The following is a 68,634-nucleotide window of genomic DNA, read 5'->3' on the forward strand; positions in this document are numbered from 1 at the left end:
AAGAAGTGATTTTAACTTAAACCTGAAGCCAAAAGAGTTGATTCTTAGTGCCTTTACTTCCCCAAAGTCAGCTGAGGGGTTTTTTTGCCTGTCACTTCTCTCCTGGACAAGGGGAAGAGAAGTTTTTCAACTCTTCTTCTTGTATTCAGAAGTGCCTCTCCTCCACTTTCCTTCACCCTTCTGCTGGCTACAACTCTCCCTGAATCTTTGGGATTAACCTCTAAATGGTATCCTATTTCCCAAAAGGTTTATCAAAATCTTTCTTACACCTTTGCTGTGATGTTTATGTGAAGGCAGTGCCCATTGGCAAGTGGCAGCGAGATTTCCTGTGAGCTGGCACACTGCAGAGCCTGGGTGCTGGGAAGAAGGGGCAGTGCCTGATTTCCTCCCTGCTCAGCCTCTGCCCTACCCTGGCATGTTTGGCAAAATCCTGAACTTTCCTGGAAAGGTGAAAGGTCAAGGGACAGAGTATTCAACACAGAGTAAATAAAATAAGCAGTTGAAAGCAGAGAAAAGGACAGCTCTGAAATGGGGAAGCCACCACTAAACCCCCTCAGTACTTCCTAATTTTCCTGGGACAGTTGTGACCCACAGAGTGTGCAGTCAAAGCACAGGAGCTGCTGCTGCAGGCAGGGGGGACTGAGCAGCACTGCTGAATGCATTCTGTGAGTGCTGATGGATTTTTAAACCTTTTCACTGCAGTGTGGTTGGAAGGGCAACACGAGCTGGTCTGGCAGGATGGCAGCAACAGGGGAAGATTAACCAGTATGTGACCGGTTTGCACAAAACGTAAAGAAAACAAAGACTGCAGATTGTGCATTTGCCTTCTCCCTTCCCATGAAAAGAATATTTTTTGCCCCTCCCTATATTCTTTTGTTTTAATACATGTTGAAATACAACCCCTAGCTCTTACACACTGCCAGAAAACCTGGTGAAAATACTGCACTCGGAGCCATAGCCATCAACTGGAGAATATGGAAAACGATCACTTTTTCCCCTGGCAAACTAAACACTCATCGGGGGACCAACGTGCCAGCGAATGTCTCTACTTTTCCCCCAGAAAGTTCAGGATTTTCTGTCAGGATTTCCGCTGTGATGCCCCTATATGTGTGAAAGGCGAGCTAGCCAGACCTTGAACCACTCTGGAGTGAGATCCCAAAGCGGCTTTGCCCCAGGAGAGCTCCCGGCGCTTGTTCAGGAGCTCAGCAGTGCCCCGTGCTGAGTTCCCCGGGCTGGGGGTTCAGCTCCGGGGTTCAGGAGCTCAGCAGTGCCCCGTGCTGAGTTCCCCGGGGCCGGGGGTTCAGCTCCGGGGTTCAGGAGCTCAGCAGTGCCCCGTGCTGAGTCCCCGGGCCGGGGGTTCAGCTCCGGGGTTCAGGAGCTCAGCAGTGCCCCGTGCTGAGCCCCCGGGCCGGGCCGGGCCGGGCTGTGGCGCTCGGTGGCCGCGGGGCCAGCTCGGGGAGCGGCCCCGGTGCCGTGCGCGCTCAGCCCGCCCGCCCTGGGCAGTGGGATGCGTTTGTGGGATGGGTTTGGCTGCGTGCTCTGACCTCCCGCACTTCACACCGCAGCGACGCTGCCCGGCCTGCGTTCAAGGCTAAGGACTGCCTCTGGGTGATATTAATACACATTGAACCCCAGGTCCCTCGCTCTCACAAAAGGATATGGCATGTGGAGTAGATTTATACCAAAAATGAAATGAGCCAGGGGCAGAGGCTATTGGAGATAAGTAGCTATGGAGACTGTCCGTTTCCATCCCGTGTTCCTAAATGAGGGTAGCGACACAAAGCATTGTCGGCAACAAATTGGCAACATCCAGCACTGCTGTGTTTTGTTCTGTGCTTATGGGACTACTGGGACTGGTTTCTCCAAATAGTCTTTTAAATTTTGAAAGGATCTGCCTCTATAGACAGCAGCTGTGTTACCTGTATCAGGATACAGAGCTGACATTGCCTCTGCTACTCAGAAGTATTTTCCTTCCTCTGTTTTCCTCCTTTGTTTACATTTCCCTAAAACTCTCTTCCATACCAAGCTGATGTGACTGCAGTGCGTGAAGGAAAAGCTTAGGTGGCAGTTCTGGGTTGGTCAGGGGGTGATGAGGCATCCCCTTGCTAGAGGCTTTCCAGAATGGATTCAAACTCAAAAACCATTCACTGAGGAAAATGGAGATGTTTGAGCCTAACTCAGAGCAGGATGGGCAACCACACATCCTCTTCCAGATCTTTGTTATGAGGCATGAGAACTTTTTATGGCAAAGGCTTTCATCTTCTCCCCAGACACTTTCATGAAACATGTGGTAAACTAATAGCTTTGAAACATTTTCCTAGAAATTTGCCATTCAATTGAAACATTACTGGGGCAAGGAACAGACGGACAAAATGACTGTACAGTCCTCATTTTCTTGGAAGCCAAATACTAAGGGGTCGCTGCAGGTTTGATTTGAATAAGGACAGGAACTCTGCAGTCTTGTGGCTGTGAGTGTGTCATATACATTGGCATGTTGTACCTGGTGGTGAAAGGGAGCAGGGAGTCTGAAATGTTCCTGGCATTTCCTGGTAATTCTGTGTTAAATTCTTTCATGAGAGTTTTCATAAACTTCAGTTTACGGTAAGGCCAGCACAGTTTGGGTCTTCTTCTTCAGCCTTTTTTTCTTTCCCACGAATCAAACCTGTCTCAAATTCTTCTTCCCACCTCTGCACATGTGTTCACTCTCTCTGTGACCCCAAAAGCCATGGGGAAGGAAGTGATGGGAATACCTGGAGGACAGAGTGGCAGTGGAGGTCTGGGGAGGTGTGCAGATGATGTCATGGGTGTGTGAAGAGATGGAATTAGGAAAAAGATGGGAAAGAGGAGGGACAATTAAGGAATGCTAAAGAAATTAATGAAAGCCATTGTTTGTGGAATCGGCATTTGGCTGGAAGGATCGGGCACCAAGGTCTGTAGAGAAGATGGCTCCAGGAGCTGAGCAGTTCTGCCAGAGGCCGTGCTCTTTGGTTACACAGAGGGAAAAACATGGCTGAGTCCTGCCCTTTTGGGTCTTGGCAAGCTACTTCAGCCTCTCCACATCTCTTCTTTGAGTCAAATGAAGACAGTGCAGCTACACAGATAGGAATGAGAGCAGAGACTTTTCCAGAGTGATGACAAATCATGGAACCATAAGGCTGGCAGAGACCCCGAGAGATTGTCTAATCTGGCAATCATCAATTTTTTTAATCGAACGATTGCCCTGGAACTTTTTTTAAAAACTGTTCCATTGCACAGTGCCAGCAATGGTTTGAATCTAAAAGTAACCAAAAATTGTATTTTATTCGCTAAATTGAAGAAAGGCACACATTGAGCAAAAGTTTTCAAAAAAGCAATTAAAGCCAGATCTGCTTATACTTTAAAATAGGCACAAGTCCCTTTGTTCTGATTAGTTTTATCCTGACATCACTTATTTTCATAGATGTTATAAATGTTTTCTTTGCTAGTTAGTCCAGCTTTGTTGAAGTGTAGTGGAACCAGTACATGAACTGGAAGTGTCCCACTCAGTGTAGCTCTCAGGCTGCAGGAACTCTGCTGCAGTGGGGTTACTTGGAGTTCTCCCAGCAGCACTGCCAACTCCATCCTGATTCCAAACATTGCCCCCTTTATTAATCACCCAAAATATCCTGTTGTTAGCATCATTTTTTAAATCCATTTGTTTGGAAGGTCATAGAAATTCCTCCATCTGACCAAACCTGAAGTGCAAATATCAATAGCAATTATCATTCTGTACTTGAAACCATGCTGTTACTGGGAGGAACAGTCAGAACAAAGCCATGTTAAGTCAGGGGTGTAATTACACAAGAAAATACCCATCAAAAATCACACCTTTTCATAATTAACTCCTGTGTGCCTGAGGAGAGGATTGCATCCATCTCCCTCCCTTTGCTCAGTCTGTTGAAATGTGCAGAGTAACACACCAGCACAGCTGCTCTGCAGGCAGCAGAGTGCTAACCCAGCTCAGTAATGAGGATGCTATGCGGTCATCTTCTTCACATTATGTGATTCATATCCTGTACATCCAGGAAGCACTGAACACTTTATTAGAGCTGATGAATGTACTTTAACCACTCAAACACAGTATATTCACAAGTGCACGTGATTCTGTGGTTTCACTCTGCTGAAGAGAACTGAGCAAGGTAAAGAAGTAAAGAAAGCAAGAAATGACCACAGCTTTCTTCTGAATAGGAAAACACTGGATCTTCCTGTGGGAAAATAAAAAGTTCTGTGAGCTTGTCAAGTAGTTCACCAAGTTACCGAGTAGTTGGTAATGTTCAAGGTTCTAATCTGTATTTTAGTCCTGCTGAAACTTTAATTTGGTAATCTGGGAATGACCAAGAGGAGACTGAAAAAAGTGTCACTTTCTGAGTTACAGAGCATAAAACAAAACCTGAACTGTTAGTTCATTTTAGTCCTGAGCTTCTTCCTGATGTGCCTCTGTCTTTCACAGCTGGAAGGACCATACTTCTTCTGACCCATGACTCCTAAGGACGTTCAATTTGTGACACAAAGGGAGAGTTTTGTGGCAGTTTAGATCACAGATGTTGTAAGACACTCCTCCTCTGGAAACATAGAACAAGAGTCCTTGTGCTTTCATCTTTACAGGATTAGGTCTTATTGACCAGTAGGATAATGCAGTGATTTAAGTTTGCTGTAGCACAAGGAAACAGCAAGTCCTAAGTGACAGATAAGTTCCTGTAATTCAGAAAATGTCATTTTATCACAGAGTAATAGAACTTGAGGGAAGTTACTGAAACTGTGGCACACAGTTATACATACATACATACGCAGTTCCATGTTCCTATATATGTATATTCTCTGAACATTTCCCCCATGAGCACAGCAGAATACACATTCTCTATGGAAACCACTAATTTCTTCACCTGAGCTTGTCCCTATGTAAACTATAAGATCCAAAACCCTGAAGAAGGAAATGAGTGGTGAATTGTCTCTCATTTCTATGCTGTACAGGAAAATTTGGGGTGATTTTTCCTCTTCACAAGCCAGCTGCCAGGAGGGAGGGCTGGCTGGACAGAGAAATCCTGAGTTAGTGGGAAGCCGAGTGATCCTTTTGTCCTACGTGCCAGAATTCTGAACCTCATTCAGTTACACAGAAAAATCACCTTCTGACTGTACTTTTATGATTAGTTTGCTTTTCTCCTTGAAATGTACACTTGATCCCCCACCCTTCCTTCTAATTGTATATCACAGAGAGGAAAGCAATAATGTTTTGTCCATACAAACCAGCAACCAATTCCTTGTTGAAAGCTTCAATTAAGGATCAAGTATCCTGAGTGCTTCTTAAATCCACTGCCCTAGCTCAAAAAAAAAATTTACACCAAGATTCATGGACATAATTTATCTGGAAAAAAAAAAAAAGTATTAAAAACCTAAACGTGTCAAATGCTCATGTAAGCCAAGCCTCCCTTTGTGTGCTCCCAGAGGGTTCCCCCACACGTGCACACTCACCCCCCTGCCGTAAGAGATCCATTTTATAGATTCAAGGACAGCTCTCTCCACAAGAAGAAGGGACGTTGCCAAGATACCAGATGTGGTCCCATTCAAGACCACTCATAGGAGCAATTCAAGATGAAATCAAATTAGATGTGTTGGTTATACATAGCACAGCCTGCTTGGGATACTAAATGACAGAGTTTGCCAATAATTAAGTGAAATCTCAGAGATGATGAGTCCCCAGAGCTCTCTAGGTTATGTTGGTCTAATTCTAAGTGTCATCATTATAGCAGCAGAGCAAAATACTCTGCATACGCTACAGAGCTGGAATTTTACTGTGGATATTAGCTTTTCATAGGCAGTGCTGTGGGGCAGTACTGAGCTTCATTGCATGTCTTCTGCTATCACACTTCCTGAACTTTCCCTGATATAAAGCTCCTGAAACCTGACTCCCGCTTAATCATTGATAGTTAGCACTTGCTAGCCATAGCAATATTCATATTCAAAGCGTTTCACAAAAAGCTCATTAATCTCTCTGAACCCCCTCCCCCCTGAGGTGTCCACCACAATTACCGGAATTTGGCAGAAAGGGAAACTGAGGCAGGAAGGTTGGGCCTTATGCTGGGCTGGAGGACAGTGCGACAGCCAGCCCTAGTGCTCAGGATCCTCCCTGTGAGAGAGCTGGCTGAACATCTGATGGTGGGAAACAGGTTCTTCTCAAATTTGATGTGGGAACAGAGGTGCACAGAGGGTTTCTCCAGCCCTGGAGAACCTCCACAGGGAACTGCTGAGCATTCCCATTGCCTGCAAGCAGTGAGGAGCCAGAGTAGCCTGCTGCTGACTGCTATAGCCTTCAGGCCATCCTCTTCAGGTCCTGGGTGGATCCTGCCCTGGGAGGAGCCTGGAAGACTCCAGGTGAAAAAAGTGCCACGTCTGAGTATATCGTGGCAAGGAAGCTTGAGCTCCCTTGGCAGGCGTCACTGGAGACCATGGGGACAGACCCACTCAGCCCTGCTTGTGTCTTCCCAACCCCGTCCTTACAGTGGGGCTGAGCTGGCCTGCCCAGGGCCCCCGTGGGCACACTGTGTATGAGGATTCAGAGCGTGAGACAGGCCAGGATCAGACCCAAGTGTTTCCAAAGCACGCTCCCAAGAAAACCATCCTTCCCAGCCCTCTCACAAAAGCACTGAGTCCTGATGGAATCAGTTCACCGGGAGTTTTAGTGTCTTAGTGGTGCCCATTTCATTGTAAGCCCCTGCTCTGCCTCCAGAAAACTGAATATCACAACCGTGTTTAGAAGAGAAATGACTATTTCCAGCTTTGCAAACATTCACTTTTGATCACTTAGAGTTGAAATCACGTGGCACTGAATTTGTGATTCAGGAAGGTCACTGGCTGAACAGAAACCCTCCTGAAGAACGGGGCCTGATTTAAAAAGAAATAACCTAAATATTAAAAATAAAGAAGTTAATGGAGGGCAGATATGAAAAAGTCAGTCTGGAGCTAAAACTCTCGAGAAGGGCTTGCTTCAAATTTAACACTTGCTATGTACAAAGGAAGGGAAAAATCTTGGGGACTGTGGCATCACTAGCATCACACAGGAAGACAAAATCTGCACCCTGCTAGCCCCTGGCTATGTAACAAAGGTGACAGGGATGCCACAGGGATTCCCAGTGCTTGGTACCTCCCTTGGCCCCATTCAGCCCTGCTGTCCCTGCTGTCCCTGCTGTCCCTGCTGTCCCTGCTGCCCTGGCCACATCCCACTGGCACCTCAATGTTCCCCCAGGAGCTGTGCAGAGCTCAGCCTGCCCTCGGCTCTGCGCCCTGCTCCGGACAGAGAGACAGTGCCAGGGGACCTGGGTTCATCCACAATGGAAAACAGCATCCTCATGATGATCAGGAGGAAGTTATAAAATTTACAGAAGGTTCTGATAACGATCTTGAATAAATATGTTCATATTGCCAAAAGATCCAAACCTAAGAGGTTTTTAATTAAAGACTGGGGCACTCAGAGCTACTTTACCAAAGAAGCAATAAAATTATTGACTAAATCACTAGCAAAGGCAACTGAAGCAAGGAGTTTAAATGATTTCCAGAGACTGTTGTCCAAGTGAAGGTAATAGTGAGAGAGCTAGCGGTGCAATTAAACCAAATGAGGTCAAGCATGTTGGGCCTTAAGGCCTCTGCCTGCTCCTCAGATTTCTTTTGTTCTTATAATTCAATTATAAAGACCCCCCCTCCAGAACCATTTAACTGTCTCGTAAACCAGTTTGTAAACTTTTTTATTTTTCTGTAAATTGTCTCCTAAAAGTGGCTTTCAGTATTTCAGGCAGCATGGAGTGTACATGGGTTTCACAGTGCCTTTTGTTCTCATCTGAGCATCACATGCCCGTGGTTATTCATACAGGCCAGGGCTCTCCCAGAGCATCCCAGGCAAAGCATCCACCTCTGGAGGTGGTCACGGATAAAAACGATGTGATGAGGAGCTGGAACAACTGTGATCATTCTGTCTCCCATTCCCTCTTGCTCCATCCTCTTCTCCCCCACCAGCTTTTCTGTATCTTGTTTCTGTGGGAGTCAGAAAGAGGGTAAGTGGTGTGTGTGCCCAATTTCCTGCCCACTAGGTCATGTATCCCAACCCTTAACAATATAAAGGAGCAGGGAAGTCTTCTGGCCAGCAGATGCCTACGTAGATCTGTTATCATAGAATTAAACACCTTTAAGGTATAGTGACTTTTTTTTTCTTTTTACACTTTTTTCCAATTATTTTTTGGTAGAAATATAATTGTAGAACAGGGTTCGGTGGAAGTTAGGAGCATCCAAATGCAAAATTTTTCAGACTGCAGTTCTGCTGTTGACAGTGTCCACTGACCAGAAGGGAAGGTCACATACCTGGAGATCCCATGGGACTTTGTCTCATGGTGCAATTTTCCTGTTTAAAGAGGCAAAATCCAGCCATTTACTCCTTTCAAGTACGAGAGCATCTGAAGTTTGAAACCATTCCTTATTCACCTGTAGGAAGAGGATAGAAGTCCTGAAGTGATTAGAAACTCTTCTAAGTAATTTAAGCACAAAACTTTTGTAGATCATGGCTTTAGAGGGTCAAGGGTCTTGGGTTTCTGTCTGCATCATGAGGGGCTTTCATGCCTTTGTAAATCAAGCCCAGGGTAGCTCTCTTTAAATGAGCCACAAGTGAGACCCTAAACCTCACACCTACAAGAGTTCCCTTGTAAAAATTCATATCCACAAGTGGCAGCATTCTTTCTGTCCTGTGAAATTCCAAGTGGCAGATCTCTGCTTGGACATGAATTGAATGCTAGAACTTGACTGTTGTAGTAGGGAGAGAAATGTTTATTCCTCCTCTCTATTTAATTACAGCTAAGACAGTTTGAGACATTGGAAGTAGGACTGACAGCTGTGCTTTCTCAGGAAGGTCCTGCAGAGATGGTGTGATCTGTTCCCTCACTGCATCTCAGCAGGAGCTGGGCAGCTCAATGGTCTGAAATCTGTCAGCCTTTGCCCTGTGGCTCCTCACAGATTGGCCAGCCTCTGTTCCCAAAACTGTACAAAAGTGGGGCTTAGCTTGGTGACTGCTCATCTCCTGGAGAGAGAAACACTGACCCTGGTAGCAGCAACACTCAAATGACCACTGGTGATCATTTAAATTCGGAATTAATTCGGAACTCACTCTGTGACTGATCCCTGTTACAAGGTTAACATCTTTCACAGTTTATTAAAATCTTTTGCCTCCTTCCCCAAAGGAAAGAAATGCCAATACAAGAGAGAGGAAGATAAGTAAATGCTACATTCAGATTGCAGAGCTAGACATTTTGGAACTGCAGAGGTAAGATGCCTGTGTCAGTGCTAGCTCAGCCACATTGCACACAGACTGTACAGCAGCCTTGTTTCACTGGTCATGGGCACAGATCAATGCAAATTATCAAAATATATCCCAAAATATTGCTTCTTGCTAACGTCTCACGCTCTAGGTGGGGACAGTGATTGTACCATGGTGGCACCTGCATGTGCTCAGGGGGCTCAGTGCCCAGGACTACAGCTGGGACTGAGTACAAGCCTGGAGTAGCTGCAAGCCCAGTGGCACTTCCTGGATGGCAAAGGAGATTTTACCTGAGAAAGTGCTTTTATTACTGTAAAAAATTAATGCAAAATGTCAGATATTTCACGCCCAAGCCGATACTGGCAAAATGCCAGAAATATTCAGGTTTCGCTTGGGGTGTGAATATAGTTGATCATCTGTTATTCAAAAGCTTTTATTTCAAAGGAAAGAGACAGTGTGTTGCAATAGACTTTGTAGTGATAAATATCAACTGTGCCACTTCTCTCCCAAAAGGGATTTCCCACAGTTCTATAGTAATACACAGTTCAAAAGGCCATGCTGAGATTTATAGAGCTATACATTCAAAAACTGGCATCCGAGGCGCTTTGCTCAGCTAAAGTAGATTTGACTTGCAGCCTTCACAGTTCTGCACAGCTCAGAAAGCAGCCACAGGTCCAGGGTGCCAGCAGGCCTGAGTGATTGGTGAATGTGTGCTGCTTGGGTCACTCAAATCTGCACAGGCAGTTAATCTACAGAGCCCTCAGGTGTGTGTGCAGATACTCTGGAAGCTTTCGAATGTACTTGGCCAGCACATCTGGTTTGATTGGAGTAAATGGACAGAAATTCATTAAAATCAAGAGAATTGGAACAACTGATGGCCGCAGTGAATTTAGCCCTCTCCATGCATATATTATGATTATAAACTGATCTGTTCTTCTTTTTTTCTATTCTATTCCTGTTTCTGTTATCATCTGTTCTATTCTCTTTAAAGCCCCACACACATTCTAATCCACTTGCACAGCAATAGTTTTTGCTTGTGAATGTCCACTGAATGCCCCAAAACACTTTCAAGGAAGACGCAGGAAAATTATCGAAAATTACAAAGAAAAGCCACTTTATAGACTTGCCTGAATTCTGAACTTCATATAACTAATATGCATTGACCCATTAGTGTTCTGCATATCTTCTATTGTTTAAAGATTTACAGATAAATCTGTCTACACCATTTACAGACTTCCCATCTAATTTTAACTGTGTGCCCTGAAGGACCTTGAGGTGAGGGAATTTGGGAACCATGTGGAAATGTTAGATTTGTTAAGTGGATGGGCAATAACTTTCGAAAGCAAATATGTGAATTCAAGCATCCATAAACAAAAGCACCTAGATTTTCAGTCTGTAGATTTTCAGACATTGGAACAACATGGAGCAGAGCAACAGGAGTTTCTTTATTGAGAACTTCACAAGAATTTCATACATAAAAGACAAGATATAAAACAGGATTGCACAACATCTGACCAAGAGCTTGTGTTGCCTTGCCAAGAACTTTCTTTGACCCATCAAAGAGATCTCTCTTCAGGCTTCTCTACCATAGCCCACAGCTGGGATGGCACCGAGCCTGCTCAGCACTTGCACACATGGACATTTGGTAACTCTCAGCCATTTAATTAGCTGAAAATCAGGAATGACTTTTCCTCTTGGTTAGTAGCTGCATGGCATGAAGAGTTGTCATCCATCCCAGACTGAATGTGTCTGCAAAAGGCACATATGGAAATAGGAGGTGGCTGCTCTGCTCAATTTAGCACTTGTGAGACTCGAGCCAGATTGCTGGATCTCGTCTGGACTCTGCAGTGTGAAAAGAGCAAAAGTGGGGAGGCAGAGAAAGAGAGGGGGAGCTAAAGCACTAAGAGATTGAGAAAACATGACCTGCGAGGAAAGGCTGACAGAACTGTCTTCATTAAATTTAGAAAAGTAATGAGGGAAGCTGCAAGACTCCAAAAATGTAAATGGTGTTTCTATTTTAGATTTGTATTTTAAAACCATCACTCCCTAGGTACACTAATATCTAAGGATAAGAGATAGTGGGCTAATTTATAGCAAAGGGTGCTATGTTAAATAGTGAGGCTTCATTTCTGAGTGCGTGGATATTTGCTGAGGATAAACACAATCTCCTGTTTCCATATACATATCTTTATCCTGAAGCTGGTAAGGTCTTGGTTTCTAACATTATGAATTAAGCCTTTTGTGAAAACTCCAAAGCAATGAGACAATTGATGTTCAAAATTGTGAAATTAAAAAAGACATTTTAGACACACGTCACCCTCAAACCCACAGGAAGCAATACTTCATCTGCATTTGGCAGAAAAATCAGATTATCCAATTATTTTATGCAAGTGTCAGTGTTGTGCCATTCCCCCTCTCACACATTTATTGGCTGTTCTATTCTGATTATGCCCTATCAGAATCACAATGATACCTTGTTTACAATACACATGGCACCACTTGAAAGATACACACTGATACTGGGAATAATGTGTAAAATGGTTATTGTCATAAAATTGAGCTTAGTCCCACTCCTCAGCAGCAAACATTGTAAAAAGTGCTTTCAAAAAGTCTGTCAAACAGCTCTACTTTCACAGTCTCTCTGAACATTTGAAGTTGGGAATTGAAATAAAAACGAAATTTCTCACAAAATTTATTTTACAGAAGATGTTTGGCATTTTTATTCAATCTTTATTAAAAGCCATCCAGACAAATACCAAGAACCTAGCATTGCAGGATAAATCATATTGGGCACAGATGAGAAATGTGCAGAGATTAAAACCAATTTGCCACTGTTCCAGGCACTGAGGATGAAACCTGGTCTGACTGAACTTGCAAATAACAGGCCCCTGGATTTCAATGAGATAATAATTTGATCCATGCGATTGCTTCTGTCTCTTTCTTTGATATTTCTGTAATTGCCTCTTCTTCTTTTAATTCAAAACAACTGAGAAAGAAAAGTCACATATGTTTTTATAAGAAAAGGGCAATACATAACATTAGAAAAATGTTTCATCAAAGGTGCAACCATTTAAAATGCAAAACAGAGACTAGAGAGGTGACAAATTCAAGTTTTTAGTGGTTTTATTTAGGATCTTTCAAGTATTCATTTGCCAGGGGTACTTGTTTAATTTTTTTAATGTATTCAGTTAGTCATATTCGGTTCTCTTTTATGTCCACTTCTCATGAATCACTTGACAGATGGACTTCTACAAGCACATCCCTTTGGGAAAAGTAAATTTTAAGTGATAATAGGAACATAAGACATGCCATCCTGGATCAGAGCAAAGGTCTATCTAGTCCTTACCCCAGATCCATCAGTAGCCAAGAGCAGTATATTAGATTTTAACAGTAATAACTTTGATCTTTCAGTGAGTATTAACTTGGTGACTAAGCAGAAAATCCAAAGAAATCCCAAGAGCAGAGGATTCCAAAACTCAGGAGAAGGAGCAGGTGAGGCCATTTCTGGCTGTGTCTCACAGGGGGTGGCCCCAGGCTGGCTGGGCACGGCACAGGGAGATGTGTGGGGTGTCCCAATGACATCCTCTGGTTTGGGTCTCCTGCCCAGCCAGGGACAATGCCTTGGGAAACTGGGCAGTTGTTCTGCAAAATGGGAGTGTGGAATTAAACTCCAGCTACAGGAATGAAACGTGGAGGGAAAATAAATGGCTGGAGGGGGAACAATGCAGGGTGGACACCAGGAGATCAGGGCAGGGGCAGTTTGATGCTGGCATGGGGAGTAGTTCTATCAAATGGTTTGGGTTTAGGAGCATGGACCTGCCCACAGTGCCAATATTTGCAACGCCTAAAACCTGTTCTCTCATTTTCAGGTCAGAGTTCCACTTGTTCCAGTGAGATTGTAGTTAAAAGTTCTCAAGATTTAGCTCATCTTTAATTGCTGCTGTCTCAATTAAATTGCATCTGTGATAATAACAGCCCCCCGGAGCCCCAACAGGAACTTAAACACACTGTGAGTAAATTAAATAATTGTGTAAATTATAAAGTTTATATCTACTGGTTATTGCATTAAAAACTATATTTAGAGCACATACTTTATTTATAAACTTTCTGCTTTAGGAAATCTTATTAAAAAGGTGTTTAGCCTGCCAAAAATCTGCAAGAATCACCGATAATTTGTTGATCAGCATAAGGTTCATTAAATCTATGCACTTCATTATGTGATTAATTCAGAGGCAGGTTTGTAATCAGTGATGCAATGTTTAAGATTCTGTAGCTCTGGCCTCCACAACCTCCTGCAGCTCATTAGAAAAGCTAATCAGATAGAATTTTCCACCGTGCTGTTTATTGTAGCCCTAATGGAAGACAATCACTTTAAAATTACACACTTAGCAGGTAGTTTCTAAAAGCCATAAGCCGTGGAAGCTCTGTTCTGCCTGGCTCTTTGTCTTTCTTTAGCAGGGTAAGGTAAGCAATGGAGAATTATGTTAGAATCTGGGGAGCTATTTTGCAATGTAGAATACAATGTAAATGCTGTTGAAAAATTACTTTTGTCTTTACCATGTTTCTTGTCACCTGGGAGCCCTTTCAGAGATCATGTTTGAGGAGTTTGATTTAGAACTTAGATAGTTTCCTACTTTGTGGTTTGATTATTTGAAGCATTAAGAACTTTCTTCATGTCCTCTGATTTTGAGATGAATAGCATGAACTGAAAAAGAACAAATTCTTGGTCTTGGGGTTTCACAGATCAGTTATAGACACTGTTGTGCTGGATCCTTCTGAAGTCACTGGTATGATCTGAGGGAAAATTATGCCAGTGTTTAGTAATGAAGAATTAGAAATTAAGGTGATTTAAAGTGTATTCTTAAATTTTTAATAATTGAATCTCTGGGAACTCTGAGAAGAGACAGCAGAAGTTGACAGTCATTGCTTACTCTGGCAATACTCCTGCCACGCCTCTCTTTTTCTGAAGGGGAATTGGGGAATGCAGAAGGAACAGGCAACACCTGAGGAGCACAGCTATTCCACCTGTTATGGAAAAGATCCTTTAGGCAAAGCAAATGTGAAGAATCATGGACTGGGAGCCAGATGCGAAGTGGCAGAACAATTCCTATGGCTCACTCCAGACTTTCTCAATCATGTGGACGAAAGTCCACTTGTGGTTTGAGTGTCAGAAGTGTTACTCCCTCATTTTAACACGTGACAGGATGAGCTCCCTGTGACTGGACAGGCACCCACGGAGACGTGGCTGGAGGCGTTTGTCCCCTCGATAGCCAGAATTGAACCCATTACAGAATGGAGGATGTCGTTTTCACTGGGGTCATGCTTTTGGTCATGTGGGGGAAATGAGTCACACAAGGATTTATTTTCTTTAGTGTTTTATTGTAAGAAGATCTAATCTAAACTTTCCCTGCCAAACCATGTTCATCACATCTCTACCTGCAAGCAATAAGGAGTAAAGGCATTGTCTATCCACTGAACACCATGAAGAAGACAACTAATACAAATTCACCCTTTTGCCTACCAGCATGCTCTGAATTTGCCAGCTTGAAGGGCTGGATCCTTCTTTGTGGATCTGCCTTCTTGTCACAGTCTGTGAATAAGCAGCAAGTTGCTAATGCCAGCTCTGAATCCTCCTCCTGCATGGATGTGACAGCTTAACAGTTGTGCTTGGGTCACAGGAACAAAATGTGCTGTGCAGGAAAGGTCAGGGGTAAAAGACATAGCAGAGTGTATCCCCTTCAGTGGATGACACTCCTGCTTCCTCTTGGTAAGAACAACATTAGGGGGGTTGAAATGCTGGAATTATAAAATTAGACTTGGGTTGATGTTAGGTTATGTTATTCCACGGGGTCTGCTCCATCAAATTGAGCTGAGAGTGGAGGAGAGAAGGGCACCCATCAGTGCATTCAGCCTGTGTCGGCTTTGCTGTAAAAGAGCATTTCGTGCAGTGGGGCAAGCCGAGTGTGTGGGCTCCAGTTCCTGGGATTTCCTTGGGACCACCTGTGGACTCTCCTGTGTGTGTCTGCCGGAGCCCACAGCCCTGGTCATTTTGCAGACCTGGGTTCTCAGCGGGCTGCGCATGCTGGTAGCAGGGGAAAGTGTCAAAGTATTTTAAGGACTGGAAACTCTCTAGAGTTTATATGCTGTCAGAAGAGCTACAGTGTATCACATTGATGAAGAGCATGTATCTTGCTTTAAAAGTTCCTTTTTCAAATCCCCTGAAGGCGACACCGTGGCCGTGGGGGAGAGAAGGGACATTTGGGGCACGGCCGGACTCGAGGGACGCGGGGTCTCGTTCCCCGGGCTCTGCTGCCACCTATTGGTGTCCCCACAGCCCCGAGTGAGCCTGGGGAACGCTCCGGGCCGGGCTCCGGCCGCCACTGTCCCCTTTTCCCTTCGTGTTTCATTCACGGGGGCTCACGGACCGGCCCTGACATCCGGCAGGAGGAGCAAAGGGCGGTGTGGTGCCAGCAGTGAGGTGGTTTCCTGTATTCTGTGCCTCGCTGTAAAACCACCTAAGGCTCACAAATTGAAAAGATTTTAAAAGCACCTTCTAAATTACTGATACGAGGTACTCGTACAGACAGACCAGGGGCCAGCCCAGCTCCTGGGATGCGCAGGATGTCGCTGGCACACAAGTGTCCCCACCTCGGGGAGGGACAGATCGGCTTCTCCACACAAATCAGTAGAACCTGCACTAGACCTTGTCACTTTACATCTACAAAATCCCCTTCTCATCAGATTCATTCATGAGTTAACTGTGAAGCTCAAAGTGCAAGGGCAAGATAACTCATAAGGTTTTACAAGTTTATCCTTCAGTAAATAGGGGGTTTAAGAGCAAATGCTGAAAAACTACAAGAAATACGTTGCTTTAAGTAAGCCTGTATCACAAGAAAGCCATCTCCAACACCCATGCTTGCAAAAACCAAACACGAAACACATTTGTATCTCAAAACAAATAATGAGATAGATGCAAAAACCAACAATGCTTTGAAAACCAGTAAACCTTCCACTGGTCTAAATAAATAATCATATCAAATAATGCTATTTAAATGTAAATATTTGAATGTTCACTTATTTTTAAATTCTCCACATAAAATTTAGTTATGAGTCACACTTTACACCATTCCTTTGGAAGATCTTCTGGCATTGTTACCAGCTGATATACAAAATGTTCACTGATGATGTGTGGATGGAGTAACAAATCCCACTGGTGCTGAGTTTTGTTCCTGCTCTTGGTTAATGGGTCATTTCATATCTTGAGGTCACATTTCCACTTTTGCTCTGTGCTGGGGGCTGGGTTGCAAGCTTTGGAACACAGAGCAGTGGCCCTCTGCTTTATGACATGTACCTTTCATTAGGATACACAGCATGTAAATAATTACTGCTCGGCATCCAAGTGACCTCTGTTGAAACAGGATGATCTCCTAAGTGCTAAACATTTTGGAGGTTTTAGGAAGTCTCTCCCTACTAGGATGGTGTGTTGCCTCTAACAGGAATTTCCTTTTTATATTACACTTTGAAGTAGAGTTTGGTAGGTCTGACTTTTCAAAATCCAAGTCTTCAATCACTGCTTGAATCTCTGAGCTGACTGTCTGGCTAGAGAAAACATTTAATATCTACACAGCCGGCACAAGTGGAGGCTCCCAGCCAACAGCAATACTTCTTCCAAATTGTTTAACTAGAGTGAGATTTCTTGGATAAGGTGCTGACACATGATTGAGGGGAATCTCTGTAGCTCCTGGTCTAGCAGCCAACACAATGACAGGGATTTCTTTGTCAAGACCATCCCTTTTTTTTTCCATTGCCCATGCCTCTGCTGCAAATTCTCACTTCATGATCTGCATTCTGCAAGAGCTCACTTGGCTATGGAGGCTCAGCGCTCACCATGTCATCCTTTGAAACTTCCATCACATTAGAGGGGACCTGTTCTCCTCTGCCATCTGTCAGCTCTCCCTCAAATCAACCATCTTCATCCAAGTCTCAAAGGCTGTAAGCCACTTCTCCAGTAGTTAGAGAAAGCTCTGCTTCAGGGTGCTCCTTAGGTCCATCCAAAGGGTCCTTGCCATGTTGAGCTAAGAACACTCCAAATTTTGCAGCCTACTGTCTTGGAGACTCTAGGGTTAAGGAACACTTGTCTGTTACTGATGCCTGTGTCTCAGGGGCCTCATCTGAAAGAAGCCCAAACCTAACTGCTTTGAAAGTGGTCTCCTGTCACTGCCTGCTCCAGCTGCTGGGCAGGAGAAGCAGTTCAGTGTCCTTGTGGTGCTTTGCCTCCTGCCACACTTCCAGAGAGCTTCCTGGCCTCCAAGACGGTTCTTGTTTTGAAGAACACTCCATAGTCCCTCCAGGCCCTTTCGGTCTCTCTGGGAATGATTGTCCCCAACCATCACAGCTGCTCAGGGTTTTTTTCAGACACATGGTCTTTTTCACTGCGATATTCAGAGTTTTGAGCACCATGGGACCTTGTCTGATTCAGGCTGATAGAAGCTAATGAAGCATGAATAGAAAGGAGCATGAAGTTCATGGTATTATTGTTGTAATACTTTGTACATTCCCCTCTCCATCTGTAGACCAGTTTCCAGCATCAAAGGGGACTTAACGCATTTAGTATTTTATTAAGTTAAGAAATATTGCATTCAAGGGGAAAGGCATCTGTATAGGACAGAATCACTTTAATAACATTCATGACACACTAAATGCAGGAGGAAGACAATGAGTTTATAATTCTATAATGGATACTTACTAGACAGAACAAATGTCAGATGACAATCATCATACATAATTAATTGCTTTTAAATGCTTGTCATTAGAGATCTAAGAGACTGAAGAGACAAGAAAACCTACATAAATTGTTGGCCAGGAATAAAGGATGGAGGATTGTCAACAGAATAATAAATTATGTCTTCTTCTTCTTTTTTTAACCATTTTAGATTTAACAATTCCAATGGAAAGGCATATAATTATTTAAGGCATTAATTATTTTTTAATCTTATCTTTTTACCTTTTGCCTTGCTCCTAGAGATTAATTTTGCCCTGGGTTGCAGGTCCCTTTGATGTATTTTCAAGGTATTGGAACCCATTTGAAATCTCAGTTCTATCTATATTCTGGAAACCATCACATTCAAGGAATCCTGAATGTGTGAAGTCTCCAGCTGGACCAGAACAGAGGTCCACCTCTCCCACCCCCCTCTCACTGTCCATGGCAGGGGAGGATGGTTTATTTAGGGACCACCGTGCAAGCCAACGGTTTGTCACCTCACACTTCCAAGTATCCATAATTATGACCAGGCATCAATTGGAGGGAGATGTTAGATGATTATTCCATGCCTATTCTCTTTTTTAACCCATGTATAGACCTGTTACCCAGTTTGACTAGTTCTTTTTGAGCCTGCTGACTGTTGCCTTTACTACAGCCCGTGGTAGAGGGTTCCAAACATGAATTACCTGCTGGGGCGAAAAGGCCTTGTCTTTGGGCAGTTTGTAATGCCTGCTCAGTCTCTGTGTGTACCTTCATTCCAGTCTGCCAAGTAACAGCTTCATATTCATCTCAGCCCCTGCCTCTATGATTTCATAAGCCTTCATCATATTTTCTCAGCCTCCTCCCCTGCAGGTGGAAGAGCCTCAGCCACTTTAATCTCTCTCAGCACATCACTGTTGCACTCTCTTGACCATCACCTCTGCTCTTCTCTCTACCTTCCCTAGTTCTGTTGTGTTGTTCTTGCGGTGTAGTGATGTCTCCCTCTCATAAGCACCATGTGGGGGTACCAAGGTTTCATACATCAACCAAATTATTCTTATTCTTTCCTCTTCCCTTCAGTTTTCATTATGTTTTTTGTTTTCTTTCAGATGGCCATTTCATAACCGTAAAGTAGCCAGCAGAATTTTTTCTAAAGTTTTCAATGGTTGGGCTCTTTTGGCTCACTTGTTCACAAAATCTGTTTGCACAATTTCTTTTTTAGAAGTGGAACGTGCTTTAAAAAGTGGAAATGTGATCAAAAGTTATCTTTAGCAGAGGGCAGGCATAGGTATAGCGTCCAGTCTTTTGAAGATATGACAGGATAAACACTAAAACCTGCATTCTGGACACTCTTAAGTGTCAACTAAAATAATGGATACAACCTAAAAACCACACCAAAAGGCCAGTTTAAAAATGCAGAGCCATCTTCCAAGCTATGTAACAAATGGCCAGGATTTTGCTGCTGACAGAAGAGTAGGAGGTATAATTGATGATATTCTGTCTGAAAAAAAATTCCTGCTGCTTCTCCAGGATTGTACAGCAGCGTGCCCTGACTTAATAACTGGCACCCAGGTGAGATCCAGCACTGGGAGTAGGACTGCGGTCCTTGGTCATCCCCAAGATGCACGTGAGTGTTGGAACCATCAGGTCTGCTCTGGATCCAGCCTGGCCCAGGCACTGGAATGGTTCCAGGGTACTGGCAGCAGGTGTGTGAGATGTGCCCAGTTCTGTGTAAACTTCTCAAACACTGTTGTAATAAATGATTTCAACATTAAGTGTCAATTTGTGAGGACAGCTGCACTCAACACCAATTTCTTAAGAGCTGGCTGGGCTGTTGTTAGTTATTGTGTGGGAGGTATTTTTGTCTTGTTAAAGGAAATGCAGATTAATTTATAATTATCCCAGCTACTTCTGACACTCTCTTACAAGCTGTAAATTAATGGATTAAAACTACAGATAGTAATTTCAGATTTCCCTGCGGTGCTTCTAGTAGTCTCTGGTGTTTTGTGGTTCTGTGTCTGAATGCAGGTAGAGATGAGGGACGGAATAATTGTGTTTTGAGGGAAAAGTCTTCAGAGAATATGCGAAGACATATGGTAGTCTTGGAAAATTGTGCAGTCAAATAAAGATGAGCTGAAGATATAAATAGAGTTTTGGCAAATAAAGAAATCAAGATAGTATCTGAAGCAGCTTGTTTTTCCTATTTGTAGACATCTGGATAATCAGTTGTAAGAACTCTTCTTCCAAGTTACCATGGTATCAGATTTAGGTATTTCTACATTTCACAATCATAGAATCTGAACTAGCTCTTTTATCAGATGTCAGCATTTTTAAATCTTCATCACCAGCATCCCACTTGAGCAGCACATCAAGAATCCTCAGAGAGTCTCTGCAGCTTCTGCTTTCTCACAGCCCGTGCCTGCCTGGCACATGGGTAACTTCTCCACCCAGTTCAGCACAGGCTCGCTTTGCATCCCTCCACCACTTCCCCACGAGGGTCTGCCTCTTTCAGCTTCCTCTGACTCCATTTTCCTGGAGTAAAACGAATGCAAAACTCTTTACATATCTAATAGAATAAAGTTATCATGATCATCAAATATATGTAATAACTATTTACAAAGTATTTCATAATATGCATATGAAGTAGGTGAGGACTGAGGTGATCCCTTTAGGTGCTCTATAGCTTATTTCATTAACAAATGTTGATTGAGTTTTGTAGCAATAAGCACTATAATAATTTAAATATTGATTAGCAAATAGGTTATTCAAAGACTAATTTTAAGTTTATAATCCTGTGCTTCATAATTGGAAACTTCTCTTGCGTTTTTACAAGTTTTTGAAAGCCTGTTGTAATAACCACAACGTTTCCTTTTTCAGGTTGTATGAGTATGTAAAGTTTATTTTAGAGCTTAGAACTTTGTTGGTAACTTGTTCTGTAGAACAAGAGTTAGATCAAGTGAGGACAAGAACCCGCACTAGGGTGGGGGAAAGGGGAATTCAGGCCACACATCCAGCAGTCCTGGAGTAATTCCTGAGTACACTGGGTTGATGGAGAAGGCTTTAGAGAGCAAGTCAGGTACCTGAACACAGATGTCTGGTGGCATTTTAGATGTGATGTAGTAACTTATGTCCCAGGCCCATGCGGTAACATATCTGCCAGCCCCGTGTCTTGGATACCTGAGGACACCTGCACTGATGCTGGACCCTGTGGATCAGAGCTGGGGAGCAGCCACAGTAAGAGCTGCACTACGGGGCTGAAGAGCACATGGCACCGACAGGCTTGACCAGTGCTGACAGTGGATTTTCTCCTCTTCCACAGCACTTTTCTCTCGGAGATCGCGGCAGGGAGCTGGAAGCAGGGGGTGAGGCTGGACTGGGCTGCTCGAGGTAAGGCCAAGGGTGGTTTCATCAGAGACCAGCGGGGCTGAGGCTGGTTCTGTGGTCAGATGCCTCTTCTGAAACCGCCCTTCCCTCTCCCTTCAGAGTATTTGAAGAAACTAAGAAATAAAGCGTATGAAGAGGATATGGGCTTGTTTGAGAAAGCCTGTAACTACAGGTGGTTGTCTCTTCCCCGCCGAGGAAGACGGTACCGAATTTGGGGGATGCACAGTAAAAAGGCACAGCAACACTTTGAAATCAGTGGTTGGTGATTGAAAAGGCACCGCAGCCACCTCAGGGCGGCGGGGGCCGGGCCGGGCCGGGCCGAGCCGAGCCGAGCCGGGCCGGGCCGAGCCGAGCCGAGCCGAGCCGGGCCGGGCCGGGCCGAGCCGGGCCGAGCCGGGCCGGGCCGAGCCGGGCCGGGCCGGGCCGGGCCGGGCCGGGCCGGGCCGAGCCGGGCCGAGCCGAGCCGGGCCGGGCCGGGCCGGGCCGAGCCGAGCCGGGCCGGGCCGGGCCGGGCCGAGCCGAGCCGGGCCGAGCCGGGCCGAGCCGAGCCGGGCCGAGCCGAGCCGAGCCGGGCCGAGCCGAGCCCACGCCCCGCCCCGCCCCGCCCCGCCCCAGGAAGCGCAGGGTTTAGCGGCCGGCCCGCGCCGCGATGCATTGTGGGGCGCAGCAGCAGAGCCAAGATGGCGGCCAGCAGGAGGCTGATGAAGGTAACAGCGCCGGGCAGGGCCGCCGGGCGGGCGGCCCCGGCTCCCGCGGCTGCCCCTCCGCCCCGGGCCCCTCCGGCGGCGCGGGGCCGCCTCCCCCGCCGCGCCCCGGCGGGGCGGCCTCTTCCGCGCCCCTCGGCGGCGCCCCGCGCCCGAGCGGCCGGAGCGGGAGCAGCCGGCACTCGGGCCGCGGCCGTGAGGGGCCGCGCCGCCCCCCCGCCGCCGCCGCCCCGCGCTCCGGCGGCGCCCCGCGGGCCCGGCTGCCGCCCGGGGCCGGGCGGCGGCGCGGGGCGGGAGCCGCGGGCCGCCCCGACCCCCTCGCTCGGGGGGCTCCAGGGTGACTAAGCAAAGAGGAAGGGACGGGGGGAAGGAAACGCCGCCGCCCGGGGCCGGGGCATCCCCGGGGCGGCGGGAGGGCTCGGCGGGGAAGCGCCCTCTCCTCCCTCCTTCCCTCCCTCCCTCCCTGCGGGAGGAGGTTCGCCGCTCCCCCGCGCTCGCCCCGGTGAGGAACCGTCCCCAGACGCCCAGGGATGAAATAATTTCGTTCTCGTTGTTTCGGAGAGTAACCTCTTCCTTGTATGAGTAAGAGGCTTATCATACAGAAACATGGACCTGGGTTCAGAAGTTTCTTCATTCGCTGCGGACGTGGTAATGTTTTTGTCTTCACTCTTTATTTGTTCTGAACCGTGGATGATACTTGGAAATGGAAACTCGGCCCCGCTTGGGCTGTAACCGAGAGCACGTCTACTTTGTGGTTAAATACCACTCGGGATTGTGTTTCTCGTTGTTTTCTTTGAGGAGGGAGGTGCTTCTTTAGAAGGAAAATTGTAACCATTGCCCCCAAAGCACACAAATTTATTTGATGTGCTGTATATAATTGCCAATTAACATCACAAACTGTAAGCAGTGAGGTGTGCCTAGGACACACGTACATAGTGGCATGAAATTTATTCATCTGTAAAATGCCGTGGCAGAACCCAGATTTGCATGCAGAGTGCCTGTGGGGAAATCAATGAACTTTACAGGCCAGTCCTGGGAAATGGAGGGGAAAGACCCCGTGAGTGTTGAGCAATGTTTCACCCTCATTAAAACCCCTGCCCCTGTGAGGTGCAGAGCAGCCCAGCACTGGCATTTGACTGATACTTGGGTGATTCTGTTAAACTTAATCCTTTAATAGCAGTTTTACAGCTGCCTTGAAGGACATGGACCCCGAGTAGGGCTGGGATTTCACCAGGACATGCTCATGGCACGTCCTGAAGTTGCATTTCCTTAATGGTGCAGATATATAAATAACCATTATAACTTGGGTATTTTAGAGGAAACCAATGGCTCAGCAGTGCTTCTGTAAGACTCATTTTGTTGGAGCATTTAAAAATTAAATAGTAGATAGATTGTGTGTAGTGTCATTCATATATATTAAAAATCAGTAGGCATAAACATTTAATTGTCCTTAAGGATCCTGGTGAGATGGAACTCATTTTTTATTTCATTTTTGATAGCTCTATATTTTCTCAGGGCTTTAGTATCATAATCATTATGTCTGTTGCTTTATGCGCAAATAAGGTTTCCCTTAGTTTCAGATATAAAATTAAATAGTTGTTTACTACTTAAGTAAGGCAGGTTTTCTGCCTGTTCTGAAAAAAAACCCATTAATTATTCTGATAGTAATAATATATATTTTCAACTTTTTTTTGTTAATTTAAAATAGGAAATAAAAATCTGAAAGGCAAGAAAAAATGTTCTTAATATTTTCAGTGCCTCTTACTTTTCAGCCCCCCTCCTCATTTTCACTATACTTCTGAAACATTAGTTTGTACTTCAGACTTAAAAGGAGTTTTGATAATGTGACCTTATTTTCTAGAAAATTGGTGTGGCAGTTGTTTCTTGGAGGGAGTGGTGTGGCAATGAAGGAGATATTGATAACTTACCTATTCTATTTTCACTTTTGTCTTTGTTGCCTAATATCTGCTTGTGGTTCATGGTGTGTGTGGGGTTGATGCAGTTCGGCAGCTGTGGGGTGCTCCGTCCCACAACTTGCAGAGGCTGTGAAATCAGCAGTTCCCTCCCTGCTCTGGGCAGTCAAGGCAGCCCTAAAGGCTCTGCTTTTGCCATTCATCTCGGTAGGAACAAAGTGGAGCTCCCTTTTAGAGTGGGGATGATGTCATCGGGATTGCTGCAGCATGATGTGAAGGTCCAGACTCACACGTGTATCCACCTAATATCCCTGTTAAAGGCCCACGTTCACAGGGACTTCGATTTAAAGTCTTTCACTGGTGAAGTTTTGTGTTTGGGAAGAGTCTTGGGGGTGTCTTTGTCAGGGGCTTGGAGTGATGAGTGATTATAACTAAAGGAAATACGGTTTTTCACTGTGTCAGTCAAATACCTTTAAAATAATTTAGGATAAGCATTAACTGTCTTTTCTTTGAGCAAAATAATCAAGCTTGTCTTTGATAAACGAGACTAAACCTTAAACCTTTTATAGCTGTATAAAATTAAGCAATCCCCATTTCCTTAAGGCCTTGCCAACATTTTGAAGTACTGCATTTTTTCTGGACTCAAGTCATGCATCATAGTTATTCATATTAATCACCATGGCTCAAAGAGGCTGGATGCAGTACATCCACAATAACTCCCAGTCTGCCTGTGGAGAACAGGGAGCCGTGTCCACTGTCCAGGTGGGAATGGAAACCCTTTTCCTCTTGGGGAAGCCATTTGCATCTGGAGTTCACAAACCTCTGTTTGAAACAAGCATTACAGATTTTGCCGTTGCACTTGTGCTGTTCAGTTCTAAACGTGAATTCAAGTTATAAAGACAACAAGATTGGCTTGTTATCTGAGGGTGTGTTTGAACAAATCACCTTCCCTAGGCCAAAGACCTTTTTTTCTGGCCTCTTTTTGCCGGGCTTTATCCCATCAAATGGTGCCATCTACCTGATGTCTTCTCCCCTGATTCACAGCAGCTGCGGGGAGGTGTGCCCTTCCAGGAGCACACCTAGCTTAGCAAAAACATGAAATAAACACGGCTAATGACTCATATTCCGGTGACATCTGAGGTGGAGGTGTGATCTGTGAGCCACCATTCCACCTCTTCAAAGAGCCCCAGTTGCAGAATCCTGACTCCTTGTGAAATGTGACCAGTGGGAATGACTCTTTGTCAAGGATGTGATGTTGTGGACAGTGTCTCAGGGTTAAAACAGCAAATATGGATTGATTATACTGAGGAGAGGATCTAAGGCTTCTCTTTGAAGGGGGTGCTGGGCTTCATGGCCCTTTCTCATAGAAAGGAGATTGTCTCCAGGCTGTATGATGGGGAACATGGACGTGCCAGAGTCTTCAAGGAAAGACTTTGCAGAGTTGCCACCCAGTAATGTGAAAGGTGTTCTCCATGCTGGATCTGCATGTGGGGAGGTGCAGAGGGACACTCCCAGCCCCTGCAGGGGAAATGCAGCCTGTGGTGCTGAGCTGCCCCTCCACAGGGTCTGGGTGCTCTTGGGGAAGGCTCTGCTGCCCCAGGGGTGGAGCTGGGCCCTTCCGTGGTGACTGCCTGCGATGGAGCTCAGGTGTCTGTAAGAGCCATGCTTTGCTTTCCTGGTTTTTACATATTCAAAAGTACCTTTAGTGATAGGAATTGAAAACCAATCTAAAGAGTAAATAACACTTCACATAGGAAGTGAGATACATACTCAGTTATTTTAATTTTTTTGTTTTTATTCTGCTTCCATAGTTGCATAGTCAAACATTTATGCAACTGTTGAAGTCCATGATAAAATACAAACATGGGACCACACCCAGGTAGGTGGCCTGCAATCTCCAGGATGCTGTAAACATTGTAGTGCTCCCAAATAAAGGAGTTTTAAACAACTCTGATGCTTGAAAAATAATTCTAAATTGATCCAAACTTCAGTTCTTAGTAACACGGGAAGTGTGGTTTTGAGCAACATATGGTTGTCCTTAGGCAGAAGTGAGAATATCAATGCATTTTTCCCTTTTTGAAACTGAGAATTGACAAAAGGATTTTTAAACAAATGAAAAGACTTTGCCAAAAAGTAGAATTGCTCAGTCAATAAAAAGTGAGTATACAGGGTTGTAATGTTGCAGAGGAAGCTTACTGCTGGTTCTATTTCTGGTTTTGGCTGGGTTTGTGATGGATTTTTGTGTGTGTGTGTGTGGTAGGATCAGATTTTAAGGTTTTAGTAGGACTTCTCTGTACTGTAAATCCAGAAAGTGAAACTGGCCAGTTCCTGATCGGTGTTTTGGAGCCTGTTTGACTTACAGGCATTTTTTTGAGAATGTGTTCATAAACAGATAAATATAAATTGTAATAATGGTTTAGAGTTATTTCAGGAGACTTTTGGTTTTCTTTGTGAATTTAGTAGCATTCTGGGCTTGATGCAAAACTTACTAAAGTCAGTGTGAGCTCTTACACTTATTCCCGTATTCTGGGATTGCATCTTACAAGTGTTTGCCTTCACTGCATTTTCCTGTCTGCCTTGGGTTTTTAGAGAAGTCACAAAACTTGAAAGATGCACGGACAAAACAGCTGGAGGTTTTAAAAAGACTTTGCTACATTTTAAGATGATATTGCTTTTCTTTCTACTTTCAAACATTTAAATTTTTGATTTGAACAAACGATTACAACAGTATTGAAAATGACAGTTTTAAACCTTTAATGCTTATATATGAGAAGTAGTACGTACTTTTGTGACTACCTTCAGCCTTATGTGCTTGAAGATCAGGTACCACGTACCACCTCTGGAACAGTGTTGTCTCCATTTCATGTGCTGTGTATAACACTTTGTCTGAACATTTCCAAATTACAAACATCATCTCTCAGGAAAGCCCCATGAACTAAATAAGACTTTTCAAGTGGATAAACCAATGCAGCAAGGTCACATGCAAGGTTGATAAAGGAGTGGGGAATGAAGATTGATTGAAATTTTCACTGCAGTCATCTAACCTTTAGTTATGCTCCTCTTATGCTCCTTTAATTATGTTACTTGACAAAATTAAGGGGTGGAGAACAAGAAAAGGAATTAATCTATTTACTGTCTGCCTAGACTCATAAGTATTACTTTGAAATAAATATCTGGACTGTATCCTTTTACCTCATAAAGTAGTTTTTGTCCCTTTGGAGTTGCTCATGCCCATGTTAAACGTATTGTTAGTTTTTAATCTGTGCTGCTTGAAAGTATTTAGTATCTCATTCACTTTTTTAACAGCACTTTTATACTGCAGTTGTGTCTGCCTCCCTAGCCCTGAAGCAGTTAGATCTTTATTATGGGTTTTGGCAGTTGCCAGAAGAAAAAAAACCAAAACAACCTCCCCTCACACCCTTAAATTGTGAATGGTGAAGCTGTTACCACTCCTGAAAGCGCGGCCTGTGTTACACTGCCCTTGTGGGGACAGGAGTGGGAAAAGCTGTTTGTAAACGAAGCTGATTCATTTGGAGTGACACACAAAGTCCGAAACACTCCTGTAGTATACGAAAAGTCATTTCTGGTATAAATTCAATCTGTGCAAGCCCGGAGCTGAGGTGCGTGCCCTCTGCAGTCCCGGCTGGGCTGCGTGTGGGGCGCTGAGGAGCCGCCGGTTATCCCTGCCCTCCCTGGCGGCTCGTCCCGCGGGACAAGGGCAGAGCGCGGCCCGCCGCACTCCGGCCGTCACCGCGGCTTGCCTTTGGAAGCGCTGTCCTGCAAAGGCCTCACGTGTCCGTTTAAAGACGAAGACGGCCTGAGGAATTTTTGTCAAGTTTAGTGCCTCTCTACTGTTTAATTCCCTCTCTCATATAATGGACTTGAGAAGAAGTGGGAAACAATTTGCATATTTAACTTTTCATTGATGGCATACAAAGTTTGACAATTTTATATTGATCTCTGTATGGGATTCATGCATTTCTTAATTCAGCATACAGTTTTTTAACCTGAATCTTAACTATAAAATGTAGGTGTTCGATTTTCCAGCAACGTGAAGCCATGCTTTTCTAATTTGTTTTATTAGCTTAATAACATACCTGAATTATAGAGTCATAGTCCTTCCTTTTTCTGCGTGTGGACAATTGTTCTGTGGGCCAGCAGCGGTACAGTGCTATTGTCTGAACCTGGGACAAAAGCTCCTGCATGGAAGCTGCAGTCCCACTGGGCATAATGGGGGAGATTTCTGTCATGTGCACGTTTTTACTGTAGTAACTAGAAAATAGTCTAAAGCCATTTTCCTTGCCTGGTTTTGGAGCGAAGGCACTTTGGTGATGCACATTTATTCATGCTTAAATACCTACAAAATTAGCTTATTGTGATCTCAGTGTTTGATGTGTTCCATCTAGCGTAGAGTGGAATTTACTCCTTTTCCATGCTGTGGAGCAGTGGTTTCACAGTTGTGTGTGATGGGAGTGAGCAGCAGGACTCAGTTCACAGCAAGTTCCTCTCCTGACCCCGGCAGGGCAGAGTCAGCCCGGGATGTGCCCGGCTCTCCCTGAGCTGCTGCTTGTGCAGGAGCACTCGGGGCACTCTGAGTGATGGGAAAGCACCTCTTAGAGCTGCCATCATAAAGGTTATTTTCTTTGGAATATTTTGGGTTGCTCTCTATCCCTATAAATATGCTTCATGGGATTATTTTTGGGGGGGTTTTATGTTTTCCTGCTCTTAGGAAATAGGATAATCCTCTTAGCTCTTAAAAAAAAAAAAAAAAACCAAAAAAACCCAGCCAAACTGTCTGTGACATTGCATAAATCGAGCAGCAGTGGAATTTAGGGATTATTCCACGGGTCTAAACTAAAAAGTCAGTGTCATGAAGATAGTGTTAGGCATCAGTTCAGTATCCAAGCCTCCAAGGTTAAACTTCTGTCTTCAGAGTATGCTCTTGCTTTAGTAGGGGCAGTGGGTAGGAACAGAGATGTTCATTTGCTGATATGTGGCTCTGGTGATTTTTGTTTCACGTGCATTTGGAATTCTCGTTTTCCCTTTGGGTTTGAATTTTATCATGATGCTGAATTTATGCAAGAGGTTACTGCAAGTATGAAATCTGCCTGTCAAGTGCAGGAAGGTTGGATCCAAGATGAACACAGAACTATTTTAGAAAACAAACCATGGGCAGTACAGCACTTGTAGCAGGAAAACTGATCTCTTTTGTTTTCCATTGCTCGTAATTGGTGGGTTTATCGTAATTATAGCCAAGCTAATTTTGCAAGGTGCCTGCACCCAGTGCAGAGCACTGTCAGAGCACCCCAGTGCTGCTGTATAAGCAATATTTTTCCAAACCTATGCAGCCACCAGGCATGTGCTGCAGCTTTGAAAGGGCTGGGAAACTTTTATGTTTTGCTGTGGATGATGTTTGAATTCATATTTGGTTCAATTCTCTTTAAAGATAAAATGGCAGAGTTCAACCACAAAGGACTGTAATTGTGGGGGAAATAAAAGTGAAACCTTGGAAGTGTTTCTTTTTAGGTCTTATGAAATACTCCAGGAAACAGACCCTACAGTAGGGCTTATATGTCATTTTAAATACAAAAATGCTGAAATGCTTATTTTTGGTGATACCTGGTTGGCTAACTGATTAAAAATAGTTCAACTGGTGCAGGAAGATAACCTTGCTCAAGACTGACACAGCTTTAAAGAGAGGAATCCTAATGTGTACTGTGAGCTTTGAGGTGGTACTAAACCGAGAGAAAGCTGAATTTTTTCAAGTTACTGCTCTAAACAAGGCTTGTTTGGCTTAGATTGATGTTTTTCTGGGTTTGGATCAGTTTAAGCTGTTCATGCAGGAATTTGTTCATTTTCAGTTGAAATAATTGGCCTGTTCTGTGGTTTTATCCCTGGTTAAAACTATTATGAAATAGTTCTTCCAAATCACTGTTCTCCTTCACACAAATCCTACGATGCATTTTATTTCTGCACCTCAGAGTATTATCAATAGTCTGTGACCAAAGGCACTGATTTGCATTTGAGATAGAAAAACGTTTTTAAATGGAGTTTTTTAATACTTCTGCTTCATAGTGTCTTCTTAATAGCAAGACATTTTTGTGTGTTCCTTCACATATCAGAAAAGAAGGGTTTTAATATCTCAGAGAATTTTACTTTTTAGAGGTACAAAATTTTATTTCTCATTTATGTGGGTTGCCGCCACTAATTAAAGAAACCCACACTGACCTTTAAGCATTTTGAAAAATAAATGTGACCATCTTGCTTAATACAGTTATTAACTCACATTTAACACTTTGCTTTGCTTTTCAGGAGCTTGAAGAAATCCGCAAATGTGGAATGAAAAACTTCCGTAATATCCAGGTTGATGAAGCTAATTTATTGACCTGGCAAGGGCTTATTGTTCCTGTGAGTATAGACTACTCCTTATGAGCTTTAAAATAAAATGAGGATCGTTTGTATCTCATAAATCCCCAGCTCAGTATTGCTGCTGGTGACCATGAAGGGACTGGTTATTGTAGGCCTGGGCTTCAGGCCGGAGCTCCACGATGGGCTGCTGGGAGAGGTGTTGGAAAGGAGAACCAAGTGAAGTTTGCTTTTGCATTAAGCCTGAAGTACAAAACATACATGATCATAGGGGGGAAAAAAGGAATTATGAAATACTTTTACTCCTTAATAGGTGGGGTTTTTTTTTAATTTATGAGATTTATTACTAGGATAAAACTGAATATTGGGAAAAATTCGATGGAAGGAAAAGGTTTGGATTTTCCAAAGTGAGCTCTTTAAAAGAAAGTGATATCTTTATTTAGGCATTAGTTAGTGCCAGAATAAACCTATTCCACTTAATTTTTTTAAAAGCACTACAGTCTTCTTAGGGAATGTTTCATCAAATTAGATAACCATTTTATTAGTCAAATAGAGAGAGATTTGTTACTAAGGGGAAGGCAAGAAATGTGATGTGTTGATTTCTTGGTTGAAAGTCACTTGGATTTTCACCCCTTGTATTTCCCACTGCTGTGGCCCATAGCAGTGGGAAGTGGCTGGCTTGGTTTTAAGAGCTATTTTTAGTCTGCAGCAGCAGGGGATGGGCCATGGGGGAAGCAGTTGTGGTTTTCTGTGGGTGCTGCCAGAGCCTCCCCAACCAGTGTAAGTCTGTCTTTTTATTACATGAGTAAGACTTTGAGACATCTCTGTGGCAGTGCCTCTGCCTCCTTAGTCACATGGCACAGGCTGAGGGAATGGCTGCGCCTTTGCACTTTAAATGCCCTGGAATACATTAAGTTTGCTGTTTACTTCTGTGCCTGCGAGTGATTCCTTGGAGTGGCTGACACTGCTCCTGCAAACAAAGCCAGCAGCATCTGACACAGAAATTTGACAGAGCTGAGGAGCAACTTGCTTTCATCAGCCACTTTGTGCTTCATGTGTAACAGTTTAGTGCTTTGATAATACTTTGAAGCAGTATAAGCTTGGTAAATATGACTAATAAACACAAAACACAAAAATTCTTGTTTATTCCTGTTAAGATTAGGAATGTGCAGTGTACAGCCGCTATTTTTAACAGTTTCTGCTCGACAGAGGATGAGCATGGTGTTTGTTTTGCAAAGCTGTGCAGCATCGCAAGTGTTTAAATGTTGGTACAGTGAACTGTGCTCCAGACCTGCTTTTTGGTTTGTTAAATGTCCTGTTACAGGGGAAATAGCCTCAAATTCACTGCTGGTATAGTTAAGGGAGAACTTTGTTATGAAATTACGCTTCCTGTAGTAATTTCAAATCTGTTCTTTGTGTTCAAAGAGTAATATGTTTTTATCCTGAGGTTATGCTATAGATGTTTTAGTGTTGCTGTCTCTTCAGCTATTTTTGGTACCAGAGTTGATGGCTTTAAAATGCAATTCATGAGCTCATTGACAGTTAAACTTTTTTCTCTGTGTTTTTGCTTCACATGCTGTTTCCATTTTAGCAAATGTTCTTACTTAGGGTTTAAAGACACATATTTCAGTAGGACTAACCAGTTACTGATTATTAAACGCTATAACTGGGCATTTCTTGGTCAGCTGCTTACTGAAGGTGTGAAAGATAATGCTTGTTATTTTAATAACAAGATAATGTAAAGGTGAGCTGTGAAGCTTTAAAAGCTCTTGTTTGTAACTTATTTTGTTCTTCAGAACAAATGTTAGTTTTTAATGGTGCTCACTCAATTGAGAAACAAATGGAAGATACTTCAATTTGGTCAACATCTTTTCCTGTTCTAAATTGTAGCATGAAGGACTTTGTGTCCTGTGGGTGGCAAGGTAAACTGATTTCAACATCAAAACGAGACTATGTAGCCCAGGCTCCTTATTCATGTCAGAGGTACAGAGAAGCAAGTGGATGTTTTTAAGGCAGGTCACTTCTCATGCCAGTTCACGGAATATCCTCACAAATTACAGCATGTGATGGAGGCAAGAACAATTGAGCTGTGGGGGAAGAGGGCAGTGACTGCCTAAGTTGTCACCACCACCACAAGTTACTAGTTCAGCTTCCAAAGGTTTTAGGATTGCTTGGGTAAAAAGTGATTTTAAAGCTTCTGTAGTTGCCTCTGCCCCTGGCATAAATTGCTGTATTTCTTACAAACACACAGCCAGATTCTCCACATGGATGAGCCTAAAATGAAACGTTTTCTGTTGACAAATATTTTAATAGAATGCTCCCCACCCCCAAATATTGGTAAATTCTGGAGTGGAATTGATTGCAGAGAAGGGTCTGGTTGCTAATGAAGAATGTGTGTGATTATACTTTACACCAACTGGAAACTCTCATCCTTTGGTTCTTGTTCCCAGAGTGTTTGGAAAGGCTTCATTCCATAGTTACTGTTTTCAGTGCACGATGATACTTTCATAGGCTTTAAATGTAGCAATAGTTTATTTTTGTTCTTCTTCTCTTGCGCAGCATCTGAAGCATCAGTATCAATAGTCTAACAGGTTTTTCCAAGTGAAATTCTGGGCATTGTTTTTTCTGTTTCAGCATGAAGAACTGCTTTGCTCACTTCACAGTTCTCTCATCCTGCTCCTTCAGAACTGATCTGATAAGAGTGGGTGCTAAAACTGCATACAAATTCAGAATGTTCTCATCAGCAAACACAGTGAATATCTATCTTTAGTACCAATGAATGCTCAGCAGATTTCTGTGTAGTCAGCACAAAAACCTTCTCGAAACATTTAGGGAGATCTGGCAAACCAAACGGCATTGCTGTTCATGCCACCATGTTGTGAGACACACAGAATAACTGTTCAGAAACCCATTTCCCTTGTCAGGCTTGCTGTTGGTGTCTTGGAAAGGGTTTACTATGTTTTTTGAAACACAAAGCCGGGAATAAAACTCCTCCTTACTGGAGAGGGCCTTGAGTTGGAAGTAAACGGAGCTGATGCTTTCTTGCCCATAGAAATGTCAGCCAGCTGTAGGACAATGGCAACCCGCTTTTTCCAGAGTGGATGCAAATGCAGGTTGTATTGCCTCTCACATAGGTTTGGATGTTTCCTGACACATAAACCTGGCAGTAGCGTTGGTAGAAAATGCCTTTCAAAGAGGTCATTCAAGAGATCAAAGAAACCCAAGTCTGTACCATGCTGCTTTTCACTTGTAGCCATTAGCACGTGCCACAATCTTGACATTCTGTCTTCTTCTTGCAGGACAATCCTCCATATGATAAAGGAGCCTTCAGAATTGAAATCAACTTCCCAGCAGAATATCCATTCAAACCTCCTAAGATTACATTTAAAACAAAGATCTATCACCCTAACATCGATGAAAAGGGGCAGGTTTGTCTGCCAGTAATTAGTGCTGAAAACTGGAAGCCAGCAACCAAAACTGACCAAGGTAGGACTCCGTGTGGAGAAAGAACTGAGTACTGAGAAACTCTGTGGAGTGTTTGAATTTAAAGCTAATGATGTTTCCCTTGTCAGCTTCTCAGTGCTCTGAGGGAATATTCATTGTAAGGGTTGTGTCATGAATCACGTGTGGTGAGCACTGAGTACAACTCTTGTGGAATCTCATTTTGTTACTGCAATGGGAGGTACTGGCACTGAAGTGGCATTTCCACCTCCAGGAAACCACAAAACTCTTCATGACTAAGGAGTTTATTAAGGAAGTGTCCTTGGCATACTTTACAATTTTGCTGGTAGTTTGTGTGGGGGGTTATTCTCTGTTTCTTCTTAAACAGTGACTTTAGAATCCAAAGGTGTTCAGTAAATTCTTGGATGTTTGAAAGAAAGGGTCAAAACCCCCAAGGCTTTCTATATTTTATAATTGCCATGTGGTTCAGTGATCTGAACGTACAGCTTGAAATACCACAGGAGTCTTAAACAAAATCTGAAATAATACCACAGGTTAATTTGCAGTTCTTAAAAAATCATTGCTGTTGGGCTTGTTGTGTGTCTTTGATAAGAATCTAAAGATTGTAAGGAAAAATTTTGTCAGGTTCTGTGGCAGACTTAAGTGCAGTATAAGTAGGGTTGTTTTCTGTTGTTGCTTGCATGGGTTGTTGGGGTGAGAATTTTGTGTTGTCTGGCAAGTAATGATTAGTTGGGTATTAAGCTTTTGTTATTATACATATAGAAAGCAAGCATCCTTGCAAAAAAGTGCTTATTTTTTTAAGAGTATTAATTCAAATGAGTAGCAGTTTAGGGCAGTGCTGGAGCTTCAGTGACACTGAAAGTATCTTGTTCCATAGGAGAAAATACTTCTCTCTTCCAGGCTCTTCTTTAAGGTTATTTTCACATGGTCTGTGTTCCTGACAGGAAACCACGCTGTACTTAAGGTTTCTTTTTTCTGTGTACCCCTGCATGCCAAAGAAAGTACTTCCAGTTGTGTGATTGTGGAAAATTCCTGTAGTTGTTTTAGAAGAGATGAAGCAGGTGAATGTTGGTGAAAATGGAGGTGGCAGCAAAAAGAACCTGTGAAATAGGATGGCCAAGATCTTAGATTTGTTGTAGATTTATCCCTGATTATGCAGGACAAAGGTCCTCGGGAGAGAGGAGAACATGTGGAAGGTTTCTGTTCTGTTCCGCACCTCAGCAGCCGTGTCTTGGTGCTGTCAGCCCTTGCTAATTAACTGAAGGACTTGGATGTCTCTACCCAGCTTGAAAAACAAGCTGCCATTAGCTGGAACTACTGAAACAGTTGTTTGCGTGCAGGACATAGTCAGTGTCTCCTGAGAAGTAGCAATTCCCTTTTTATCTGAAAGAGTGAATAAAAGCTGTGCTAAAGTCAAAATGTGGAACCGATCCTGGGTATCAAAATACTGCAAATATCTCCAGGTCTGTTGAGTTGTGATTTTTTGTTTGTCTGAAGTCTTTCTTCAATAAGTTGTTTTAGTGTCAACATCTGTTGTTGCTACATGGCTGTATGAACCTGTGACAAAGTTACTAAAACCCTGCTTCAGTGTCTATTCCTTTTTCTTCAGATTTCTTCTGCACTGAAAAATCACTCTCAGCTTTTCTCAATGAAATAATGCGACATAGTTGGTACAGCATCAAAGTGATTGGTTTTGTTCACACAGGTGGCAGAAAAGTGAAGAGATTAAGTTCATAAATCATTAACTTACCTTTCACATACTAAATGTGCATCTTCCTGCTGTACTTTTTGTTAATTTATGTTTAATATTAAAAACAACTGTTATGGCAGGATGGTTTCAAACGCTGGGTATTGAGGCAGCTCCTGTTCTGCCACGCCTGGTTTTTCTGCCTTGTTACTGTTGTTCAGGTTATTGAACAGACATTTTCTCTGCAGTGTTTTTGCATGCCTTGCTCAGTGAGAAGGCATTGCCACTTCTGGTTTTAGCAATGCGATGGCAGTTGTTGTCAGGCCAGGACTGGTGAGTTGCTGTGAAGGAAGCTGGTATCAATTGTACATTCCTTGGATGGTTTGTTGCAGTTTAAACTCGGATTCGTGGCAAGAAATGTTCCTGTTTAGCAGTTTAGAGACAAACATCAGATTTGAGCCTGGCTTTGAGTACTTGTTTTGAAGTTTGTTCATGGGTGGAAAAGACTGAGATCAGTGCCCCAAACGAAGCCACTCTGGTGTTCCAGCATCTGCTGGAGTGATCATCATTGTATGAACCTGCACTCCTGCCCAGGAACACTGACACCTTCGGGTGGCTGGGCAGTGGGACTCCTGATCTTGTGAGCTTCCAGTGGCTGTGAGGATGTGTGTGAGAAAAGTGTAGCAATAAATGGCACTGTGGGGTGTGAGGTTTGCTGTGTAAATGTCAGGTGCATTTCCGTTTCCTGAAGAATGACTTTTCTTTGGAAAGAGACAGGGACATTGGTGACATTGCTGTGAGCACCTTGCCACTCTCACCTCGTCGTTTGCCCAGTGCATCTCTACCTTGGGCATTTGGGAGTAAAGGGAAAACTTGCCTGCTGTTCATAGGAGAAATAAGAATCATAGGGAAATAAGGCTGGAAAAAAGGGTTTCCAGAAGAGGCTTAGTCACAGCTGTGTCACTGTGACAGGTGTTGGGAAATTCTTCATGGTGCAGATTCCATCTTTACGCAATCCCCTCAGTGAACCTGTCTGAAAATTTGATTCATTCTCAGCCATAGGAGAGGATTGTACATGGGATGCCCATTACATGAGAAATAATTTGTGGTGCTCTTTGGTCTCTATTCGTGCTGATTTTGTTTACAAATACGATTTTTCTGGTGTTCATTCATGGTCATTGAACTAAATCTTGGCATATCACTGCAGCTTACTCACGCCCTGCGCTTGAAAAGGCCCGAGATTTATGGGGATGTATTTAAATGCAGTTAAAGCTCTTTCCTTACAGGGGAATTTTGCTTACATTTTGATTTTGAAAAAATGAACCATCTCAGTCTCTGACGGTATTTATACTTCTTTTGACAGTAATCCAGTCCCTCATAGCACTGGTGAATGACCCACAGCCCGAGCACCCCCTCCGGGCTGACCTAGCTGAAGAATACTCTAAGGACCGTAAAAAATTCTGTAAGAACGCTGAAGAGTTTACAAAGAAATATGGTGAGAAGCGACCAGTGGACTAAAATCTGACACAAGTGCTGTCAGCAACCTATGATAGAAGATCGGAGCAGTGCATTTGAGACACCCCGTAAAGCAGGACTCTATGGAAAATTGACAAGTGCCACCTTTCGGTGTGAACTTGTGGCTGTTACTAACTTTCTACAGTTTTCTTAATCAAAAGTGGGCTAGGTAACCTGTAAAGAAAGGATTAAAATTTAAGATGTTCTAGTTCTGCTTTCTTTGTTTAAAAATCACTGCTTCAATATACTTTAAAGTATGCTGTTTTCTTTTTCTTGTCAGAATTTATCAAAAATATCTTAGACTTATATTCTGCCCTTAAATTGAAAAGGTTGTGGCTGTCATTTCTTATTTTTCCTTGCAGTTCCCACTCTCTTGAGTTCATACATGGAATTTTAACCCCCTCCTCAAAGTGATGTCTTAGGAAAAATATCCCAGTTCCAGCAGAAAACGATTGAGTGTTTGGCAGTTTCGTTTACTTTTCTTTCTAAATGTTGCACTGTGCTTTGTGGGACTTGTTTCAAGTTCCCCTGAACTTCAGTTTGTAACATAATAAACAAAATCCAACCCCACAAAATCAATCAGAAATAATGTCTGGGTCTGATGTAAATCTGGCCAATGTCTATTAAACGGGGAAACCCAAGTTTTTGTGTGCGTCATTGAATTAAAATATGGCTTATTTTCTGGTCTTGGAAAACTTTGGAAAAAAATCTGTGGCCAACAAGTAGTGGAATGTGATTGCAAACTTCCTTCACTTCTATCCTTAGTACCCATGCAGAGTAGCAGGAAACGTGCACAGAACAACATTGCAACCAATCCAGGAGAGTTCCAGAAATTGGGGACCAAGAGGTACCAAAGTGACAAAACTGTCTTTTGAGTTTAAAATCACTATTTTGGAATCGTTAATTTTGAATTCAAGAACTAAATCTGACAGCGCCGCTGTCGTCTCTGAACGTTTTCCCTCAGAATGCAGCAGGAGCATCTGTGTTTGTGGGGTGGCCGTTGCCAGGCCTGAGCACTGAGGTGTGACAGTGTGCTGGGCTGCTGCTGCTGCTGTGTTCAAACACGGGGCAGGGCACTCAGTGAGTGCTCAGTGGCGGTGGAGCTGCAGCCCCCGGGGCACTCCTGAGCATGCTGAAGGAAAGGGAGCCCTTTCTGTTCAGAGCTGAGCATCCTCTGCCGTGTCTCTGCTGCTTCTGCTGCCTTTCCCCCCCAGCCCAGAGCGTGATTCTAGCTCCACAGTCAAACTGCCACACAGTCAACCTGCTGTCTCCCCTTCTGCAGCTGGGGTCTGCTACTGAGTGAATGGATTATTTCCAGAAATCCATTGCTCTCTGGGAGCACATATCATTTCTATGTGCAGGAAGCTGAGTTAAAAAATCCCTGACACCTAGGTGGTTGCCTGTACTCCTAAATTCAGTTTTAATGCAGCCTCTGCCTTTGCAACCTTTCAGAACTAGTGTGTCAAGCAGTAGATCTCTCTTGGTTTTAATGTCTTGTGTATTTGCTATTTCCTCATTCGTCCCTCTCCTCTGGCTTTCATTTCCAATTTAGTGTAAACAATGACAGCCCAGTACCTCACCTCTGTTGAAAGTAAATTTTTTTATAAGTTAGGGAGCTAAGAAATTTTATGTTTAAGTGTTCTTAGACAGATTCTTTGGCAGGTAAATAAAGTTAAACCACATTCACCTTATTTACGGAAACTTGCATTTCCTAAGTGTTTTCAGGCTTGTGAGAGCACTATTACCAAATTTCACATCTTTGTGTCTTCATTTGCAGAAAGTTGGTACTGATTTTGTTTCGTTCACGCTCACTCAGATTCATAATAAAATAATGCCAAATTATCTGTCAAACCGAAGTGTGTAACTTCTGCATCACCTGAGTCACTGTACCTTTGATCATGTCCGTTGGCATGGAAACTTACCATTCTCTAAATTTTATTTGAAACGAAACTGTAGCACTAGTCTGCTGCCCTTGTTGCTACTCAATAGTTACTCTGTGGTTGTAAAGCCTCTCAGGTCAAAGACTGCGTCTGTGTGCCTGGCTGTGCTCGGATGCCGCGGGAAGGGACGGACGGGCTGCAGGAACTCCGGCCGAGCCGCACCGGCCGCTCCCATCCAGCTGCTGAGCTCACGCGAAGACACAGCTCGCTATCAGTTCTCTTGGTGTGTTCTTCATAGTCCAATTGCTAAACTGAGACGTGTAAACAAAGTGCTGGCGTGTCTGGGACAGCCTCTGAACAAAGGGATCCGGCACCTGTGTGGCTGAAGGCTGCGGAGGAGAAATCCAAGTGCGAAGTCCTATGATAACTCAGGAAATCAAGCTCTTGTTCTCTCTGGTTCCCTAAGCCATGCTGAATTCTAAACGTGCAGTTGAACATCCACAATGAAAGCAGCGCACTGGTGAAACTACACCCAGGAGTACTGGTATAGGCTTTCTGCAAGTCCATTCTGCTACCCTAATAAAAATTGCTCTCAAAGGCTTTGTGGCACAGTTTTATTTTCACAGAGCTCTGGGAATTAACTGGGATTGTAATAGTTTTTTAATTTGAACTCGGGTTGTCTTTAAAGCTTTCACAGAACCGCTGAGAAATTTCCTTATCTCCCTATATTTTATGCAATTGAAAGGTTCCCTGTTGAGTAGTCTTTTAGTAGTCCATTATTCATTTCTCTAATTAATCGGAAATTTGGGGTTTAGTGCTTTTCATTTAAAAATAAGAAATTTACAAAATCAATTTTTTACAGTACAGGGCTCAGGTAAAGGCTGCCCTCAGGTCATCAGCGCTCAGCTGCCAGGAAATGCATCCAAAATCCCCCCGGTGCTGGGTACGATCAGAGCCAATCCGGCGCTTAGAACATGGAGCAGTTTCAACGTTGCTAGCGAGGTTTAAAGTATCCATGAGAAGGAAGGCGGTGCCGATTCCGTCCCGCTGGAGCTCCGCGGTCCGGCAGCGGCTGCAGTGCGGCCCCGCGGGCACGGGGGGGCGCTGGCGGGCGCGGGTCTGTCCCGGTGCCCCCGGCGGTGACGCCGGCCCTGCTCTCACCCGGGACAGCCAAGGCATTCGCTGGAATATAGGAGACAATCGGGAGAAGATTTCTTACCGCGTCCTTGATGTTTTTCCTGCCTGTACAGGACAAAAACTTCCTCAGATGTGTTATAGGAAAGGTCAGACGATTCCCATTAATGACAGGGAGGCCCTTCCAGCCGTGTGGGAGCAGACAGGTGAGTGGGTTTAGTTCACTCTCCAGATGTAACTAAACCCAAAAGCCTCCTGAAGCTTTGCAATAGAAAAAGCCTGAGTTTATTTTTCATTTGAAAGAATGATGGTCATACTGATGTTTTTTATGTTAAAAAAACATGGTTAACAAAACCAGATATGTTAAATAGATCACTCTTGTGCAGAGAAGGAGCATAAACAATCTAAAATAATTTTTCCCTCTGCGGAAGTCCTTACAGGAATGACAGGGCTGCAGTTAAGAACATATCAGCACTGCTGAGGCTCGAGTTGGAGTTTGAATGCTCTGGTGACAGGGATGAAAGGGACAAATACAGGGACCTTCTCCACTCGCAGCCGTGCTCGTGCCTGGCACGGCTCGTGCCCGTCCTGAGGGGCAGTGGGTGGTGCAGGACCAGTTGCTGCTGCTCTCATACACAGCAGTTACCGAAATAGCAGATGGGTCAACAGTTGCTGCTCCCGCAAAGTCATCCAAAAAATAAGAAGCCTCTCCAAAAGGCCTGTGGCTGATGTTACTTTCCTAGGGGGGCTTAGTGCCAAGAGGCAATGTCAACAGGCAGAGACACAATTGCTGCAGACCCCACTGGGGCAGTGTGCCCCGACTGCTCCGCCCAGAAGCGGCTCTGAGGGTGACACCCGCGCCCCTCACTGCCGGTGGGCAGGTGCCACTGGAGGGGTTGGCTGCTTTCAGAGAACCTGAAGGTGTCCAGCCCTGCTGTGGGCGACCCACGCTGAGCGGCTGCTCCAAAGCAGCACCCGCTCCCCAGCACGGTTCTAATTTGCCATCAGGAATGACAGGAGGAATGATCAGACCCCTCAGGGTGCTGTGCTGCAGCGTGTCTCAGCCAAGTCTGTCCCTGTGCTGCTCCTTTGCTGGCAGGAGCTGAGCCCTGGGTGCGTGTGCTGCACTGGGGCGCTCTGGAGGGGCTGTCACGGAAGGAGTTTGGCACATTTTGAGCAGACCCTTGTGGCCTTAAAACTGAGAGCTGGGGCTTTGGGGCACTGCCTGGAGCTGCTCGCAGGGTGGTAGTGTCCATTCCCAGGCTGTTCACAGCTCCTGTGACACTGGTAACAGGGATGGATGGATGGATGGATGGATGGATGGATGGATGGATGGATGGATGGATGGGATGGATGCTCATTTATTTAAAGATCTTTGAATGAACACAGCTGAATGTTCCTGCTTTTGTAGTAGCTCTGCAGCTCCGGCTCAATTAATGTCTGGAGTTCATGGAGGCGTTCCCAGGACTGTGAGAAATCATCTGGTCCTTCCCCACAGCCGCCGGTAGGAGGGACGCTGGGGTAGCCCGGGTGCACCATCAGCTCGAGGGTGACGGCGCCGCCCGGCGCCGCCCTGGCCCGGAGCTGCAGCACGGCGCTGTCGATGGCGCTGCGGATGCTGCTCACAGACATGTTCCTGCCCATGGTGCTCAGGCCGATGTAAATGTCTGCCCACCTGCAGCCAGAGGAGGAACACGCCTGTCAATGCTACACAGGGAGGTATTGTGTGACACCCAGTGGATTAGGAATCAAAATTTACCTTAATTTTAAGAGAGAAAAGGGGAAGGAGTTTTTTAAAACTTTAAAACAGAAGTGAACCCAGAACTTTTCCTGATTGAAACCAGGATCCTATTTCAGGCAGCAGTTCTGCAGGGACAGCAAGGCCCAGCACAGCCCCAGCACAATGTCACAGCACATGGGGTGTTCGCCATCTGTGAGCTCACAGGTGCATTTTATTGTCCCAAAAGGGAAGAGCAGAGCTAAACTGAGAAATGCCACACTATCAAAATAACTTAAGCCTGAATAATAACCCACAGCTAAGTAGAAACAAAAGTGACTGAAATAAAATGGGCAGCCACTCAGCTAAAGAGGCCTTCTGCCAGAATGTATCAAAGAGCCATAATAACTGGACAAACTGTTACTCCTAGAGGACACCACCTACAAGCTGTTTCATAGCTTCACACGATTCTTTATTCAAGTCTGGCTGCAAGTGTCAGTTCTGAGTGTGGCCTGGACCAGTCCAGGAGAGCTGAGTCCAGAGCTGCTGCATGTGAGGGCAGAATGAAAATGTTTTTGGAAGAAATCGTGGCTGGAGTCTTTACCTGAATGATCACAGAAGAGCCCAGCTCGGCTCCTTCTGAGAAGGGAGAAATGCCAGCCTGCTGCTGGTGTTCAGAACAACTGATACAAAATATATGATATATAAATCCCAGAAAATACTGTTTCCAGTGGGCTGAGGAAGTGATGACATCTGCTCCGAAGGACAGGAGACTGCAAGGGTCTCTAGTGAAAGGCCTTCAATACATAAAACACTGCCTAAGCTTTTAAGAGGAGGATTTCACTGGGGGAAGGGCTGAGCTTTCCGGGTTTGGCCCCTGAGATGCAGGACACTGACCAGGCTGTTTGCTTACAGCAGTGATCACCTGCTGTGGTACCGGCAGCTCTCAGAGCTTATTGCCTCCCCTTAACAAATACCTGCTTCAATGGCAAATACCTGCTTCTAATTGGTCTCTTTCCTGCTTCTTAAAACCTTTTCTCTACTACTACAGGAAGATTAAAATTTAGTTCTTGAAAACTGTCCTTAGATAATGCTTTTAGAATTCCAGCGTTGATGCAGCATTTCTCCTGCCATTCCAGATGCCAGGCTGATGCAGCTTCACTAGAAAGGCAGAGAAGCACACCCTGAAAAGAACATTCCTTTTCAAGTGGAAAGTGACTCATCTCTGTTCAAACAAAACTTCCTAAGCCCTTGTGCCCCTGGCACTTCTGCGCTCCTCCTGAACCTCTCTCTAAGTCCTAGGAGGAAGGAGAAAGGTGGTGTTCCATTCTGAAAGATACTATCAGGAGCTGATAAAATCTTAATGTTTTACTACAAAAAAGGATGAGTAATACCTGTCTTACCTTATTCCATGTTTTGTAAACACATCCACTGTGTTAAAAGAATCTTCTTCTACTCCCAGGTAAAAGTCCATCAGGGATGGTGGAATCCAGTCACAGTTATGAAGGCCTGGCTCTATTGGGACACGTGTGTACTTAATCCCATATTCCTCTAACACCTCTGCAAACACGTGCCTGACCTCTGTAAGTAAAACCAGAGACTGCAGTCAGGAGTTGGGTAACCAGCTTCTCGTGTCCCCTGCAAGCTGTTAGCTTCTTTCCTTTCTGTGTTTAAGAAAATAAAATTCCACTTGGTTTATCTTCTGCTGAAATCCATCTGTATGGGAGTCACCTTCTACACTGGAAACATTTCTCCCTGAACTGCTCCTGCAGGTGCCTTGTCATTCTTCCTTTCAGCACTGAGCCTCCAGTCCAGCCCCCCTTCTCAGTGAGTGACTCTGGTCTTAGAGAGCACCGGAGGTGACTGCACTGTCAGGAACAAATTCTTCAGCCAGAGCAAGGTTATCCAGAGGCAGTCAGTAATGGACTGAGAAAACCTGGAGTCTTTTCTCACTCCATTTTCCATCTGTGTGCCACAATGACTTTATTTGTAAAACAAAGACAAAAGATCCTGGCTCAGCTCTAAAGCTGAGACCTGCAGGCAGGGACTGGGGTGGGAACACAACAGGCAGGATGGTGTTCCTGTGGCATCTGAAAGAGCCACCAGCTACTGCAAGCTCCAACATTCCAGTTTAGACTGGCCAGCCTGCTGCTGCCCTTGGTCTGCCTCCTTCAATGTGGGTGAGAACACGGAATTAGGATGCTGAGGAGAGTTATTGGTCCTTGGAGGAAGAGGTGTAACCTGGGCCATTTGTGCCATTATTGCCCTGGTGCTGCTACGGGAAGAGCCGGGGCTCCAAGCAGAGTTTGGGTGTGGGCAGGACTGTGGGGTCAGGTGGGAACATTCAAACTGCAACTGCCAGCAGGTGTCTCATGGTGGGGGAGCTGTGGCAGGAGGAGTCCCCTCTGAGCCAACGTCCTCACCTGTTTGGTGCTGGGAAGATTTCCTTCTTACCTGGGAGAACATGGACGTGCTGGTGCCCATCCATGTGAGGAGGTAGGTGACCTGTCAGCTCACGGAACAGCTCCACCTGAGCCTTTAGCTCCTGCTTCACCTGTGCAGCAGAAAAGGGTCAGAGCAAGACCTGGCAGAGGCTGAGAGCAGGGGAGTGATGGGACCTCCCTGGGCAGGAGCCAGGAGCTGGCTCTGGGAAGCAGCAAGGGCCGTGGTTGTACAGGGATGTGCAGCATTGTTGGGCTGCCCAGAGCTCCCCTGGGCATGGGGCTCTTTGTGGAGCTGCTTATGGGGATGTTCTAAATCCACAGGATATCTGAAGACCATTTCTGTTTAAAATGGATGCAGTTTTGATCACCTGAACATGTTCATCCTTGCTCATGGGGCAAAACCAGTGATCTCCCTAGAGAACCAAAACCTCTGACAAGCTGATGAAAAGCCTGGTGCCTACTTAGGACTTTTCTGTCATGTGCTCTTTCCTGATCTCTAGGTTCTTTGTAAATACCTGTTCCAATGCCCCTCCTACCCCCTCAGATAAACAGTTAACAGTGTATACAGGCACTGAATCATGGGTTCTCAAAGGCTACAGAGCCTTTGGCAGAATGAGGCCCAGGACCTAAAAGCCAGCTCAAGCTGCACAGGCAGGATTCATCTCTAAGCCTCCTCACACTGGGATCTGGGAAAGGTCCTCAGCTGTTATGTGCTGGGATAAATGCAGGCTGACTTGTATCAGGAAGGCAAGTTGTACAGCTGTATGTGGCTTTCTCCTACCTCTGACATATTCAGGAGACCTTTTGATAGAGCTGTTCTGAATCCCATTTTTCCATGGAAGAATCCATCTTGGTTGAGCAGAGAAGAGTTTGTCTTGAGCACCTCACACACAGGGGAGCCCTCGGAGAGGTTGGCATGCAGGCCTATTGGGATGTTGTATCTGTAAGAGAGTGAAATGTCTGCTAAGCTTTGCACCTCCCTCACTGTGGTCAAAGAGGGGGAGACGTAAGTGTAAGAACCAGACTGATCTTAGAGGTGTTGCAGTACTCACTGGAGTACATCTTTGTATCTCTGCTCTGCCAGAAAGGATGGCAGTGACCCCAACCAGAGCAGGACATCTCCAGGTAACCACCCTGAGCACTCTGCCCAAGGCCAGCCTGTGAGTGCCCCCAAACCCTGCCCCTACCCTGGCTCACAGCACGAGGTATCTTGGGCTAAAAGCTGGCACTGCACTCCAGTAACTGCAGTCACTGGTAACCAAAACCCAGATCTTGCAGCTTTTTCTAAAGTGCTTCTAAAGGGCTTTCTAAAGCCCTTGCTAGGTATCCCCTGGAGTTGTTCACCCTGCTAAAGATGGTTCATTTATGAGACATTTGAGTTTTACTTGACTCCTAAAGCTGCCTTCCAGTAGAATCCAGTCATTTATATGTAAACAGTGCCCAAGGAAGCTGTTATGGCAACAGCACAGGCTTTGGGTGTAAATATAAGGGTCTGCAGCTGGAATTGCCCCCAGTGGCCAGGCTTCTGTCTACTGGAGCAACCACTCAGTGAGTGACAAGGCTGAGCTGTACAGAGCATCTCCCCGGCACAGCCAAAGGCAGATGAGTGCAAGGAGGCCCACGGTGAAGCGTAGAGCCTTGCTAAGGAGTCACAGAGGTATGACTGACTACCCAGCTGCACTCTGTAACCTTCTAAAAAAAAAAGGAACGATGGAGCAGGTGTGGCTGCAGAGCTCCCCTCAGGCACAGGGCTTAGCAGAGTGCTGGTGTTTCCTTCCTGGTCTTTGCTGTGGATTCCCCTGCAATGAGAACAGGACTTGTGCGTGCTTGGATTTGTGCTGGGTCTCATTAGCATTTCTGGAAATCCTCAGAATCAGTAGCCAAAATGATGCTTTGAAACTTTTTCCAAGACACCCCGTGGCCTCTGGCTGACCCAGTGAGTGGATGACAGGACTGCAATGTTCCGTCTGTGCTGCCCAGTCTGAGTCATGCTGCAGAGTGGATTTCAAGGCAACAAGTCTGTGATGCTTTAAAACCTTCTTGGAACTTCTGCACGGAGCTGTTAAAAGCGGGTGTGGTCCGGCCCTGGTACAGCCCTTGCACCACAAGGAGAAAACAAAAACAATCTCCATTTAGGCAAAGGGTGCAAAACTGAGATCTTGCCCTTCTGTCGGACATCTGAGGCTGACTGGTGAAACAGCAGCTCAGTGGAGACAGGACTGTGGATGGATTGGACCAAGTCAGAGTCATTTAGCTCATTCAGGTCCTAAGGCTTTGGCCCTTGCCGGACTGAGTCTTTTTTTTCCTGGCTCTTCCATGTCTCGTGATCCAGGTAGATGGTGCAGTCAGTGGCTAGATACTACTTCTCAGTGACATAAATGTTCGGAGTCAAGCTGTGTGCACAGTTCTGTGGAACAAAACTTAATCCATTGTGTGATTAAGGAGCCTGAATGTTTGTTTAATGGAGCAAAACAACTTGTGGAGAAAAAGGTCCTTGCTGGCTTTTCTGATCTGGTGATTTCTGTGCAGCAGGACCTGATTCTTTCACTGATGATAAATGTTCATTATAGTGGGGGCCTAAGCACGTGTGCACACCAACTCCTGGTAACACAAGAAGTAGAAGGTGTGTCACTGGGGGTGACAGGCAGCACAGGAGGCCGCTACAGTGCAGAACAGGCCCTTGGCAGGAGAACTTCCCCTCCATCCTGTGACCTGCTGGGCATCCTGCACAAGCCCAAAGGCAGAGGGGAAGCCTGGGGGTTTGTTTTGGTTTTCTTTTAGAAGTCCACCCCAGATTCTTTATTGTGTCCCTGGGAAGCTCTTGACTGCATCAGCTGGAGTATTATTTGCACCACAGCCAGCGCTGTTTGCAAGAAAAAAGGATTCCTGTGTTACCATGAATCAGCAGATGGACTTTTTCTGTTGAGTACTCTCTTTCTCATGTGTTGTGGGAGGGCAAGAAATGAACAGCTGAGCCTCTCAGTGCTGTCTCCCAGGAGCATCAAATGAACTGCCTCCAATTGTGCAACGCCTCAATTGCTGTGAGGGAGGCTATTTCCAGGAGAAGACAAGTCCCTCTGACAGGTGTGGGACACCAAGGAGCCAAGGGCTGCACTGGGGAACATGAGAGCAGCTCCTGGCCAGAGCAGAACACAGCCCCAGAGCTGGGGAATGTGCAGAATGTGGAAGTGCAGAGAGAGCCGGCCTTGTCCTCGGGTAAGAGGAGACCCTGACTGTAACATTAGAGCATGTTTCAGAGCTTTGCCTAACGCCAGCTGAATATCTTAATAGTTTTCTCGTGGAGTCAGTCCTGGTTTGACAGACTGTGCATGCTGAGGTGTCTGGAGAGGAATCGCTGGTGTTTAATGGCTCTGGGATACGGGCACTGAAAGCAAAACTCAAAATGCTGCACATGAGAAACTTGTCCAGAAATATTCATGTGTGGGAGGTGCACAGAAGAAGGCATGCTGGGAAGGAGGTAAGGATTTGGGGAGGACAGTTCGGTGGGTACAGCAGAGTTCCACTGCAGGGTTGCAGGGAGAAAAGTCAAGGTGCAGGAATATCCTGAAAGGGCACACAGAGTGCATATGATTGTTTCTGCTACAGAAAAATACTTTGTAGTTGCTCACAACTTTCAAAAGACTAAAATATCTGCTAATTTGTTGGCTGAAATACTGAAGCAGGGACCAGCAGCTCAAGCAGCTTACATAGCATGTGATGCTGCCCTGGGAGCAGAGCTCAGCTGTTGAGGGCTTGGCCTCATACCCACTCCTCTGCCCAAGCCCTTTCCAGATGGGACAGGGTGAGCCCTGCTGGTCACTGCTGGTCATTAACTGCTAATTGCTCACACGAGATGCAAAATGAAAGGACTGGCATTGGGCTTCAGGCAACAGTTTCGTTTCTGCATGCAGCTACCATTGCCAAAACAAAATGATGTGAAGAATCTACTTGGTGTCTCTAAATCGTTCTTGGTGACTCTTTCAGGCTGCAATGACCCTTACAGACTGCGTGGAGAGGCCCCTCTGTGTTTGCAGGTCTGTCCCAGTGCCCCAGGGAACGCAGAGATGTGAAGCAGGATTTAGCACAGGGGTTCACTTCACACCTGACAAAGCCGCAGGACGTTGGCTACAGGTGTGTGCTCCTACAGCAGGAGCAGCATTACACGGAGCTGCCTGGGAACTTGGAGAGAAGACGTTCAGGCCGCTGAGGTTAATGCACTAGTAAGCTGTTTGCACTGAAAGTTGGCTGTTACCTCTGTGGTTCTCGTCTCAGCATTCCCTGTACAGGTGGGGGGAAAAAGGAGAGGCTGGTGCAGGAGTTAATATCATTACAGCAAGTGCAAGAAGGAGCAAGAAGGAATTCACTGTGGAAAAATTTCTGAGTCGGCAGGCCCAATCCAGTTTTTGAAAAGAGAAGAAACACAATCAGTTAAACTGCTTAAACTGCTTCCTTTTCAAGTAATTGCTTGTTTTGCCACACGAGTGCTCTGAACAAATGTCTCTGCTGAGGCAACATTGGCATCCTTGGCAGCAAAGGGACCCTGGAGGTGGGCACTGCAATCACTCTGGGGCTGGTGGATGAGTGTCCTGGGTCCTGCCTGGCCATGCCATGGGACTCTGTGTATTCCTGGGAGCAGTTGCAATGGCTGTGGGGATTATGAGATTGGCCAAGCACTGTTCCAATTGCCCTGCTGAAGGCTGCATGCTCTGTCACAAGCAAGGCACTTTACCCTTTCCCTTAATGGGTAAAGAGATCCCACCTTCAACATCCTATTTGTATCATCCAGGAAACTGTTGATCATCAGGTTTCAGCCCAAGTGTGACCCAAGTCAGAGCCTCATGTAAAGATCTGTATCTGAACATCTCACTTCAGTGAACACCCAAGTGTCTGAAGCCAGACAAAGCAAGGCTTTGAGCAAAAATGTGCACTTCATAGTTTCCTCGTGTTGGCCTTTGCTTACTTCCTCACTTCACACACTTTCACCATTCAGTAATATCTGTCTTTCATCAGATAGCATATTTGCTTGCTCTATTACTGCTAAAAAACCATTTCTTCTGCCAGAAATGCTCTAAACCCTCTGCAGTGTTAAGAGCTGGTGCAGTAACAGGGCTTAGGGACCTAAGTTTCTGTTGTAATTACATCTTTGTATCAAGTGCAGCTCCTGTGTCTGTAGCCCTACGTCACTGAAATGGGCTGCTGCCAGTAAAGTCAATATGATCTGGGATTCTACTGTAAGGCTTCAGATGGGGTCCCACCCCTATCCAAACGGTTCAGCAGAGGAACTGTCTGCTGTGTGATTAACAGTCACATAAAAGGGTGATGAGAAAGCATGAGAGATTTCCAGATTAGTCTGATGTTCACTGGGAGGGTCGGAATTAAGTCACAATTTACACGCACGTTTTGCAATTAGTGTTGATGGCAAAGGAAGTGAAAACATAGAGAACAATTAAATGTGGTTTTGCAAGATTCTTCTGTTGAATGTACCCAGATGTTGTGGGGGCTTCGGCTGATGTTCAGTATTTAAACTGCAAAAAAGCACCCAGGAAGACTGAGGTTGTCTTCTAAAATGTGTCACTCTTCATAAGGCATTTGGACACAACCAGATGGAAAAAGGTCCTAAGGCTCAGTGGCACCAGAGCTGTTTGATGTAAAGGGGAAGGGTGGAGGATATGGCAGCAAACTGTCTTAGGTGTCTCTATTTTTATCTCCATATTTCTAAGGAAAAATAAAGGCATGTCTCCATTTCAAGATACAAAATTACCCTTCCAGTTTCTGGGAAAGACTCTGGAATAATCACCAGGAAGTCTGGCTGACTTCAAGGCAGGGCCTGTTAAGTAGAAAATCGAGATTATACTATATGGATAAGCAGGAAATCACAGTCAGTTGAGGCCTCATAAAGAGAAAATCTTTGAGTTACTGAAAAAAACCCCTCAACCCACAATGGCAGTCTGTTCTCCCACCTGCTGCTCTGGTTATGTTCTGCTCTGGCAGATGCTGTCAATAGGTTTGACATTTGGTGATGGATCAGGCCTCTGCTGAAACTTCTCTGTTGCCAGAAACGAGTGTGCCCCTTCTTGCAGCCCAGTTGTGACAGTGGATGAGGAAAGCCCAAGGTGCTGAGCCTGAATGTTAGGGAAGATGTATTTTTTTACTGCTTGGTTCTGCTGTTGGCTTGTGTTAGAGCTGATACAGAGATCTGCTGACTATCATCACATGTCTGCCAAGGCTTTTGATCAAGACTCGGGGCAACAGATGGTATACCCAGGAACTACAGAATTATTGTGAAAATGAAAGGAAGAAAGAGATTTCAGAGGAACTGTGTTCCTTTCTGAAGGATGCTGAGTCCTAACATTGCAGGGCAGCATGAGGTGCTTAGCAAGGAAAAGTTGTCTACTTATTAATTAGCTCTGCCTTTGTCCAATTAACTGAAAACCAGGTGAGGAGTGAGAGCTTAAGGCTTGCAGTAACAAGCAATCATGTCATAGACAGTTTATCAAGAAGCCAATAAAAGCAGTCCATCACTCTGACAAGTCTGGTGTGAAAGACCAAATTCCACAGGACTGGAATGTGCCCCAGGAAAGGACAAGCTACTTGCTTCAAGCCTCTTCTCTCAGCTGGGGATAGATCCACTATTCCTGCTTACACCACTGGTCAAGGCTGAATAGGGCAAGGCAAACATGGAGATGAAAAAACAAACAAACAAAACAAACCGGGCAGACTTTCATCCCACAAATAAAAAGCTTCAACATTTACAGTGGGATGGGAGATGACACCAAACAGGGGAAAGAGGGAATAATATTGGCAAGGCAGTCAAGCAAGTGATACTTTCCCATTTCTGCACCAGAAGACGAGGAGGACTCAATGAATTTCTAGCAAGTCTGACCTACTTGTTATCTGTGTAGAAAGTTTGCGTCAGCCTTTGCAACATGAACAAACATCTCAGGGGTGACACAGGGGTTTGTTTACACACACAGGTGCCAATTAGCAGCAGCTGAAGCTGGGCTTGCATTACAACATGAGGAAACCTCCTCTCCACTCCTGCTAATGCTCCCCCCACGGCTGGGTAGGGCTGGATACACCTGCAGAGAGTTACACAAATGACAAACTGTAGAACTTGGGCTGTTGATCTTCAGGGCTGGCAGGTGCCCCCAAAGTCACCCTGCTTATATGCTCAGAAATAGATTAAAATCCATTTCATTCACACTGGCAATTCAAAATTACGTTCCCCCCACACAAAAAAAATCAAATTATAGCAGCATGCTGCAGTCTCTGCTGTCCCCTGCCCTCCAACCTGGCTTTTCACACACATGTCAGCTGCTAGCACAAGTGTCATGACCTGGATTCAAAGATGCTTTTTAAACCCCTGATTACATGGCCTACTTCCTGGCTATGGAAATGAGGCCAGGTGGAGTCTATTTTAAAAGCCTGCTAAAGACTGTGGCTAAAATAGCTGACAACATTACCAGACCACTGGGCTTAAAGGGTTTCACAATGCCTCTGTGTCTGAGAGATGTACTGGCTTTATCTCTGTGTTTTATGTTTCATTTTCTAATAGGATTTTAGGAAACTCACTGGTGTCGTGCACCTCTCCTTCTCATTCCCAGGCAGTTCCTCCCTCAGTATTTGTGGGGAATCTCTAGCCTTTTTAGAGACCAGTTTGCCACTAACACCATACCCTGGCTTTCTTCCACTACTACACCAAAGAAGCTACAAGCAATTTCCAAGTACTCCTGAAACAACAGGAAATTGAGGAGAGATGCTCAATGAGAACAAGGACAGCAGGACTCTCATGAAACTCTCCCCACAGCAGCTGCATTTGAAGCATAAGGTCTCAGTTTATTTAGTAGCAGTATGGCTCCTTTACTTTTCTGCTTTCTTAAATTGTTTCTCAACCCTGATGTTCTCTCTTTCAGGACACACTCTTGCTTCCAAGTGCCTGCCCACACCAGAGCTGGAGCATTAGCTGGGTTTTACCTTCTAAATACAAATAATAATTCCTATTAAAGGATTTGCTGGACTAGAGCATGAGACTGCCACATAGCATTTGATCTGCTGCAGAATTAACTGTGCCAGCAGCCTCTGAAGTCGGTGAAGAAGTAAAGGTGGTAGGTACAAGGTATTGTCCCTTTCTTTATGTATGCATTTTTTACAGATATGTTTATAGAGCCTAGAATTAATAGAAATAATGATATGCTTTTTTAAAAAGGTTTATGGGGTGGGGAAAAAGTCAAGTTTTCCACTGCCCAGATTTATAAATAAGCCTTTGCAGAATCACACCTTTCCCTGATTCTGCAATGAGCCTGGCTGACCTTGTATTCAGCCTGGGTGAAATGGATCAATTAAATGAGATTTAAAGACTTGTGCTTTTATGCTCTTATAGTTTTAGGGGCAGTAGATTGGTCTGAGTATATAATGTGCACTTTCCTTCTGATGATGCATCTTTTAGAAGTGTGGAAGGAGAAAGTCTGGCAAGCCCAAATTCTACTAGTCAAATAGTGGAAATGGCTTCCTATCCTGAAAAGGGGGGAAAGGTGCAGTGACTATTAGGAGAGAAAGACCATTACTGGTATTAGTTAGCAGGTCACTGGTTTTACTATGAAGAGTCTTAGTAGATGTGTCTGAATACAGTTTTCTTACACCATCCTGAGCTATGATACAGTGTTTATTCTGGGGCTACAAAATACTAAATTTTCCAGGCTTGGTTTGTCGTGGAGGCCGTCCACAAAGGAGCTAAAGAAAGTAGCTTACCTCCTTGCCAGCTTGGCTGCATCTGCTGCAGCACTTCCGTTCACTAGAAGGGACACGTTAGATATCGCACCAGCCAGGAAACAGTCCACAATGCCTTGGTTTCTCCGAGGACAATAGCCGAAGTCATCTCCGGTTACTATTAGCTTCACCTGAAGCATCCTTAGATGTCATCCCTGGCAAAAAAAGTAAAAGGAGGTTAAATCGGAACACTCGGCAGTCTGCAGATCACAGGCAAACAGGAAAAGCCAGGCTTACCGGGGGCGAACCCAACGGTGACTCAGCCCTGACTAAACTCCTCCTGCTCCACCTCAGCCCGCCGCTGTCTCGCAGCCCGCACAGTGCTCGGATCTGCGTGTGGCCGCCGGGCTCACACCATCCCTGCCCGCTCCTGCCGCCAGCAGCAGCCGCGCCCTCCCCTGCGGGGGCAAACCCTCGCGGGCACCCTGCCTTTGGCGATGAGGAGCGAGCGAAAGCTCAGGGACTTGGCGGGACGATTTAATCAATCGGGGGTGCGTCAGAGGGTCAAATTCCACTCCCGGCACACCCTCGCCCGCGGTGCCCAGTGAAATCGCACGGGTGCGGATCGCCTGAGGCGACCCCGCAGCCGTGACGTCTTCGCGGCCACCGATCCCCGGCTCCATCGGGCGCGGGCCGCGTCCCCGAGGGACGGAGCGGCCTCCGGCGGCCCGGCCGCGCCTTCCCGCTGCGGCGGGGACGCAGGCGCCCCGCCAGCCCTCCTCCCGCGCCCGGGGCGCTGCGTACCTCCGCTCCGGCCCGCTCCGGCTCCCAGGGCCGCCGCCAGGTGTGGGGGCCGCGGCCGCCGCTGCCCCGGGGGGGACGCTGGCCCCGGCGGCGGAGCTGTGCCCGCGGCGCCCGGCCGCGCATCCCCCCCGCCCGCGCTCCGAGCGGCCCCAGGCGGCGGCGCCCGCGGCGAGGCGAGCGCGGGGCGGCCCCGCCGCGGCGCCGGCGCCTCCGAGCGCGGGAGCAGCGGGGCGGCCCCGCCGGCGGCCCCTGGTGGCGGCGGCCCGCAGCGCCGCGCGGCCCGGCCCGGCCCGGTACGGCCCGGCCCGGCCCGGGGGGAGCCCGCGCCGCTCTCTGCGGCGGGCTCTGCTCCAGGCTCCCGAGGTGAGATCGCCGGTGGCTGAGGGTGGGACAAACAATTCGGTTCGTGTGCTCTGTGCTGGTTTCAGCGCTAAACTGATGATCCCAACGATGGCAGGGATATTTAATCCTGCAATCTCTGACCGTCACAGTAGACGCTTGCTTGTTTTTCCCCACCTTGGTCTGCTAGAAGTGTGCACTCAGTCTGAGCTGAGAGCCACAGGGCAGCAAACCCTGGCCAGGAGGTCCCATGGCTCTTGGTGCTGGGCAAGAGAAGGGCAGGGAGAGCAGACAAGAGTTTGACGAAGGGCAGTTTCTAACATGCTGTCATTCAGTGTTGGATGTCAGCCAGTTCTCCATCAGGCTGCATGTAAAATCTTGTTTGTCCTGGCATTGAACTGCTTTTTCTTACTGCAGAAAAGCTGTTCTGGATCTACCAGAATGAAAGTGCCAAGTACTCAGCTTGAAATGGAGAGTGGAAGATACGGTTAGCCTGCATTTTTCACCTGTGGACGAGGATGAAGTTATATCAAAGCAGAACAACCCCCTTCTTGGTCTGTAGTGTTATCCCAATATATTCACCCATTCTGATATTGCAGGAGAAACAACAAACTCATGTTTGGGGTAGGGAGAATGGCAGTAGGGAGAAAGTGCCATGGTAACATGTCCATGGATCCAGGGGAGCTGTCTTGGTGTTTGCTGTAACTTGTTCCAGTAAGCAGGGATCACACTGGGACTCTTGCATGGATGATGGTGATTTCCACCTCTGAACCTGTGCCAGCATGGAGGTAAGTGCAGAAACAGCTGATAAGCCAAGCACTGGCTTCTTCGAACAGCAACTGGAGTGAAATGGGTTGGAAAAGGCTTTAAGGGTCATTTCTGTGGGAATGGACTGACAATCCTGCTGCTTAATTCATATATAAAGAATGTATAAAGAAACCAAAGCCTCCAGGTGTCTCCTTTTTCAGCAGAATTTAATTCCTGAAAGACAACCAGTGTGCCTATGCCCCAAAGTCAAGGACATGACTTGTAGGCACTGGCAGAGACTGACTGTCTTCAGCAAAGGAAGAGCAATCAATTCAGAGACATGGAAGCACATTTCAGCAGAGGAAATTGGACCCTTTTCACACCTGAAGTTTGAAACATCTGTGTGTGGGCATGAACACCTGCAAGAGTAGTGGTTTTCCAGGTCTGCCTCCTAACTAGGAATTTGGAATCACTGAGCTGAGGTAGGTAGCAGCTCTGTTGATATTTAGGCTCTCATCTATTGCAGTCCAGGTAGCAAACTGCTAGAGAACTTTGTTTCCATTACCTGAGGGTACTTCGAGGGGCAGCTAAGTTTTGGATGACAATTTGTAAGTTTATTTTGATACTTTAGAGGAGAAAAATAAAAGCAGAATGGGTGGTAGCAATATTATTCATGGGAGAATTTGGTTCCTAGGCTGTCCTCTCCCTATAGGCACTAAAATGGGCAGCATTGGGAGACTGAGAGTATGGGAGACTTCTTCTGCTCTTCCCTGCTCAAGTAAATGAGCAATGACTACTGGAAATTATGAGACCTGGAGACAGCCTCCTGCCTCTTCAGTGACATTTTCTCTTAGAAAAAAAAATTAAATGAAATGAAATTCAAAACAGGTCATGCTAAAGTGCTGTAGACAAGTTGCTAAATCTTCACTCAGGCAATTCCTGTGAGTTTTTCTGTCATTTGATAGCTGTATGGCTCTCTTACAGAAAAGTTTTTGATGTTCTGTAAAGGTTTCCAGTGCCCTTGGCATTTCAGAGGGGATATTTGTGCAACTGCTACTTGCTTCCCCTTCTGGGAGCAGAACATCACAGCCTGCCCACATTCCCCAAGAGGCTTCGCTTACTGATGAGTGCTGTTACTCTAACAGCTGAAGTCAGCACAACTCTCAAGTAATGTCATGAATCATAAAATAAGTACTCCTCTCTTTGCCAATGCAAACTCTGGGGTTTTCTGCCTCTTTCTAGAACTGCCAGTGCTCCCTGACTCTGCACAGGTGAGAGAGAGGCACGACATAAGAATCTTAGACAAAGCTTGGCTTTTCAGCCTTCTTAACCTTAGTATGCATTTAATGCTATTAACGGTAACATCCTTCTTAAATATTTAATGCACTTCCTGGAGGCATTTCTTTTCTGATTTCATACCTGTTTATCCAGCTCTCCTTCCTGCCACTGGAAGCAAACATTCCCCAGCAAGCAAACCTTGCCCCTGTGCCACATACATCCCCTTGGACAGCAGCAGTGCTCCCTCTGCAGCCCTGCACACACAGCTGCCTGCCAGGACAGGCACACTGGTCAATATTTCTGGTGGAGCTGCATAAGCCAGGACATGGACTAAGGAGAGGCTGCTTCTTCCAGCTTGGCTAAAACAAAACACAGCCCTCTCTCAGTTTAGCTGCAAAAGCCAGCAGGAGCTCTCACCATCCTCAAGTGCTTCACTGCTTTTGAGCTTGAATTTCTTTCCCTGAACTTTGAGTTAATCACTAGCAAATTTCGAGGTTTCCTGTATTTCACAAAAGTGTTTTCCAACAATTACTGCTTCCAGCAAGGCTTCTGTTTACATGTTGACATAAAAAATGTGTTTTCTTTTTGTTTTTCCCTTGGCCACAGCTAGTTAGTTCATTTGGGATTACAATGGTGGCACAGTAGGACTTTGTTTGTCTTTTCTTTGAATGAAATTTTGTTGAAAGTGTGAATTGTAAAAGGCATTGAAATGAGACAAAGTAAAATACATTTTTTTAAATGAAAGGATGTAAACATTTTCTTCTCTGCCCCAGCCTCAAAGACTTCATAAATCTTTGAAGTTCAGTGGCTTCTGTAGAAATGCTTAAACTACAATTTTTCATCCATAGAACAGCTTCCTCCATCCTGCATCAAAAAGGGTTGAAATCCCCAAACCCTGGGGAACATCTGCTAAGAGTGAAAGCCTTCCCTGCTTCCCATGTGACACAGCCAGGCAGTACCTGCCCCCTTCCCTCACCTATGTCTGAAATACCTGAATTTACACCAGCACAAAATAATGCCAGTACCTGGCAAGGTGTGTGGTCCTAGCAAGGTGGCTGAAAGGCAGAATTTGCCATTGTGATCTTCTCATTTATTTGGCACTCAGCGTTAAATTAGGGAGGACTGCTAAAAATACCAAACTCAAATCCCTCTTGATGCACCTACCAGCCTCTGGTCCTTGGTGGTACTGTGGCTCATTGATGGTGAATTTTAATCCACTCTCCTTTTTTTCAGAGGGTTATTTTCTCTCTGCTGCATTTCCTTCGGGGTCTAGTGTGTGGTAAAAATTAATATTTGAATATGAACTAAGCTACAGTATCTGTGACTTCTAACTGGGGTTGAGATGATGTAAAGCCTGCACATTCCTGCCTCTTTGCCTGATGTTGAGGTCTATTAAATACATAAAGACATCTGGTCAAAAAAGAATTAAGATGGGCAATATTTCTCCTAGACAATTAAATGATGGGTCCAAAATAGGTACTGTTTAACTGGCACATTAATAGGTAAACCTAGACTATCTGATTCCATTAACTGTTTGATTGCATCAGGAATTTGGTTTGACCTCTCTGGAAGTTATTATACTATCTGGAGCTCATTTCTTGGCATTTATAATAGAGGTTCCTAGAGGAAATTATCTCTATTGAGGTCAGAAAAGAGCAGGTTATATAAAAGATGCATGGATGTTCAGTGGAATTTTCAGAATTACATTAATATTTACCTACCACTGAAACAGATGTCCAGAGGTTTTTCAAATCCCATGAAGAACTAAGTTATTTTAAAAGCTGCCTGAACTGATGTAACATACATTGCATTTTTACATTCTTATTCTAAAATAGAAGCTAATCATCAAAACAACAATTCCAATCCATGCCTACAAATTCTAAATAACTTCCTCAGCTTCAACTTACACTGTCTAAACAAAAGCAGAGTTAAGCTAAACCTGATTTTCTACAAATGTTGATCATTCAAATGAATTAAAGATACCAGAGGCAGGTCCTGATGTTATGGGGGGGGAAAAGGGAATTAATGCAAACATCAGGAACACCTCAGCAATGTTACTACACATGGAAGTTAATCTTGCAGATCACTTACAGTGATGGTTGTTGCCTCCCAGCATCACTGAAAACATGTGAAACATCTCAGTTGATTAAATGGAAATGCAGATTAATTCCTTTTGGGTTCTGAGGGGAGATCCCCTGCTCTTGCAGGACAAGCAGCAGGCTTGAGAGTGGCTGAGAGATGGTGACAATGATGGGCACAGATCACCAGGACTCTGCAGAACTTCCCAGGAAATCCTCTCTACTTCTCAGACTAGAAATAGAAGACAGCAATTAAAAACATCAAGTCAGATGAAAAAAAATCTTCATTTTAAATATGTTAATATGTATATGTTAATACTTTTTTTTGTCAAATGTCTTCTGCTTATTTACTTACTCTGCTTATTCTTACATTATGTTTATATCCACTGAAAGCAAAAAAATCTAAGCAAATTATTTTGGTTATGTAGTCCTTAAAAAAACTTAGGCTGAGTGATAAGAAACTGGAATTCTACTAATTTTTGGCAAGTCACCTTTTGTCACTTGGATTTCTCCCCGGGTGACGGCATTTTATCATTATTACTCCTGTTCACTGTTTGTATGAGGCTTAGGGGTCACAGTTGGAAGAGCTCTGTTGTAAGGCATGCCAGTGCACAGAAATGTTTCATCTGAAGTGAGGTTTATAACCAGCTGTTCCTCAGTGTGGAGTGAAAGGAGGAGACAGAAAAAAAGCACAGAATCTTTGCAGACCTGATTGTCTACAGTTACTCCGTTGAGTTCAGTATAGCTCATCTTTATTGACATCAGAGAAGGGACCAGATGCAGAGAAAAGCCAATGGAAGAGCTCATGTGGGCTTGTTTCTGTATCAGGTACTAATAGCTTTAGAACTGACCCTGTGTTTTGCCTAAGGTTTGTGTTGGTCTGAGAAGGAATCCAGGATCTGCTGCAGTGTTCTCCATAAATCAAGGGCTGTCTATACCAAAAGATGCACCAGTGCTTTTTGGGCTGTAGATCACACCCAGGAGTTGCCAGCTCTGCTGCCTTAGTTGTCAGTAACAGCCATGCAAAGCAAACAGAACGTTTAAAGCATCTTAAACAAAGGCCAACATAAAAACTGTGTCCTTTTCCTCTAATCTTTTGCTTTGGGTAAGCATATACCCTCTGAAATTTTCTTTTGCCACAGATTTTTCATTCCTGCATGTTAAAAGCATTTGGCACTGCTCAACCATTCTTCCAGGGAGGGCCAGGTTATACCTACAGCTGCACCTGAGTGGAAATGGTAGGAGTTTCCAAAACGCTTGAAAATCAACTGTGCAAAAAGAAAGGGGGGGGTGTTTAGTGGATGAAGGCTTTGTAGTCACATTTTACACTCTCCTCTTTTACAGCACCGTTGAATTTTTTTTTTTTCTGTGCGCAAACAAGAATCATAAAGAGATGATGTTCCCATGACCAACGTGAAGCCACATAATTTCTGAGGCAATTTTACCTGGAGCTTACAGCAATCTACCAGAAACAATAGAGGGCCCTGTGGCAACGAGGTGGTTGTTAATTGCCGCGGGTGTTTGGCGTTGATGGGCTCTTTGTTGGCAACCGTTCTAACCCAATTATGTTTCTAAAGTGGGACTGAAAAGCATTGTAGGGAGCACCATGTAAACGGCACTAAATGCACTGAGACTGAGCGACCTCCCAGAAAGATCGACAGGTGCCAGCTAAAGCCCCATATGATTGATTTTCCATGGCTAAAATGGCAACCACAGACATCTGGTTTTGCCCTAGTTATAACAACAGAAGCAAATGTGAGCTCTTGTCTTAGTTAGAACAGCAAGGCTGCTTAGAATGACATAAAATGACATTTGACTATCAGTGGGGGATCTTTTGCTTTTCTGGGAGGAAAGCTTTATACCTCCAGCACTGGGAAATGAGTTTTCAGTCCTGAGAAAAGCACTCTGTGTGTGTGTGTGTGTGTATAGACATGTGTGTGTGTGACTGAGTCTAGTACTTGGACTTGTTTTAATGCTGGCCTGGCATTTAAGTCAGAGAGTTTTCTTAAATGTAGGTATAGCTATGTAAAACAGGCCAAAGCCAGCACAAAAAAAACCCTAACCATTCAATTGAGTGGTATCACATGGGAAGGAAAAATCCTTGCAGCTTCAGGACTGGTGGAAGAGAGAGCCAACTGAGCATCTTATGATGTTTGCACTACCCAGCAATACTAATGTGCTTTCTAAATCATCCTATTAAATCAAGTGCAGTGTTTCAGTTCTTTGCTGTTGCAAGGACAAAATACTATTGTTACAAAGATTTAAGTCCCAAGACGGGAGCCCTTCTACCTGTTTCCTTGCCACTGAGAAGATCAAAATCTATTGCTCGTTTGGATTACTTCGAATTCTTCACAGTTTTAAGTGACACACAAGGCTGTGATGTGGTACATGGGTCAATCCAAGGAGCAGTTTCAGAGGCAAAAGGACAATGTAGGAGTTCAAGTGTCCTTTGTCAATGGCTGCCTCTTATGGAGATAGGTTTTAGTTTGGGGTTTTTTTTGAGGGGTGTATTTCTTCAGTTTGCAAAACTGTGCAATAAAGGACAGTATGTATGTTCATTTATGCAGGGTTTTTTCCTACAGAATAGAGCTTCTTTGTTAGAAGAACTTTGCAAGATACTGAAGCACGGAAGGTGAATTTTGGGATCCAAAGGCAAAGACGTTATGTTATTGGTACAGCTTAATGTTACAGCAACATTGTTAGTTCTTCTGTGGTGTTTATGCCCTATAATTAGAAGCTCTAATATAATCCAGAAATTACTGGAGCTGTGATGTATTGTCATCCACGTCACTTCACAAACATGAATTCCCTTCGTTTTTCAACACTGTGTTACTTTTCTCTGTAAGTCCTCCAAATAGGTAGATATTTACTCCATTCTAAGAGGCAGAGCTGCAGGGAGGAGCAGACCTAACTGTGCCGCCTGCCAGCTCTGAGCCAGCAGTGGCCTGAATGGAGCAGCGGGGGCTGAATGACACGACGGTGCCAACTGCGGCTCCCCGAGGCTGGATCTAAACACTGCCCGTACCTGGGCCGTGACCCTAGAGCCGGGCAGTCTCTGACATGTGCTCTCGCTGTGAGGACATTTGTCCTTCCCTGGCTTTGACGATACCCGAACACTCCTACCCACAGCACGTTTTCCGCCCTTTAACAACCCCTCAGCCTGACCGGGCTGCAATTTCTCATTATAGCCCAGACCACATTAGACGAGAGGGCAGCAGTGACAGACCTGGCCTCTCCTCCTACGTTCTCAGCAAGGGCAAACTGGGCAAACTGCAGAGTGGTGTCAGCGCTGCCCCGGGGGTGCCCAGCAGCCGGAGGTGACACCGCTCCGGGCCCGGGGGTGCCCAGCAGCCGGAGGTGACACCGCTCCGGGCCCGGGGGTGCCCAGCAGCCGGAGGTGACACCGCTCCGGGCCCGGGGGTGCCCAGCAGCCGGAGGTGACACCGCTCCGGGCCCGGGGGTGCCCAGCAGCCGGAGGTGACACCGCTCCGGGCCCGGGGGTGCCCAGCAGCCGGAGGTGACACCGCTCCGGGCCCGGGGGTGCCCAGCAGCCGGAGGTGACACCGCTCCGGGCCGGGGGCGAAGGCTCCGGGGGCGGCGGCAGCGCCGGCCGGGCCCCGTGAAGGAGCGGCGCCCGCAGTTCTCCTTCGCGTCCTCCCCTGGGGGCCGCCACGCCGCGGGCTCTGATTGGCCACTTCTCTCCGGGCCGGTTCGCCGTCGCCCAATGAGAGCGCGCGGTGGGGCGGGGAGCGCGCGGCGATTGGCTGGGCGCGGCGGTGGGCGGGGCGGTCGGTGGGCCCGCGCGGGGGAGCGGAAGCGCGGCGCTGAGGGCGGCGGTGGCGGCCGGGCTGAGGGGGCGGTGGGGCCGGCCGGCTGCGGCGCGATGCGGGGCGGCCGCCGCCTCTTCCCGCTGCTGCTCCTGGCGCTGCTGCCCGGGCTGTGCCGCGGCAGGGAGCCGGCGCCGGGCGCCGTGACTTGCGGCTCGGTGCTGAAACTGCTCAACACCCGCCACAGCGTGCGGCTGCACTCGCACGAGGTCAAGTACGGCTCCGGTGAGCAGGGCCCGGCCGGGGAGCTGGAAAATGGCGGGGCACGGGCTGTGAGGGGTGCGAGGAAGCGGGGGGGGACAGACGGTGCCTGGCGGGGAAATGGCGGGGGTGGGCAGGCGGTGAGGGCGGTGGGGAAGGTGGAGCAAGTTGTAGCTTCCCGAGATTCGTGCCCTCGGTGCAGAGGGAAGCGGCAGGCCCGGGGTGGGGTATAGGGGTGGGCTGGAGACACGGCAGGGACGGGGATGCTGAGGCCTACGGGACAGGAGCGTGTGTCAGCTGCTGTGTGGGCCCTGGAGTCGGGATGTGACGGGGGTGCTCTGCCCTTGTCCCTCAGGAAAGCCCTGCTCAGTGTCAAGGGCCTCAGCAGAACCTTCCCAATGTCTGTTCTGGCAACGAGGGTGTTGGTCTGTTTGGGAACACGAAGACCTTGATAGTGTTTTTGATAAAGGTGGGATGGCATCAGTAGTACCTGTCTCGGATCAGATTTTTTTTCTTGTGTGTTCCCCATGAACTTTGACAGTTTGCATCTGCTAACACACGCTGTGTTTCACTGCTTCCATCAGAAAGATTATTTGGTATCTGGCTGCCTTTTGCAATCAGTAAATGGACTGTGAGAATTCAACATCTCGTAAACATGAAGGCATGACAATATTAAAGCAAATTTCTGTAGGTTTCTCATGTCTTTTTGAACTGGGGAAGCGGGGTAAGTCTTGTGTCATTTAATTTATTCAAACAGGAAGTGGGCAGCAGTCAGTGACAGGAGTTGAAGCTTCAGATGATGCCAACAGCTACTGGCGGATCCGTGGGAAGAGTGACAGCAGCTGCCAGCGTGGGACACCAGTGAAATGTGGGCAAGCCATACGACTTACCCACGTTAACACTGGGAAAAACTTGCACACTCATCACTTCCCGTCACCACTCTCCAATAACCAAGTGAGTTGGTTTAAATAAATCTTAAGCTTTTGTGTAAGTACTGTATGCTATTGACAATAGTCTCTCCAGTTTTTGGGGGTTTTGGAGAATCAGGCTTGAGTACCAGCTGCCAGAAGCAGTATGTCTATGCATATCCAGATTCAAATATAGGCTTTTCTGCATCCTGAAATGATGTATTTCAGTTCTTGACAGAGGTAAGATTAGTATGTGCCAGTACTGGTATTTCACAGTACTTTTAACAAATCTACTTTTTTTGGTTTGTTTGTTTGTTGGGGGTTTTTTTGGGTTGGTTTTTTTTTTTGGCACACTGTTACTACTGGGAAGACTGTCCTGAAATGTTTGGTGTTTTCAAGATGCAGGAGACTGAGTATCTCCCTCAACATTGTGAAGATTACTCTAGATCCAGGCAACTAATCATGTGTTATATAATATTAGGCATTCCTACATCCATGTTCCTTGGTGATCCAGTCTATTAGTCTCAGTTGTCTTCTTGCTATCCCTACTTCATTTCACTTTTCTTACTTGTCTGTCCTTTTTCCACAGGAAAACTGAATCTGCTCTTACAATCCTATTTATTTATAATTTTGTTCATATCTAGAAGAGTGTAATTTCTAACTGTAATTCAGCTCCAGTCTTGTCCTTGAACACCTACTTCTCCAAGATTGAAAATCTCTCTTAAACAATGCAGTTGTTGGAAGATTTTTGTTGTTAGTCATGTCAGGCTATGTAGATAGGTTGTCACATTCAAACTTGGAAGATCTGACTCTTTGTGGAAAAGTTTTTCTTTCACCATGAGTAAAGTGGCTGGTACAATAAGGTCCAGCTCTGTGTAGGGTGTCTAGATAACCTGATTATTAAAAGAAGTGATGGAAAAATAACATTTCAAAAGAATTGCGTAAGGGAAAGGTTGAGTCTAAAACCTTCCCTCAGGTTTCATTTTTCAGTGTAGGCACTTCATTAAGGTAAGAATGTTCAACTGTTGTTGTGGGGTGTTGTTTTGTTGGAGGTTTTTTAGCACTTTTTGCTCAGATTACAGGTTGGAGTTTGTTGGCACTGTGTTCAGATTGTAGTGGTAGAACCTGACTGCTTCTGGCTTTGGAAACTGTTGACAAAGCAAAACAACACCACTCCTTCCCCCATCCTTGTCTTTGAGCTCTGCTGAGCCTGTGGTTGATATTTGTGTGTGCTGGAGGTGTTTGCTTACACTCTCACTCGAGGAAGCTTGTGTCTCTAACAGGAAGTAAGTGCCTTTGGGGATGATGGCGAAGGAGATGACCTGGATTTCTGGATTGTGCAGTGCAGTGGGACTTTCTGGGAGCGGGAGGACGCCGTGCGCTTCAGGCACGTGGGGACTGAGGTGTTCCTGTCCATCACGGGGGAGCAGTACGGCCACCCCATTAGGGGCCAGCGGGAGGTCCATGGCATGCCTGCTGCCAACCACCACAACTATTGGAAAGCCATGGAGGGAGTCTTCATCAAACCCAGTCTGGACCCTACAAAACATGATGAGCTCTGAATTGACGCGGGATCCAAAATGCTTCATGTGACTCCGGTGTTTGGAGATGCTAATCCTTGGTCTCTTCTAAGTCCTGCCTTGCCTGAGTGACTTTCTGTTTTACTGAAGGGCATTAGTTCATTCTAGGAATGCAGCACTTCTGTGGGGAATGGCTTCTGCCAGGTTCAGCCACTGACATTTATTTGGTGGAATCCTTTCTGAATTTCCAAGCTTTATTGTTGAAACTAGTTCATACATCTGTTAGGTTTTGTTGTCATTTGTTTGCTTGTTATTTTCTCGAATTCGAAGGAAATGAAAAAATGAAAGTAATCTTTTTCTCTAGTCTCGAGTACAATAAAACTTTTTATTTTGTAATCTTTTTCCAACTATAATTAAATATTTGGAAACTGATTTCTATGTCCTAGTGAAAGAATGTTATTGATGAGGAGATGGATTGAGTCTAGAAATGGAAAAGCGGTTCTGAAATGTGGTGTTTTTTTGAATGACTTGCAGTCAGCTATTCAGTCTTTGAGTTAAAAAAGTATCCATTTGAAAATTGCATCCAGTTTCTTATGAGAGTTTCATTCTGCATTGTATTGGAAGACTTGAAAATATTGTGTATGTTGGAATAAGAAGACAAAATTTGCATATTTTTATTTTGTCCAAGAAATTCAGATGTTCTGGTAGTGGTGGTACAGCTGACTGTCCATTGGTAAGGCTGCTTTGCTCTATGAACAGGTACAGAAAACTGCTGGTTGCTGAATTAATATTAGAATTTTATGAAGTTTCTTATGGTGCAAAGGAATAGTTGAATTTGGCTTACTTCTGTGTCACCCTACAGGATCCGAATGACAATCCAGGTGAATAAATAGTGAGGTATACACCTGTGTGGGGTTTTTTATGTGTGAATCCAGAAGAGCTAAAAAAATCTGAGACAATGGTTTGATCATGGATTTCTGACAGGGTGGTGTGCACTGGGGTGCTAGCAAGGAATCTTCACTGAGCAAGTTAAGAATTTCTGTGTTCCTCTGTGAAAAGAGAAATTAATTCTTCAGTGCATTTTTACGCAGTGTTACTGGAAATACTGATTAAAATTCAAAATATGATATATTTGTGATTTTGTTTCAAATTGAAAAGCTCACCAAATGAGTGGGAAAAGTCAAAACATTCAGGTGCTCTTGTCTGCATGTGTAAATAGTTTACTGCTCATTAGTCAGTCAGTTAAAGAAGCAGGGGGTGGGAGCTGCAGCGTTGGTGTTGTGTTGAGAGGGTGCTTCAAGCATTTGAGTTCAGCTTTACACATCCAGCCACTCTGTGCACCTCATGCAGCACCTCAGGCTGGCTCCAGGTTTTGTTTAAGGGTTTCCTTCTGGGGAAGATTCATCCAAACCCTATGGAAAAAGGAACCTCTGTAACAGCATTTCTGTGTACTTCACTATTTTTCTTCAGAGAAAAAGGTAAGAATGTTTTTATACTTATTTTAGTTGCATGTGTGTATTTCAAGATTGCAGGCATTTTGAAGATCTAGTAGACTGGCTTTTGCTGTTTTGTATTAGAAGTAAACTTTCACGTGATTAATATTTCAGGTTCACTGGTACTCCTGACTAATTGGTATTGAGCTTATAGCTATAAAAGGATAACTGTTTAAAAACAAACCAAACCTGCATAAACAAGCTTTTCATTTATTCAGGAGAGCACTTCTTTTGAAGGTGGTACATACATAACCACAAAAAATGTGATAGCATTTGACAGGAAGAAGAAATAGTTTTGGCAATGAGTTTTCTGTCACGAAGAGCTAAAATGCTTTGTGCCTACACCATCTGGGCTTAGTGTTTGTGCGCTTTAGGGAATACTAAATTGGCTGAGAAGGGGTAAAGCAGTGGGGCTTATCTCAGTCTGTGTGCCAGGTATTATCCCCACCCAGTGATTGTGCCTGGATGTTTCTGTCCCTAGCAGAGGTGGTTTTCAATCTTATTTATTATGCTTGAGTGGGATCTCACTGGACCTTTGGCTTTCTGTGCTGGATTTGAACCAAAATGGTTTGGTGAGGCTGCAAAAAAGCCTCACTTTTAGTCCTTATTGCTTACTTTCCAGTATGTTCTGTTTTAAAAAAAATATTTGTAACTTTTTTTCCAAAAGAACCACACTGCCACACACAAATGCAGTCATGAATGCTTTATTTAAAGACATGTTCAACAATATTCCTGTGAACTGAGTTTCCTCCACTTCTGATTCTGACCAAAGTGTAAAAGTTAATTAGCCTTAATATTTCACTTGGGTGTGTGTCACAATAGTAGGAGGGGTTTTGTTTGGTTGGGTTTCTTTCCCCCTGTTTATATCACTGTAATGTTGTTCTGAAGGACTCTCAAATAAGGCTGGTTGAAATCTATCTTATTTTGGAAGGGTCTAATATAGTACTTCAAGAACTATTGCTGCTCCTGGCATGCTGAATTCTGACTACAAAAGTCATGTTAATGTGGGAAGTGCAAAAATTATAGCTGTGAAAAATGGTGGCTTGTGCTCCTGTGCAAGTACTGAGACTTCAGAGTGTGATTCAGGTGTTTTTATTTACTTCGGCTGCTCATAATTCAACTTTTTAGTCCTGCCCCCATGGGTGAGGATTAGAGACTTGGAGAATCTGTTCTGGTGTTGCTGTGTGGTGATGTTTGTTTTCCATATGATTTTATTGTCTGCCTAAAGTTGTTGGGGCTCTAGGTTAAAACATGAAATACTGAGAGATGTAGATATAAAAGTTGGGAAGACTGTTTTTTTTCTTTATTTTCCTTTATTTTAAGGTGATAAATTTTATATCTCCTATCAAAATTCTCTGTATGCTTCAAGGTTAAATGAAACCTGTTTATTTTGACTTCTGATGCTAGCAGGAAATAATTATTTCAAATAACTGACAGGTGCTTTCCTGTTTCTTGCTTTTCTACTACAAGAACTCTCTGAAAAGGTGCACCAATGTTGCTTTGTACTCTTCTTTTGAGAAACCAGAAAGGCTTTTGGGGAAAGAATAGGAGAGATCTGCATTTATAATTGTTCTCGGCAGGAATAGTTGCTAAAGACTACTCAGTCTTGAAAGCAGTCTGTCAAATAGTGCATTTTACACTTATGTATATATCTAGTTCAATATGAAATGATAAAGAGTTCCTTAGATGTGTTAATTTTGGAGGCAAGTGTGTGCCTACAGATATTTTTACTCTATTTCTGGAAGCTCTTTAAAGCTCTGTACACCTGCTCAGCATATGAGCACTTGCCACATGTTTTGACTTTTCAGTCAGGATGAATGAGACCTGGATTTAGTTCTTCCAATGTGCTGGAAGGGATGTGCTGCTCATTGATTCTTCATTCTGGATGCTGAGGCTAAATATAAACCAGTGTTTGTATTTAAATGGTGTAACTGTAATTTGATTTATTGTGTTTAGGAGTACTAATTAGGTATATCTGTTCTTATTAGGTTGAATTAGCATATCTTTTTAAAGAGGGAAAAAAATGCAGTCAAAACAAGCCTGTAACAATGACTCTTACTCAGCACATTTTTAAGCCTGATAGTTTTGCTGAACCTTCTCTGTCTGCTGCCTGCCTTTCCCAGCACTGAAGCAGTAGCTGGCACTGCAGATGCACCACGTTTCACACCTGGCCTAGACAGGGGTTGAACTGTAGCAGTGTCTCCTTGCAGCAGTAGCATCCTGCTGGTGTCTGACTCCCTGCTTGGCATCCCTGCTGCCTCTTTGTTAAATTCCCTGCTGGCAGCTGAGGACTGGCTGAGGGCCTATCAGAGATTTGTGTATGTAGGGTGGCTGATGCTAATGCCCCTCCTTCCTAGTTTTGAGTTCGCACCTGTGCCCTTTTGGGTTTGTAATTTTCTCTTCAAAAATGTGTCCTGTAATCCAGCCCAGGGCTATCAATCAATTATCTTTGATAATTAATTGCTTCCTAACTTGGC

At 45.1% G+C, this 68,634-nt stretch overlaps 3 protein-coding genes and 1 long non-coding RNA gene across 9 annotated transcripts; 3 read left to right on the top strand and 1 right to left on the bottom strand.

The window, feature by feature from the left end:
* The first annotated feature begins 22,078 nt into the window (after positions 1-22,078).
* On the top strand, positions 22,079-39,563 carry UBE2L3 (ubiquitin conjugating enzyme E2 L3). Of its 2 annotated transcripts, none has more exons than XM_066199899.1 (4): positions 22,079-22,141; positions 30,364-30,459; positions 33,717-33,903; positions 36,930-39,563. In XM_066199899.1, the coding sequence occupies exons 1-4, from the start codon at positions 22,115-22,117 to the stop codon at positions 37,082-37,084; spliced, it is 465 nt and encodes a 154-aa protein (XP_066055996.1). In that variant the 5' UTR covers positions 22,079-22,114; the 3' UTR covers positions 37,085-39,563. The 2 variants fall into 2 exon arrangements, with proteins under 2 accessions (XP_066055996.1, XP_066055995.1); XM_066199898.1 differs by lacking the exon at positions 22,079-22,141 and adding an exon at positions 22,697-22,786.
* A 1,873-nt stretch (positions 39,564-41,436) lies between these two features.
* On the bottom strand, positions 41,437-53,920 carry YDJC (YdjC chitooligosaccharide deacetylase homolog). 2 transcript variants are annotated; one of them, XM_066199896.1, is made up of 6 exons: positions 53,767-53,920; positions 53,005-53,177; positions 45,038-45,197; positions 44,267-44,366; positions 43,216-43,393; positions 41,437-41,770 (listed from the first exon to the last, which is right to left on the bottom strand). In XM_066199896.1, the coding sequence occupies exons 2-6, from the start codon at positions 53,160-53,162 to the stop codon at positions 41,461-41,463; spliced, it is 906 nt and encodes a 301-aa protein (XP_066055993.1). In that variant the 5' UTR covers positions 53,163-53,177; positions 53,767-53,920; the 3' UTR covers positions 41,437-41,460. The 2 variants fall into 2 exon arrangements, with proteins under 2 accessions (XP_066055993.1, XP_066055994.1); XM_066199897.1 differs by lacking the exon at positions 53,767-53,920 and adding an exon at positions 53,260-53,447.
* LOC136298857 (uncharacterized) lies at positions 47,353-60,124 on the top strand. 4 transcript variants are annotated; one of them, XR_010723392.1, is made up of 5 exons: positions 47,353-51,768; positions 51,861-52,084; positions 52,170-52,372; positions 54,523-55,334; positions 59,553-60,124. It is a non-coding gene; the product is annotated as an uncharacterized lncRNA (long non-coding RNA). The 4 variants fall into 4 exon arrangements; XR_010723391.1 differs by lacking the exon at positions 59,553-60,124 and having other exon boundaries at positions 54,523-59,013; XR_010723390.1 differs by lacking the exons at positions 54,523-55,334; positions 59,553-60,124 and adding an exon at positions 52,953-53,036.
* Positions 60,125-62,027: 1,903 nt separating this feature from the next.
* On the top strand, positions 62,028-65,566 carry SDF2L1 (stromal cell derived factor 2 like 1). The gene is made up of 3 exons (XM_066199774.1): positions 62,028-62,260; positions 62,994-63,190; positions 64,428-65,566. Exons 1-3 carry the CDS (start codon positions 62,092-62,094, stop codon positions 64,704-64,706), a joined length of 645 nt encoding a protein of 214 aa, XP_066055871.1. The 5' UTR covers positions 62,028-62,091; the 3' UTR covers positions 64,707-65,566.
* Positions 65,567-68,634: the final 3,068 nt, after the last annotated feature.

Source organism: Chamaea fasciata, unplaced genomic scaffold (assembly GCF_029207755.1).
Source record: "Chamaea fasciata isolate MVZ Bird 193981 ecotype frontalis unplaced genomic scaffold, bChaFas1.0.hap1 SCAF_18, whole genome shotgun sequence".
In the NCBI taxonomy this organism is placed as follows: Eukaryota; Metazoa; Chordata; class Aves; order Passeriformes; family Sylviidae; genus Chamaea; species Chamaea fasciata.

Coding starts and splice junctions, on each gene's coding strand:
- UBE2L3 (XM_066199898.1), top strand. CDS start 22,745: ATGGACCTGGGTTCAGAAGTTTCTTCATTCGCTGCGGACGTG. Junction 22,787..30,363: donor CTTCATTCGCTGCGGACGTG/GTAATGTTTTTG, acceptor TTTGCTTTTCAG/GAGCTTGAAGAAATCCGCAA. Junction 30,460..33,716: donor GGCAAGGGCTTATTGTTCCT/GTGAGTATAGAC, acceptor TTCTTCTTGCAG/GACAATCCTCCATATGATAA.
- YDJC (XM_066199896.1), bottom strand. CDS start 53,162: ATGCTTCAGGTGAAGCTAATAGTAACCGGAGATGACTTCGGCTATTGT. Junction 44,367..45,037: donor GTCTCCTGAATATGTCAGAG/GTAGGAGAAAGC, acceptor TCTGCTGCACAG/GTGAAGCAGGAGCTAAAGGC. Junction 41,771..43,215: donor TTTACAAAACATGGAATAAG/GTAAGACAGGTA, acceptor CTCTGGCTGCAG/GTGGGCAGACATTTACATCG.
- SDF2L1 (XM_066199774.1), top strand. CDS start 62,092: ATGCGGGGCGGCCGCCGCCTCTTCCCGCTGCTGCTCCTGGCGCTGCTG. Junction 62,261..62,993: donor CGAGGTCAAGTACGGCTCCG/GTGAGCAGGGCC, acceptor TTATTCAAACAG/GAAGTGGGCAGCAGTCAGTG. Junction 63,191..64,427: donor CACCACTCTCCAATAACCAA/GTGAGTTGGTTT, acceptor TGTCTCTAACAG/GAAGTAAGTGCCTTTGGGGA.